General features: G+C 43.8%; 2 protein-coding genes across 4 annotated transcripts; both read left to right on the top strand.

The window, feature by feature from the left end:
* Window positions 1-19,547: 19,547 nt before the first annotated feature.
* tmem19 (transmembrane protein 19) lies at window positions 19,548-35,099 on the top strand. Of its 2 annotated transcripts, none has more exons than XM_080022704.1 (8): window positions 19,548-19,722; window positions 22,620-22,727; window positions 25,248-25,361; window positions 32,620-32,757; window positions 33,205-33,281; window positions 33,368-33,545; window positions 33,674-33,883; window positions 34,067-35,099. In XM_080022704.1, the coding sequence occupies exons 1-8, from the start codon at window positions 19,704-19,706 to the stop codon at window positions 34,225-34,227; spliced, it is 1,005 nt and encodes a 334-aa protein (XP_079878830.1). In that variant the 5' UTR covers window positions 19,548-19,703; the 3' UTR covers window positions 34,228-35,099. The 2 variants fall into 2 exon arrangements, with proteins under 2 accessions (XP_079878830.1, XP_079878831.1); XM_080022705.1 differs by having other exon boundaries at window positions 22,601-22,727.
* Window positions 35,100-42,176: 7,077 nt separating this feature from the next.
* rab3ip (RAB3A interacting protein (rabin3)) lies at window positions 42,177-66,098 on the top strand. Of its 2 annotated transcripts, none has more exons than XR_013844705.1 (13): window positions 42,177-42,260; window positions 45,126-45,170; window positions 45,346-45,453; window positions 45,559-45,758; window positions 47,582-47,738; window positions 49,663-49,758; window positions 51,242-51,319; window positions 51,972-52,178; window positions 52,358-52,486; window positions 53,327-53,439; window positions 53,662-53,754; window positions 62,114-62,183; window positions 63,534-63,550. XR_013844705.1 is itself a non-coding variant. In XM_080022512.1 (13 exons), the coding sequence occupies exons 3-13, from the start codon at window positions 45,373-45,375 to the stop codon at window positions 63,614-63,616; spliced, it is 1,314 nt and encodes a 437-aa protein (XP_079878638.1). In that variant the 5' UTR covers window positions 42,177-42,260; window positions 45,126-45,170; window positions 45,346-45,372; the 3' UTR covers window positions 63,617-66,098. The 2 variants fall into 2 exon arrangements, 1 of the variants encoding a protein (XP_079878638.1); XM_080022512.1 differs by having other exon boundaries at window positions 53,662-53,761; window positions 63,534-66,098.
* The last annotated feature ends 5,991 nt before the right edge of the window (window positions 66,099-72,089 follow it).

The raw sequence follows: 72,089 nt of genomic DNA, 5'->3' as shown, positions 1-72,089 counted from the left end.
AGATATAGCATTAAAATTCTGACATAAAGGACTAAACTACTGAGATATAGGATTAAAATACTGACATATAGGACTACTCTACTGAGATATAGGATTAAAATACTTACATAGGACTAAACTACTGAGATATAGTGCCAAACTACTGAGATATAGCATTAAAATAACAACACAGGACTAAGCAACTGACATATAGCACATAAATACTGATTTAGGACTAAACTACTGAGATATAGTATCAAACCTTTTATATAAAGGATTTAAATACTGACATAGGACTAAACTAATGAGATATAGTACCAAACTACTAATATATAGGATTTAAATACTAACATAGGACTAAACTAATAAGATATAGTACCAAACCTCTGATATATAGGATTTAAATACTGACATAGGACTAAACTAATGACATAAAGTCCGAAACTACTGATATATAGGATTCAAATACTGACATAGGACTAAACTACTGAGATATAGGATTAAAATACTGATAGGAGTAAACTGCTGAGATATTGTACCAAACTACTGATATATAGGATTTAAATACTGACATAGGACTATATTACTGGGATAATGAATTAGCATACTAACATAGGACTAAACTACAGAGATATAGCATTAAAATACTGACATAGGACTGAACTACTGAGATATAGTACCAAACTACTGAGATATAGCATTTAAATACTGACACAGGACTAAACGAATGAGATATATTACCGAACTACCGAGATATAGGATCTAAATACTGACATAGTACCAAACTACTGAGATATAGCATTTAAATACTGACACAGCACTAAACTACTGAGATATAGTACCAAACAACTGAGATATAGGATTTCAATACTGACATAGGACTAAACAACTGAGATATAGTATTAAAATACCGACAGAAAACTAAACTACTAAGATATATGATTTAATTACTGTCATAGGACTAAACTACAGAGATGTAGGATTAAAATACTGACATAGGACTTAACTACTGAGATATAGGATTAAAATGTGGACATAGGACTTAACTACTGATCTATAGGATTAAAATACTGACAGAGGACTAAACTACTGAGATATAGATTTTATATACTTACAGAGGATTAATCTATTGAGATATAGGACTAAACTCCTGACATAGTACTAATCTACTGAGATATGGATCAAACTACTGATTTTGATCAGTAGTGATTAATTAATAAATTGATTAATCGATCAATTAATCGATCAATCAACCGATTAATCGATCGATAATCATTATTGGGTGATGGATGGCCTCCTTCAGAGCTGCAGCACACTGGTCTACAGCTTCATAGACTTGGGCTCAACCGTCGGCATCGGATTCTTCTTTGAATTAGCTGCCACCTCAGTACATCTGAAATATCATTGATTATTATTATTGATTATTATTGATGTTTAGAGTTTCAATTCCTAGACCAACCCTGACCCTAACCCTCCTTGACCAACCCCAACACTGACCCTAACCCTCCTAGACCAACCCCAACCCTGACCCTAACCCTCCTTGACCAACCCAACCCTGACCATAACACTCCTATACCAACCCTGACCCTAACCCTCCTCGAACAACCCCAACCCTGACCCTAACCCTCCTTGACCAACCCTGACCCTAACCCTCCTTGACCCACCCAACCCTGACCATAACACTCCTATACCAACCCTGACCCTAACCCTCCTCGAACAACCCCAACGCTGACCCTAACACTCCTAGACCGACCCTGACCCTAACCTTTCTAGACCAACCCCAACCCTGACCCAAACCCTCCCAGACCAACCCCAACGCTGACCCTAACACTCCTAGATTAACCCTGACCCTAACCCTTCTAGACCAACCCCAACCCTGACCCTAACACTCCTAGACCAACCCTAACAATGACCCTTATCCTCCTAAACCAACCCTAACCTTAACCTTCCTGCACCAACCCTGACCCTAACCCAGACCAACCCTAACCTTGACCAATACCAGCCTAGACCAACCCTAACCCTAACCCTCCTAGACCAACCCTGACCCTAACCCCCCTACACCAACCCTGACCCTAGCCCAGACCAACCCTAACCCTGACCAATACCCTCCTAGACCAACTCCAACCCTAACCCTCCTAGACCAACCGTATTCCTTAACCTAACCCTCCTAGACCAACCCTAATGCTGACCCTAACCCTCTTGATGCTTTATAAACAACATGATGCTTTATAAACAACTTGATGCATTTAAAACAACTTGATGCTTTATAAACAACTTGATGCATTATAAACAACTTGATGCTTTATGAACAACTTGATGCATTAAAAACAAGTCGATGCTTTTAAAACAACTTGATGCATTAAAAACATAAAACGTGGACTGCATCCACAGGTCATTTGAAAACGATTTGCAAATGTAAAATTTCAAAATAAGGCAAAGAATTATAAAAATATTGATAAAACAAGTAGGGGCGTGAAATGCTAGAAAAAGTAGATGTGCTCAAAAACAACTGAAAGGAAACAACTGAATAATGTTTCACATGTTCATTTTAATAAGAGAAAGGAAAAGGTTAAAGATTTATGGATGATAATATTTCTGTTCATGCAGGACACTTGTTTTGGGCTTGCTCGGTTCCCTGAGTGACAGAGGTAATGACAGTTAATAGCAGCTCACTTTTTATATTCTCGTATTTTAATTTAATAAATTTGTTCACACGAGTCAATGGAAATGTATTGATACATTTAATGAGCATGTGTTTGTATTTTGGATCTAGATACAATTCAATGTATGCATGTGTGAACATGCATACATTGAACACACCTTTCTGTTCTCAGTTAGTGCTGATTGAATCCCAAACACTGTTTCTCTGTCCTTCTGTAACAAAAAGACTGTCGTGGTAGAAAACCACTGCCAACTGTACACGTCAGCTCCACTACAATTCTCTAGCACAAGCAACTGCAAATGTGAACTGTGAACGTGCCAGAAAGCTGCCAAACTATAACCGCTTCTTTTTAATGAATACACATCATGTATTATTGTATGAAGGACAAATCATGAAACCAGGGGATGGCCCTAATTTGATTTGATTTTCACAAGACAACACCCAACACTTTCTATGTATAAGAACCCCCCCCTGGGCCAAATGTGTGGAGAGAGAGAGAGAGAAAGAGACTGTGTTGGTGTTACAGAGTGTATCACTGTATTACTTTCCTATATAGCTCTAGCTAACTTAACAAGATTCCCAGTTTGTTTCCGGTGGCGAGTGTTTCTCACCGACCACACAGTGGAATTTACACAACGGTACACACTGTACTCTGTCTGTGTGTGTCTGACTGACGTCAGCAGCTGCATCAGCAGACAGAGTGTAGTGGAAAACGCCGCCAGCAATGGCAGATACCAGCGACTCCATGCTCTGAAAACTTGGCGCGGCGAATCTGCTTCGGGCAGAACGAGCGACTCAAAGGAAACGTGAAGTAATGTGAGAAGCAGAAAACAGAGCGTCCCTTCAGAGCAACGGAGCGACATGATGTCACTGCTGCTTTTATTGTTCTAACTGATCAGTTTCATCAGTTCACCAAGTTTCATCAAGTGTCACTCCGTTGAGATGGAAGGTTCAACTGTTTTCTGTGAGTCTTTCCTGGCGAGTCACTCTGTAAAAAGAGTTGCTTACTTTGGACAGGAAGAGAGGGAGGACTTCCTGAAGGATGGAGGACAAGAAGAGAGGGAGGACTTCCTGATGGATGGAGGGCAAGAAGAGAGGGAGGACTTCCTGAAGTGAGTAGAGACTCAACATGGTGGTGCCCTGCTACACACCAGCAGCTCCATCTCAGACAGATAACAAAGCGAATTGCAAATAATATTTATATATGTGAATTTAAAAAAGGGAACACTGCGCAAAACCAAAGTGGAGGACCTCAAGGATTATTTTGATTTTTTTTGTAATGAGTACCTGATGGAAGACGACCAAGACCTAAACAATCCAGCGAAAAGAAACACAGACTCAACAACAGACACAAACGATCTCATATTGGGTGCTAAAGAGCTTAATGTCTTGGATGAGATTAACAAAAAGTTGGACATGCTTGGTCCACTTCTCCGAGACAATACCGAGATCAAAGCCAGCCTTGATTTCCTGCACTGCACAGTCGGCCAGATGCAAAAAGACAACACGGATCTAAAAACCTCCGAAGTGTCTCACAGCGGAGATGAAATTGGAAAAAAGGAAAATTAAATAATGGAAGAGACTATCCTCGATATACAATCAAAAAAGTATGCAGGACAACCCAATTTTTTCTAGGATCCCAGAGAACAACACCGAGTCCTCAGAAAACATGATGAAAAACTTCCTACACACTGTCCTGAAACTCCCAATGGACACCGTGAAACAGATCACCTTCCACCGGGTTCACCGACTGGGACACTGTGTGGAGAACCATCCCCACTCCATCATTGCCAAGTTTGAACACTTCAAGCACAAGGAGCTAGTTGAAAGCAAAGGATGAGAGCTGAAAGGAACTACACTGGGTATGAAGGATCAATTCCTCCGGGAGATCAACAATCGGCAGAAGGTGCTGTACCCCACCCTGAAGGAGAACCAGCAGAAGGGTAAACGCGTATCGATGGTTGTTGATCAACTATAATAGACGGTCTGCTATTCCGAGACTCCTCACCTGCTAAACGTAGCAAAATTCTCAGTCACCTCACCAAGATGAACCCCAGCTTCTGTCTACTGCAAGAAACTCACCTCACTGCAGCTTAGCACCTCAAACGCAAAGCTAAATGGTAAATCAGATGTTTTCTGCATCATACAACTAAAAAAAATAAGTTTTCTATATTGATCAGTAAAAGTATCCCATATCAAAATAAAACCACAGTATCAGACCCAGAAAGATGTTACATAATGATTAATGGAATTTTAGGTAACATCAAATTAACCATAGCTAATATTTATGGCCCCAATGAGGATGACCCAAATGTCTTTCAAAATGTACTTTCAAAACTCTTAGAATTCTCTGAATCAATTTTCATATTGTGAGGAGACTTCAACACAGCACTGGATCCAAGTTTAGACCGTTCTCAAGCCATGTTTACAAATCTTGCCGTTTGTCGGACACTAAAAAACAATAAAAAAGTGATCTTGCTCTTGGGGATTGTTGGTGATCAAATAACCCACATTCTAGAGAAACACATATTATTCACCACCCTACCAAAGTTTCTTTTGAATCGACCTTTTCTTGACAAGTAACTCTGCATTGTCCAAGATCACTAATCCTATTGTAATTTCCGATCATGGGCCGATTAGTTTCAACCTGATAAATGAAACAAACTGGAACCCCCCCAGCAGGCGGCAGTTCAACACCCCACTTTTGACAGATAAAGAATTTAACCCTTTTTTTTCCAGAGAATTGACTTCCTTCATTGAACTGAATGACTCCCCAGAAATATCACAATCCTTATTCTGGGAAACAGCTAAGGCAGTTCTAAGAGGTAATATTATTTCATTCTCCACTCACAAGAAAAAGGAAGGTCAAGAATGCCAAAATAAACTCGAGCAACGGCTAAAAGAGTTGCACTCCCAACAAGACCACTCTTCCATTGAGCACATTCGAAAAGAGATCCGGACAATAACATCTCAACTTGATAATATCATCCATCAAAATAAATAATTCCTTTGCAACGAACAAGAGCAAATCATTTGAATTAAATGACGAATCAGGTAAATTTCTTGCCAATCAATTGAAATGCGAAACTTATTACAGCCATCAAAGATCCACAGGGTAGGATAACATACTCTCCGCAAGACATTAATAACATATTTAGAGTCTTTTATAATAAGCTAAACCACTCCGATAATAAATCTAATATATCAAACATTCACTCATTCCTTGATGACACTGACCTTCCTAAACTTTCGACAGAGCAGGCTACCACCTTAGATAGAAGAAGAATCTTTATTCATCACATGACACACTGGCTTGTCCTTCCTCTGGGGTGGCAGCTAGGAGCAGTGGGAGCATTCGTCAACCCGACTGGGGACCTGGTACCAGGTGTACATCGCTGGTCAGACGATGGTGATGTGTGCATGTTTTTGGTGGGGGTCCTTACTGATGTTCGGTGGAGAGAGAACATGCAAACTCCACACAGAAAGGCTCCAATTTTGGAGATAACCCACTGGAGCATGGTGCCAACAGCACCCTAGGTGGGAATGGAACGCAGAACCTTCCTGCTGTAAGGCAGCAGTGTAATGTACTGTACCACCGTGCCACTTGTGGAGCAAACCCCCATGTGAGCACGGGGAGAACATGCAAACTCCACACAGAAAGGCTCCTATTTGGGAGATAACCCGCCAGAGCACGATTAACCACTTATACTAGAAGAACTCAGAAAAGCTCTCTTCTCGATGCCCAACAATAAATCACCTGGATCATATGGCTACCCAGTGGAATTCTATAAACACTTCTGGTCACTTATATCCCCATTATTCAACAGAATGGTTACAGAGATCAAATAAACCTCCCCCATGCCTCCATACATGAATACCGCTCTCATTCTGATTTTGCTCAAACCCAATAAGGACCCAACCCTCACCTCCAGTTATAGACCCAAAGCCTTTAATTGCGACCTTAACATTATAAGTAAAAAAGTGAACAACAGAATTTAAAAATGAATTCCATTTAAAATTCACCCAGACCAAACACGCTTTGTCAAAGGCAGAAACTCATCCAGCAATATGCATCATGTATTCAGTCTGATCAGCATATCTCAAAGGAACAACTTAAATACTGTTATTGCCTCTTTGGATGCCGAAAAGGCATTTGACAGAGTTAATTGGACATATCTCTTTTCAATCCTCAACAAATTTTGCTTTGCAGAGTCACTCATTCAATGGATCAGAATCCTCTACAACTTCCCATCTGCTTCTGTCATCACCAGTTGACAGCGTTTCACTCTACAACGTGGCACAATGCAAGGATGTCCGTCCTCCCCTTTACTATTCGCGATATATATTGAACCCGTCGCGGCGGCCATCCGTCAAAACAGTAACATTGTAGGCATACAAACAGGAAACTGTTGCAAAATCAGTTTGTATGCAGACGATATCTTGTTGTACATACGAAACCCAATATCATCCCTACCAGAGGTGTTCAATCTTATATCTGAATTCTCAGCTATCTAAGCCTATTCAATAAATTGGTCTAAAACCACAGTCTTACAACTCAGTGGGGGGGACTGCAATGCTGCAACCCAGAAACTTCCCTTAACCATCACAATGGGCGATATCAGATACCTTGGTATTGATATCTCCTCCAATCTATCAGATTTGTGTACCCTTAACTTCACTTCATTGCTCAAATAAATTATGTATTTTCAATGACCACAATGCAACCAACAGTACATTGCTTTAATACTCTAGACTCAATAGGCAACATTCTTTCATTGTAAATAAAAAAAACAGAGAATTAAACTCGCAACACTACAGAAAAACAAAAACTTTGGAGGCCATGAATTGCGAGACATTGAACAAACAGAATGTCAGGAGTTTAACCTGACATTCAAATCATTATCTGATCTACCATTCCTTACTGAATCTATAAGGAAACATAATTGCTTTAAAAATCCATTTATCGCAACAACTCTGTCAGCCTGGTGGAAAGTCCTCAAACTCAGTGGTCACACTGTATCTCCAAACAAATTCATGCCAATCTGGCACAACCCAGATTTTCTGGTTAAAAACAGACCAATAATCTTTAGGTCTTGGAAAAAACAAGGAATTACTCATCTGGAACACATTTTTGAAAACAATTTACTTACATCCTTCCCAACCTTAACCCAAAAGTATCATATCGTTGGCCACGGCTTCCTTCAATTCCAATTACAGCAGTCACCAAGTTGAAATCAAATTGACAAACAACATCCTACAACCACCTCCAATAATACATAATAACAATAATAACATTTCACTCGTATTGGTCACTTGAAAAATCCTTTTTCCAGAATATGCACATTTTTATTAAAAACAGATAATACTTTATCTTTACCTACAATGGAATGGGAAAGAGACCTTGCTGTTCCCACTGATATAAACCTGTGGAAGCTTATTTGCAACAACACCTTTTCTATGACCCGCAACTCCAAAATGCAACTCATCCAATATAAGATTCTGCACAGAGCTCATATCACGGAACACAAAATGTTCAAAATGGGACTTTCATGCCTTCTGGCTCTGCCCACTTATCCTAGCATTCTGGACCAACATCACAAGAAACTATCAACCCTTCTGGGTCGCAGCATTCCAGTCTCCCCGTCATTATGTCTTCTCGGTGACCTCTCCTCAGTCGACCCACCACTTAAACAACACCAACCCATTTCGGTCGCCTTAACAATTGCCAAGAAAACAATATTACTCAATTGAAAAAAGGAAAAACTATTGGCAATATCCCAAAACAATGTTGATTCATTTAATGAAATATGGGCTCCTTTTATCTGATTTGATCTGGGCCTGTGGTCCGTGCCTGCTGCCCGCGGCCTGGGTTCTGTGGTTGTGGCTGCGACTTGTGCCTGCACCTGGGGGTTGGTTGTATGTGTGCGCCCCTGGGGTGTGGGGTCTCCTCGTGCTCCCCGGGACTGGGTAATGCTCCTCGGGGCTTGGCGTGGGGGTGGCTCCACAGCCCTCTGGCTTCTCTGGGGGTCTTCTGTGGCCGCAGGGCAGGGTGCCCGGGGCTTTCCTGCAGGGCTGGGGAGTTCGGGGGACTTCAGGGCCCTTTCCATAGCTTGGAGGTGCCATGACATAATACGTTATGCCTTGTACACCAGAACTAATTGGGATAAGTCCTTGTGGCGGATGGGATGGCTTGAGCAGCCACACCTGATGCTCGTTGGTTGGGCTAATGAGCATCAGGTTTAAAAACCCCACACACTCAGTCAGGATAGGAGCCCTGTGTCATGACATGCTCCATCTGCCCCTGGCTAATTCCACCGAGCCTCATCTCTACAATAAACTGGTGTTATCAACCCCCCGTCGTCTGTCTCTCTGTGCCTGAGGGCCCTGGACACATCACTTTGGTTGCGTGTGGTGGGGAATCAGCCACAGTCCTGTACACTCACTGGTGGACACCTTATACTGTATATATATATACACACACACACGCACACACACACACACACACACACACACACACACACACACACACATATATGCGGTCCCATCACACACACACACACACATCACACCTGCTTCAAGTGCACCCCAGCACCCTCCTGGTTGCATCCCTCTCCTTTCCTCCCTCATTTACTGCCATAACTATGACAGGAAGAGGCCATTTGACCAGTTGTAGTTCCAGTTTTCCTGGACCTAATTCATAGTTTTTCAATACATGTTGACATCCAATGTTCATGTTTTTGTGGAAATGTTTGGTTCTATGTTTATTTGTCTCACCCATGGTGATTCTCCCCCTCTTGGAGTAGTGATCAGTTGTTTATAGAGCCAAACATGAAAAATAGGTCTCCAAAGAGGGGGGTTGGTGGTAGTAAAAAAAAAAAAAAAGGATGGAGGACAAGAAGAGAGGGAGGACTTCCTGATGGATGCCTCCATCCATCAGGAAGTCCTTCCTGGAGGATGAAGGACCAGAAGAAAGGGAGGACTTCCTGGAGGTTGGAGGACAAGAAGTGAGGGAGGACTTCCTGAAGGATGGAGGACAAGAAGAGAGGGAGGACTTCCTGAAGGATGGAGGACAAGAAGAAACAAAGGACTTCCTGATGGATAGAGAACAAGATGAGAGGGAGGACCTCCTGTAGGATGGAGGACAAGAAGAGAGGGAGGACTTCCTGTTGGATGGAGGACAAGAAGAGAGGGAGGACTCCCTGAAGGATGAAGCGGTGATTACTTCCGACCGATTATAGAGTCCTGGTGACATGCAGAATCACTACTAACACGAGTTACAATTTTCCGAGTCCCTGGAACGCATCATCGGCTCTGTGGCAGTTCTGCCTACCGCTACCTTTTTTACTACAGTCTGCATGTTACTATTGGCTCCAATGCCGCAAAATAACGGGGGACACGACACCGGGTTCGATGGAGCAGAATGTGTTTATATTAACAAAAAGGGAAAAAGAATCAAATACCAAACAAAAAGCTGTGTGTTGTGTCAGGTCATCTAGATCCAGCTCAGATATGCCCCAAGCAACCACTACAGAGCAATGGAGTCTACACTGCGCACCTTGCACGGTGCGAATGCCCCCGAGAGCCACAACCTGCACATTTATAATGAATTGGATGATCATGTCACGAAGCGTCTTACTCCACAAACTCATGTCGTTGCACCACCCGACCACAACTTTCACAACCTTGGTGTGTCGGTAATGCACGAACGTTTGGCTACTTCGGGGAAATGTAATCGTTTTTTTCACTAATTTCTGCTCTGCATGTCGGTAAATATAGATCAAACTTACGCCACGAGATGTCTGAGACGTCGGGCTGCGGGCTTGACCCTTAATAATAATAATAATAACAACAATAATGAATATATTTATTTATTATATATTTTATTTATATATTTATAGTGATTTATTTACCGGGATGACTGGAAGCAACGATGGAAGGCTCGTCTGAGGACGACCTAGAGATAATAAATATAGCTGCAGGCATCGATGCACAGGGTCCAGGTTAATCTCTTTAGTGACAAATTAGTTTTCAGAGTTCCAGTGAAACACACCATCAATTCCTATCGAGCCAAATTACAATTTTCTGAGTTCCCATGAAACACATCATCAGTTCCCTTTTGGCTCGACCTGGACCAGATCCTGCGTGAGGCAACCAATGCACACCAATGGATTATAGAGCGCAGTGTGCACCCTTACCCTGGCGGAATAATCATGATGCAAAAGGCAGAATTAGATATTACCGCCAAAGATATTATTATCGCCAAAGAATCATCGAGCTGGCAGACCAAGGTACAAGCCAATGCCAAAACCAAGGCAGAGAACATCCTCTTTAGGACGGGCGGACACCCCCACCGTCGAAAACCAAGGTCTGCCGGTGCTCCAACTCAATGTCGAGGGCCTTACCATCGCCAAACTCGAAGTCATCAGGCATCTCGCCGATCCCAACAAAGTGGCAGCGGTCCTCCTGCAAGAGACACACTGGGTGTCAGATGAAAACCTCAAGCTTCCTGGGTTCTCCCTCGCTGGATCCATCCACAGCAAGAAGCATGGAATGGCAACCTTCGTCCGAGATGGTTTGAGCTGGGCAGCCACCAGCCAATCTCCACCTGGCTGCAACATCGAGTGGCTGGCCACTAAAATCCAAGAAACATCTGTCGTGAACGTATATAAGCCCCCACCAACAGCGCTGACTGCATCATCACTTCCATCCGTGACTGCTCCTGCCATCTATGCAGGTGACTTCAACTGCCAACATACCGATTGGGGTTACCAACACACATCACAGGATGGAGAAGCACTGAGTGAGTGGGCCTCTAACGTTGAGGCACTACTGCTGTACGACCCAAAGGAGCCCCCAAGCTTCTGCTCTGCACGTTGGAACTCTTATACCAACCCAGATCTGGCCTTCGTCATATGCCGCAGTAACGACCTGAAACCGGAGAGACGTGTCTTGGACAGGTTCCCTCGCTCACACCACCGGCCATCCATCATCAAAGTACCATCCCTAGTACAGCCGGTAGCTGGCAAACCGGTCAGGAGATGGAACTTCAGGAAGGCGAACTGGCAGTCGTTTACGGTGGAAACAGAAAGAAGAACTGCTGGTCTCATGGACCCAGAAGCAGAAGACGTGGATGCTGCATACATTGCCTACTGTGAAGTCCTCCTAAGGGCAGCAAAGCACAACATCCCACGTGGCTACAATAAAAACTATATCCCGGGCTGGGATGAGGAGTGCAGCTGCCTGTTGCGCCAACACCAGCAGGCGATCACCAGGGAAGAAATGGACGCAACAGCAACAACCCTACTGCAGAAGCTGGATGACACCCGAAGGGCTAGGTGGACGGAAGTAGCGGAATCCATCGACTTCACCCACTCCAGCCGGAAGGCGTGGCAGACCATCAACTTGCTCTCAGGGAGAAAAACAACACCTCGTAGGTGTCCAGTGACTGCAGATGCTATTGCTTCCCAGCTCCTGAAAAATGGTCGCTTCCCTGATGCGGACAAAAACTTCGCACGACTGACATCGTGTGAGGTATCATCCCTCTCCAGAGCAGCCAGCGCTGATGCTAATCTCTCAGGAGACTTCACAGCAGCCGAGCTAAAGGCAGCAATTAAAAAACTGAAGCTGGGCAAATCACCAGGTCGAGACAATATCCACCCAGAGTTTGTTATGCACCAAAGTGAAAGAACATCTCAATGGCTACGCACATTCTTCTCATCATTCTTCCGGAGGTCCAAGCTCCCGAAGACCTGGCGCCGTGCTTCCATCATAGCCTTGCCAAAGCCGAACAAACCCGCCGAAGACCCGAAGTCCTACAGGCCCATATCCCTGCTCTGTGTCCCGTACAAGATTCTGGAGAGGCTGATCCACAGCCGCATTGAGCCAGTGGTGGACCCTCAACTCCCACCGGAACAAGCAGGTCAACGGTGGACCAGGTAACGCTACTCACCCAGGACATCGAGGACAGCTTCCAAGATAATGAGAAAGCTGGAGTAGTATTCCTGGACCTGACAGCCGCTTATGACACCGTGTGGCACCGTGGACTACACCTGAAACTGTTGAGAACAATCCCGGACCGGCACATGGTGAGATTTATCATGGAGATGCTATCTAACCATAGCTTCATCCTACAAACCAGCGATGGCCAGACCAGCAGGCTCAGAAGGCTGAAGAACGGTGTCCCGCAAGGCTCTGTCCTCTCACCAATGTTATTTAACATCTATATTCACGACCTGCCAGACACAACATCCAAGAAGTACGGCTATGCGGACGACCTGGCCATCATGCTTCGATGCCCAACATGGAACACTATGGAAGAAGGCCTCAACCGAGACATGGGCATCCTGGCAGACTACCTCCAGAAGTGGCACCTTCAGCTCAGCATGGGCAAAACAGTGTCTGCAGCTTACCACCTCTACAACCGGGAGGCAAGAAGGGAACTGGACGTGCATGTTGGCAACATCCGCCTGGAGTTCCAGCCAGCCCCCAAGTACCTCGGCGTATGCTTGGACCGGACGCTGTCCTACAAGCAGCACCTGGATGAAGTGAAGGCCAAGACAACCGCAAGGGTCTCGCTCATCCGCCGCCTTGCAGGCTCGACTTGGGGAGCTTCCCCCCAGACCCTACGCATATTCACGCAAGCCCTGGTCCTACCCGTAGCGGAATACTGTGCCCCTGCCTGGAGCAGAAGTCCACATGCGAACAAGGTGGATACTGTCATCAACAGCGCCCTCCGGATAGTAACTGGTTGTCTGAAACCCACCCCTGTGTCCTACCTGCCAGTCCTAGCTGGTATCGCCCCACCCAGTCTCCGACGGGAAGCAGCTACCCTCGCCCTGGCAAGGAAAGCCCAGAAGAACGACTGGCACACCCTACACAAAGCCACAACAACACCGGCACCACCATGCAGGCTCAAGTCTCGCCATCCCTACAACAAGGCAGCACAAGAGATGCTACAGTCGATCCCTGACGACTTGTCCAAGGACGCCTGGCTGGCAGCATCCTGGAGACAATCGTGGGAGTCAGCTCCGCCCTCCCGCATCCAACGATACATCCGGGACCCAGGAGGAGGTGTAAAAGGAGAAGACATGCAGCCACCTATGGACCTCGCTGAACCGCCTGCGTACTGGCGTCGGGCGCTTCAAGTCCTCTCTAAAGAAGTGGGGCCTATCCGACAGTGCGTCATGCGAGTGTGGCGAACCTGAACAGACTGCCGAGCACATAATCACCAGCTGCCCCCTATACAGCCCACCCTCAGAAGCTGGCCTTTTTGACCTAGGACTGGAGACGAGGGCGTGGCTATATGACACTGAGTTGGCCATCTGATGATATACGAAAGAAGAAGAAGATATTACCATTGAAAGTTATATTAATGCCATAGCGCCACCTATTGACCAAAGATCACCAGTTGTTTGCAGTGCCTCAGAGTCATATCTTACACATATCTACCAAGTAATATAGTGATCGCAGGATGCCTTGATGAGTTATGGCAGATTATGTGAAATAGGCCCCACCCAGACATGTTTTGTAAACTTTTAAAAGAATTGTGGCCAAACTATAGGGCATAGCAAGTGTCCATTGGATAAATTGCATTGAGGGCAGTCCAGACATGTTGTGGTCCAGGTTTTGATGAGCACCAAATCTGTTGGATCTGTTTGGAAAAACATTTTTTTGGACAAAATTCTAAATGCCGGAAAATCTATCAAATGGTTGGTACTATGCGTAATAGACTCTTCAGGCAGGGCAGTTCAACAGGTGGAAGTTATATGCTCACCCTTCTCCGCCTCGCTTTTCTCCAAAGCCTGTCATTTTAGACTCCCCTGAAACTGCCTGGAACCGCCACAATGTTGTTTGGTTCTATGTATATGTTTTTCTATGTACATGTTATTTTTTGTTTTATGTTTATGTTTTACCATGTACATGTTGTTGTGTTTCCATGTTTATGTTTTTCCATGTAATGTTGTTGTTTGTTTCAATGTTTGTTTTTTCATGTACATATTGTTTGTTTCTATGTTTTTTTTACATGTATATGTTTTTGTTTGTTTCCATGTTTATGTTTTTCCATGTAATGTTGTTGTTTGTTTCTATGTTTATGTTTTTCATGTACATGTTGTCTGTTTCTATGTTTATGTTTTTCCATGTACATGTTGTTGCTTGGTTCTATGTTTCATTGTCTCCCCCGTGGTGATCTTGGAGTAGTGATGAGTTGTTTAGAGATGAAAACAGGTGGTGGTTCTGTGCTCTGCTTGTCCCACAGCTCGTCACAGGACAGAGTTGTTGCAGCAGTTGTTGATTAAAGAATGCATAAAGAGTTTCATTGCAGGTTGACAAGTTCAACTCCACTTGCAAATAACTCTGTCCTACATGCAATGGAACATGGATGAAATGCTGGGGGGGCGACTTTTTAATCTCGTAAAACAGTGGGTTATCATCCTGCGCTGCCTATTTCTGCATTTTTTTCATCGTGCGGGTGGCAATATGGTGGTGTTTTGACTAGATGTGAACAATTTCCCACCTCACCTTTTCCTGGGGTTTGTGTGTAATGGTCATAATATGAAATAGGAATATTTGGCAGATTGCTATTTCACCACCTAAAACTGCTCTGGCGGTAGGTTTAATGAAATCCATTGATTTAATCATGCAATAGCCTCTGAAAGGCTAAATAACAACAACACAAGACTACTGTTTCAAAATCAAATAATACATTTATTTCACAGCAGTGGTGTAGCCAGTCTAAACCTGAGGGTGCTCGAAAAATGTCCGGACACAGTGCACTCGGAACATAGGTCCAAAAGACGCAAAATAATAGAATTTATGAATGATTGTAACCACTGAGAGATGACGCTAATAACAGCGTCAGGGTCATTAAGTAAAAAAAAGATGAACAGATCAATTTGCCTGTCTTTCTGCTCATGCAGCTCTCTCCAGTTCTCTCTTGTTGAACTAAACTTCCTTTCCCTCTCCTTTCCATTCCAGCTCCCCCGCTTCTCTCTCCCTCTCTCCCCTGCTCTCTCTCTCTCAGAGAAGGAATTGGTGCTCAGGCAAGGCGGAACCGAAGTGTCTCTTTCTCTCCTCCGCTCGGTTCAGTACCGGGGACAGCGCCATGCGGCCCTATGAAAACAGACTGAAGGTTCAGGACCAGCAGAACACTAATGCTGCTAAGGTGCTGCTAAAAGAAACATTTTTCTATAGGGTAGTGGGATTGGAATGGGCAGGTAGGCAGAGGAGAATTGGTTGTGTGACAGCCTCACACTGGGAGACGGGCAACAGTTCCACAGGCTTTTATTCTGTGAATAACAAGCAGAACTGAGGTTTCAAAAACAAAACCAAACCAAACTCCCTCCGGAGTGGCTTCCTGTTAACTTAAGAAGATTGATTGGACCGGGTCGCTAGTCGTCTTATGGGTTTACATACGCCAGTCTAAAGACGAGTGCTCACCCCGGGCTTTTGCAATACCAAGTCCTTTCCCAGAGCCTCCAGCTGCCCTCAGAAAGCCCCAGACCTTCTCCCAACACTGGGATCAATTGAAGAAAAAATTAAGACATAAATTACATTTGAGGAATCCAGGGTCAGTTGTTTTTTCGACATAAAACAGTATAGAAGTCACAGCAAAATGGCAAAACGATGAATGCCGTGTTATTTAACAGCATTTAGGACACTTCAGTTCAGTGACCCTGTGGTTTGTCACATTTTGGGTCCAGTTGTGTGCGTGTGTGTGCGCATGCGTCCGTGTGTGTGTGTGTGTGTGTGTGTGTGTGTGTGTGTGTGTGTGTGTGTGTGTGTGTGTATACAAAGGGCGGAGCCTGGTTGATATAAAAGCTCAGTTACTTCATCATCTGCTACAACTGTTGACTAAAGGTAAGTAAACTTACTGACGAGTTGTATACTGTCTGCTTATATACTGACTGTTATATACCTTTCTTACTGGTTATAAACTGAGAGGTTAGTTACTGACTGCTTATATACTTACTAGTTATATATAAATCTGACTGGTTATATACTGACTGGTTATATACGTTTTTGCCGGCCTATATACTGACGGGTTATATACATTTAGCAGACGCTTTTATCCAAAGCCACTTACAATTGTTCAAACACCGACGGACGCAGCCATCAGGAGCAATGAGGGGATTAGTGTCTTGCTCAAGGACACTACAGCATGCTAGCAGGAGGAGCCTGGGATCCAACCAGCAACCTTTAGATGACTAGACCACCAGCTCTACCGCCTGAGCTACCGTCCCCCAGTCAGACAGCTACCGTACCTGTCTGACTGGTTGTATACTGACGGGTTATATACCTGTCTGACTGGTTATATACCTGTCTGACTGGTTGTATACTGACTGGTTATATACTTTTTTGTTATATACTGACTGTGTTTCTGTGTGTGTCTGTGTGAGTGTGTGTGTTTGTCTATTTGAGAGTGTCTGTGTGTGTGTGTGTGTGTGTGTGTGTGTGTGTGTGTGTCTGTGTGTCTGTGTGAGTGTGTAAGTGGGTGTGTCTGTGTGTGTGTGTGTGTGTGTGTGTGTGTGTGTGTGTGTGTGTCTGTGTGTTTGTGTGTTTGTATGTGTTTGTATGTGTGTGTGGGTATGTCTTAGTGTGTGTCTGTGTGTGTGTATGTGTGTGTGTGTGTGGCGGGGGGTGTGTTTGTCTGTTTTTGTGCGCGTGTGTGTGTGTGTTTGACTGTGTGTGTCTGTGTTTGTGTGTGTGTCTGTTGGTGTGTGTGTGTGTGTGTGTGTCTGCATGTCTGTGTGTGTGTTTGGGTGTCTGTGTGTGTGTGTGTGTGTGTGTCTGTGTGTTTGTGTGTTTGTATGTGTTTGTATGTGTGTGTGGGTATGTCTTAGTGTGTCTCTGTGTGTGTATGTGTGTGTGTGTGTGTGGCGGGGGGTGTTTGTCTGTTTTTGTGTGTGTGTGTGTGTGTGCGCGTGTGTATGTGTGTGTTTGACTGTTTGTGTATATCTGTGTTTGTGTGTGTGTCTGTTCGTGTGTGTGTGTTTGTGTGTGTGTCTGCATGTGTGTGTGTGTTTGGGTGTCTGTGTGTGTTTGTATGTGTGTGTGGGTATGTCTTAGTGTGTGTCTGTGGGTATGCATGTGTGTGTGTGTGTTTGTCTGCATGTGTGTGTGTGTGTGTGTGTGTGTGTGTGTGTGCGCGCGTTTGGGTGTCTGTGTGTGTGTTGGTATGTGTGTGTGTGGGTATGTCTGTGTGTGTCTGCGTGTGTGTGTGTGTGTGTGTGTGTGTGTGTGTGTGTGTTTGGGTGTCTGTGTGTGTTTGTATGTGTGTGTGGGTATGTCTTAGTGTGTGTCTGTGGGTGTGCATGTGTGTGTGTGTATGTGTGTCTGTTGTGCCTGTATGACCTTGTCCTCTTTGTCTTGGGCCCTTTCTCAAGCTGCGTTCTTGTCTGTTCTTGTGAAACGTCATCAGTCGCAGCCCAAGTACTGTTCCAATTCAAAGTACGCATCAAGCCAAGTCCAGTCCAAATGCCAGGATGTGGACTTGCTCCGCCCATTTTATGGAGGATGCATGGGTGGTGACTTGTGTGGACTTAGGACAGACAAGTATCCCACAATGCATTTGGCAGAATGACCGTCCTGCGTCCTCCCGTCCCCGGGAGTATTAATAATAATAATAATAATAATAACATTTACATTTACATTTAGTCATTTAGCAGACGCTTTTATCCAAAGCGACTTACAAGGGAGAATAACATAATAATAATCGAATAATAATAATAATAATAATAAGAAGAAGAAGACGAAGAAGAATATAATTACAATAATAATAATAATTTAAGCTGCAAGCAGTGATGACCGGGTCATCAAAGTGCAAGTGTCTGTGGGACCCCATAAATCTCCGAGGAGAAGTTTGCAAAAGTACAAAGCATGAAAATGACCAAAAAGTGACTAAAATTACACATTTTATCCAATATGGCCAACTTCCTGTTGGGTTTTGGTCATGGCGGGAATATCATTTATTTGATGTCTAGTGATATGTGTAAATATGTAAATATGTGTACCAAAGTTTTTGAGTTTTCATGGAAAAAAAGTGAATAGGTTTGATGTTCTGAAATTTTCAAGATAATAATATATCAATAATATCGATGGGGGGACTCACATGTGTGCAAAGAAGAATAAACAGAGCAATAACAATAGGTCCCTTGTCACACATTCAGTAGGAAGAGGACCCTAATAATGATAATAATTATATAATTACAATAATAATTGTAATAATAATATAATTACAATAATAATATAATTATTAATAACAATAATAATAATAATAACAATAGTAATAATAGTAGTAATAATAATAATAATAATAATAATTATTATTACAATAATAATAATATGAATAATTTCAATAATAATAATAATAATTCACTACACACTACATATAAATGTATGATCGTATGTATATGTATATGACAAATATACCCCTTGAATCTGATAATATTAATAATGATAATAATAATACTGACAATTATAATATTAATAACAACAATAATAGTAATAATAAAAACAATAATAATAACAACAACAACAATAACGATAATAATAATAATAATAATAATTTTCTTCTTTTGGCTGCTCCCATTGTGGGACCAATAAAGGTTTATCTTATCTTATCTTATCTTATCTTAGGGGTCGCCACAGCGGATCATCTGCCATTTTATAATAATAATAATAACAATAATAATAATAATAATTAATAAATAAATAAAAGCATCGTCTTGGAGGGGGAATGTCTTGTGCTGTCCATGCATGATATTCAAGCGTACAGAATATGAAGTAAATGTTCCACAGGACAGAACAATGGTTCAGTGACATTAATATTTAATATTAATATTTATCATATTCGGAAGCGGCGGAACCTTTGTGATCTGGAGGGGGAAGCATTAGGGTGTGACGCCGCGCCCGTACTGCTGCTGCTTCGCGGCTACAGTCCAGCACATTGGAATAAAGGGTCAGACCTGGACCTTGCGTTGTCATGGGAACACCTGCACTCTGAGTTGTCATGGGAACACCTGCACGCCGTGTGGCCATGGAAACCTTTTGGTGTTAGGTCGTCATGGCTCCGGGGTTTTCTGGTGAGACGGAAACTGTTCTGGCTAGGTGGAGGGCTATAGCATGAATAATATAATAGCGTTTAATAGCATTTAATATGATATAATGTAGTGTAATGTCATGTGATATCATGTCATGTAGTGTAATATATGATATGATTTCATATCATATAGTGTAGTATCATATAAAACAACCCTCGGGATCCTGCTGCTCACTGATGCGTTCAAGTGTCATGTCGGAGAAATGTGCGTTGCCTGTGATTCTCCATTTTTGGATTTCTTCTCTAATGCATTTCTTTGTTTACTTCGGTTTTATTTGACTTATGTGTCTTTATTCCAACTATATACAAAGCCACGGTTACTGGCACGGGCTTTTACCTCCCTGCATAGAATATCTAACCTTACCTTACCTATCCTAACCTAATGTTACCTTACGTTAACTTATGTTAACCTAACTTATCTTACCTAATGTAACCTTAACTAACCGAATGTTAATGTTACCTTACCTGAACTTAACTAATGTTACCTTACTTTAACTTAGCCAATGTTACCTTAACTTAACTAACCTAATGTTACCTTACCTAAACTAACCTAATGTTACCGTAACTTAACTAACCGAATGTTAATGTTACCTTACCTGAACTTAACTAATGTTACTTTACCTTAGCTTAGCCAATGTAACCTTAACTTAACTAACCTAATGTTACCTTACCTTAACTAACCAAATGTTACCTTAACTTAACTTACCGAATGTTAATGTTACCTTACCTGAACTTAACTAATGTTACTTTACCTTAGCTTAGCCAATGTAACCTTAACTTAACTAACCTAATGTTACCTTACCTTAACTAACCAAATGTTACCTTAACTTAACTTACCGAATGTTAATGTTACCTTACCTGAACTTAACTAATGTTACCTCACCTTAACTAACCTAATGTAACCTTAACTTAACTCACCTAATGTTACCTTAACTTAGCCAATGTTACCTTAACTTAACTAACCTAATGTTACCTTAACTTAACTAACCGAATGTTAATGTTACCTGAACTTAACTAATGTTACCTTACCTTAACTTACCTAATGTTATCTTAACTTAACTAACCGAATGTTAATGTTACCTAACCTGAACTTAACTAATGTTACCTTACCTTAACTTACCTAATGTTATCTTAACTTAACTTACCGAATGTTAATGTTACCTTACCTGAACTTAACTAATGTTACTTTACCTTAGCTTAGCCAATGTAACCTTAACTTAACTAACCTAATGTTACCTTACCTTAACTAACCAAATGTTACCTTAACTTAACTAACCGAATGTTAATGTTACCTAACCTGAACTTAACTTAACTAATGTTACCTTACCTTAACTTACCTAATGTAACCTTAACTTAACTCACCTAATGTTACCCTAACTTAGCCAATGTTACCTTAACTTAACTAACCTAATGTTACCTTACCTTAACTTACCTAATGTTACCTTAACTTAACTAACCAAATGTTAATGTTACCTTACCTGAACTTAACTTAACTAATGTGACATTACCTTAACTTACCTAATGTAACCTTAACCTGACTAATGTTACCTTAACTTAACTAACCGAATGTTAATGTTACCTTACCTGAACTTAACTAATGTTACCTTACCTTAACTTACCTAATGTAACCTTAACTTAACTAATGTTATCTTAACTTAACTGAGCTAGTGTTACCTTGACTGAACTAAACTAATGTTAACTTAACTTAACTAACTTAATGTTACCTTAACTAAAGTTACCTTAACTAACCTAATGTTACCTTACCTTAACTTATTTAGTGTTACCTTACCTTACCTTAACTAACCTAATGTTACCTTACCTGAACTTAACTTAACTAACCTAATGTTACCTTACCTTACCTTAACTAACCTTATGTTACCATACCCGAGCTTAACTTAACTAACCTAATGTTATCTTACCTTAAATTACATAATGTTACCTTAAGTAACCTAATGCAACCCTACCTTAACTTACCAATGTTACCTTGACTTAACTAGCCTAATATTATCTTATCTTAACTTAATGCACCTAATGTTACCTTAACTTAACTAATCTAATGTTATCTCACTTTAACTTAACTTACCTAATGTTAACTTAACTAACCGAATGTAACATTAACTTAACTAACCTAATGTTACCTTAACTTAACTAACCTAATGTTATCTCACTTTAACTTAACTTACCTAATGTTAACTTAACTAACCTAATGTAACATTAACTTAACAAACCTAATGTTAACTTACCTAACCTAATGTTATCTTACCTTAAATTAACTAACCTTATGTTATCTTACCTAAGCTAACCTCATGTTACCTTAACTTAAGTAACGTAATGTACCCTTGAGTTAACTTAACAAACCTAATGTTATCTTAACCTAAGTTAGCTTACCTAATGTAACCTTAACTTAACTAACATATTGTTATCTTAACTTACCTAATGTTACCTTAACATACCTTATCTGACGTTATCTTACTATACCGACCTTACTCTTCCATTAGCTTATCTTACCATATCTCACGTTATCTTACCTTACCTACCTTACTCTGACCTTAACTTAACTTACCTTATCTCACATTATTATCTTACCTTACTCTTACCTTGACTTAACGTATGTTATCTTACCTTACGTACCTTACTTTTTCCTTAACCTACCTTAACTTATGTTATCTTATCTTACCTTACCTGCCTTACTCTTACCTTAACTTATCTCACGTTATCTTACCTTACCTACCTTACTCTTACCTTCACCTAACTTACCTTATCTCACATAATCTTACCTTACTCTTACCTTACTTTATCTCATGTTATCTTACCTTACTATTACCTTAACTTACCTTATCTTACCTTACTTACATTACCAGTTCACTATGCCCTCTGAAGAGTTCCAGATCTACTTCAAGATGGTGACCGACATGATTGTGCTCTGCACCACATTGGCTGTTTCCCTTTTCTTCTGGGTCACATCCCTGATCATCAGCACATACTCTGGTACTTATTATTATATTATTATTATTATTATTATTATTATTATTATTATTATTATTATTATTATTATTAATAATAATAATAATAATAATAATAATAATAATAATGTTAATAACTACATCACATCCTGATTTATCAGCACATACTATGGTATTATTTTTTATTTTATCTTCAGTCGGCAGTACTGGCACTGAAGTGATATCTATCTATCTATCTATCTATCTATCTATCTATCTATCTATCTATCTATCTATCTATCTATCTATCTACAGTGGGGCAAAAAAGTATTTAGTTAGCCACCATTTGTGCAAGTTATCCCACTTAAAAAGATGAGAGAGGCCTGTAATTTTCATCATAGGTACACTTCGACTATGAGAGACAGAATGAGGGGAAAGAATCCAGGAAATCACATTGTAGGATTTTTAATGAATGAATTGGTAAATTCCTCGGTAAAATAAGTATTTGGTCACCTACAAACAAGCAAGATTTCTGGCTTTCACAGACCTGTAACTTTTTCTTTAAGAGGCTCCTCTGTCGTCCACTCGTTACCTGTATTAATGGCACCTGTTTGAACTCGTTATCAGTATAAAAGACACCTGTCCACAACCTCAAACAGTTACACTCCAAACTCCACTATGGCCAAGACCAAAGAGCTGTCAAAGGACACCAGAAACAAAATTGTAGCCCTGCACCAGGCTGGGAAGACTGAATCTGCAATAGGTAAGCAGCTTGTTGTGAAGAAATCAACTGTGGGAGCAATTATTAGAAAATGGAAGACATACAAGACCACTGATAATCTCCCTCGATCTGGGGCTCCACGCAAGATCTCACCCCGTGGGGTCAAAATGATCACAAGAACGGTGAGCAAACATCCCAGAACCACACGGGGGGACCTAATGAATGACCTGCAGAGAGCTGGGACCAAAGTAACAAAGGCTACCATCAGTAACACACTACGCCGCCAGGGACTCAAATCCTGCAGTGCCAGACGTGTCCCCCTGCTTAAGCCAGTACATGTCCAGGCCCGTCTGAAGTTTGCTAGAGAGCATCTGGATGATCCAGAAGAGGATTGGGAGAATGTCATATGGTCAGATGAAACCAAAATAGAACTTTTTGGTAAAAACTCAACTTGTCGTGTTTGGAGGAGAAAGAAAGCTGAGTTGCATCCAAAGAACACCATACTTACGGTGAAGCATGGGGGTGGAAACATCATGCTTTGGGGCTGTTTTTCTGCAAAGGGACCAGGACGACTGATCCGTGTAAAGGAAAGAATGAATGGGGCCATGTATCGTGAGGTTTTGAGTGAAAACCTCCTTCCATCAGCAAGGGCATTGAAGATGAAATGTGGCTGGGTCTTTCAGCATGACAATGATCCCAAACACACCGCCCGGGCAACGAAGGAGTGGCTTCGTAAGAAGCATTTCAAGGTCCTGGAGTGGCCTAGCCAGTCTCCAGATCTCAACCCCATAGAAAATCTTTGGAGGGAGTTGAGAGTCTGTGTTGCCCAGCGACAGCCCCAAAACATCACTGCTCTAGAGGAGATCTGCATGGAGGAATGGACCAAAATACCAGCAACAGTGTGTGAAAACCTTGTGAAGACTTACAGAAAACATTTGACCTCTGAAGAAAGAAAGAAGAAACAGTCTTTATTTGTCACACGACACTCCACAACACATGCTTGCACACACACACACATGCACATGCTTGATGGTGGCCGGTGAAATGGCTCCTCTGCTTTTGACCCATCCTGGCTTGTCCTTCCTCCGGGGGCACAGCCAGGAGCAGTGGGCAGCATACGTGGACGCGCCCGGGGACCAGGTGATAAGTGTCCATCGCTGGTCAGACGATGATGGTGCATGTTTTTGGGGGGGGTCCTTACTGACGTGAGGTGGAGGAAACCCCATGTGAGCACGGGGAGAACATGCAAACTCCACACAGAAAGGCTCCTGTTTGGGAGATAACCCACCGGAGCACAGTGCCAACAGCGCCCCAGGCGGGAATCTAACCCAGGACCTTCTTGCTGTGAGGCAGCAGTGCAATGCACTGCGCCACCGTGCCACCACCACCACCACTGTCATTGCAAACAAAGGGTATATAACAAAGTATTGAGATGAACTTTTGTTATTGACCAAATACTTATTTTCCACCATAATTTGCAAATAAATTCTTTAAAAATCAGACAATGTTATTTTCTGGATTTTTTTTTTCTCATAGTTGAGGTATACCTATGATGAAAATAACAGGCCTCTCTCATCTTTTTAAGTGGGAGAACTTGCACAATTGGTGGCTGACTAAATACTTTTTTTTCCCCACTCTATCTATCTATCTATCTATCTATCTATCTATCTATCTATCTATCTATCTATCTATCTATCTATCTATCTATCTATCTGTCTGTCTGTCTATCTGTCTGTCTGTCTGTCTGTCTGTCTGTCTGTCTAAAATAGCTGTTCTGTCTGTTTATAGTTGACAGTAAAGTGTGTGTGCATGTGAGTTTATATGTGTGCACGTGTATGCCCTCAGGCACGCTGCAGCCTGTGTCACCATGGCGATGGCTGTTCTCCATCCTGGTTCCTCTGGTTCTGATAGTGAGAGCGCTGAAGAGACGGAGCCTGGACCACACTGGAGCATTGGGAGGTGAGGGGTGTGGGCTGGGGGGCGTTGGGCAGGCTTCCAGGAGCCTCATAGGGATGCTCAGACCTCCACCGGTCTCCAGAAACCCCAGGACCTCAGGCGGGACCTCAGGCGGGACCTCAGGCCGGACCTCAGGCCGGACCTCAGGCCGGACCTCAGGCCGGACCTCAGGCCACGTGGTGACAGGGTCTTTCAGTCTTCATGAAGAGCCCTGGTGTTGGTAGAGGACCTCATCTTCAAGACCTCCAACCGTTCAGCACTGAGGTCCAGTCAGTTTCCTGGTGGAGAGCAGAACCTGGACCCTAAAGGTCCTGGTTCTGCTTGTTAGGCATCGTGGCATCAATGGTAATGTTGGTCAGAACACTACACCATTAAGCAGGGGGCTTGCAGACGGTAGAACCAATCAGCTGATTGCTCTTGTGTTGGATTTATAAACAGGAAGTTAATCACGGTGCTACGGTTCTCAACACGTGGCTGGTGTGAACACTAAAGCTTCTGTATCTCTGGTTCCTCTGAGTCACAAACTCCTGCAGGCTAGAAACATTAAATATGAAATTCCACATTTATTACATGGAAGTCATGAACAAGAAGTTCATTTTGTGGTGAAACTCTGAATCGTAGGGCTCTCTGGAGTAGAGCTGTCTGGACTCTCGAGAAGGTCTCTCAGGAGTAGGACTTTCTGGAGTAGAACTCTTTGGAGAAGGACTCTGGAGTATGATTATCTGGACTGTCTGAAGTAGGACAATCTGGATTTTCTGGACTATCTACTATCTAGAGTGGGACTCTCTGGACTATCTTTAGTAGGGCTATCTAGTAACTATTTTTTCCATTGGATTTTGGATTATTAAAGAAAATAATAACAGCTTATGATACTAACACCTTTTGTTCAGCAAAATAATCTTCACAAATGAACACCGCTTTTATGATTTTTGAAGCGCCATAAGTGAAGATCAGATGTGAGGCTATAAAGGAAGTACACCATGGTGGCATGACTTCCACGTCACCACCACTAAGCCTCCAACTTTTCTTTTAATTTCTCGTGCTTACCTCTTCTACAAAAGCCTGGAAAGTGTGAGTTAGAACAGTTTGTAAGAGCGCAAGTATAAACACAACTTTAGGTGGGCTAGTGAGTAAATTACTGTCCGTGTTCGGGTGATGGCGTTTATCGTCCCCGACAGTCTCTGTTGTGCCATATAGCCACTTGTTAGCAACCGCCTTTTTTTAAGACACCTAAAAGCTTTAAAATTCATGAGCGCGGTATTTACTGACTTATTTTATGTTGTAGAACAAAACCTGAAAATCTCTTCAGCTTTTGTTAACCACCATGAACGCAGCATCACTTCCGAGTTTTCCAAGTTCCCATGAATGCCCCATCAATTCCCCATCAATTCCTTCCTTTGGACCGCTTTCAAACAGAGAACCGTTGTCTGCATCTTCTAGAGTCCGCTGGTTCATTATCGCAGATGGCATCGTTCTTTCAGACGGATAAGAAAAAAAAATGCGTGCATGTTCATGCACGATAAACATTTAGATTAAGATTGGCCTGCGCAACTTGATATCCTGAATACCAACGTATCTTTCTCTCCTCACATTTTCTGAATTCATTGGCCCGCGGGCCACCAGTGGACGATCAGTGCTCTAGACGTTCCCCTTCTGGTGGTTCTGTGGTGGGACTTAACTAGGCTAGGCAAAAATTCCAATCGCCTATCGCCGGGGGGCATCGTTTGGCGATATACAAATTTATCGGGGGCGTTGCCGGTGGTGTTCATGCGCGCATAGAAGGTAATGTAATGTGTTAAATACTGTCTCCCCATTCCAGAAGTCAGCATTTATTATTTACAAGTAAAGTATTTACACAAAAACATCAAATTTTACTAAATTAAGTCCCATAGCTACAGAAACCAAAGTGGAGAGGTTTTTTGGAACAGTACAGTCAGATCTAGGACACTACCTTCACTGCGTTTAGAAAATGTGAATTCATACACGTAGGAAACAAACGAAAAGAAATAGATGTAAAATAAAAAGACAAAAAAAAGACAAAAAAAGACTAAAATAAATGAAAAATAAAAAGACAGGCACAAAAATAAAAAATAAAAAGAAAGGCACGGGAGGCTATTAATATATATACAGCACAGTATACAACAGAGGGGATGGTATGTGTGGCTCAGTGAGGACCCCTGGTGAGGTCAGCATTGACAGTTCTTATGGCTTTCGGGAAGAAGCTGTCTCAGTCTCTGTTCTCTCTGTGTGACTACGGAGGCGCTTGCCTGACCGTAGCAGCTGGAACAGTCTGTTGTTGGGGTGATGAGGATCTTTCATGATCCTGTGGGCTCTGCTACAACACCTCCTGGTGTATAAGTCCTGCAGGGAGGGGAGTGTAGTTCCAGTGGTGCGTTCAGCTGAACGCACTACCCTCTGCAGGGCACTCTTTACTAATTCTTAAATCATCAAGACCTGCTGCAATAACTCTGTGCTGTGGATGCCCTGTAGAATGACAAGAGCAAGTTTTGGTTATGGAGAACCACCACCAACCCCACTCTTTGGAGAACTATTTATCATGTTTGGCTCTATAAACAACTGATCACTACTCCAAGAGGGAGAGAATCACCACGGTGAGACAAATAAACATAGAAACAAATAACATTTACACAAAAACATAAACATTGGATGACAACATGTATTGAAAAACAGTGAATTAGGTCCAGGAAAACTCGACCTACAACTGGTCACGTGGCCTCTTCCTGTCATAATTATGGCAGTAAATGAGGGAGGAAAGGAGAGGAATGCAACTAGGAGGGTGCTGGGGTGCACTTGAAGCAGGTGTGATGGTGTGTGCGTGTGTGATGTCCACCGGTGCGTGTACATGACTTATCCCCATTCGTACTGGTGTAGAAGGTCGGTATCATGTTGAGGCGCCTCCAAGCAGCGGAAAGGGCCCCGAAGCCCCCCGGAACCCTGCAGCCCTGTAGACACCCTACGGCTGCAGGACAGCCCAGAGTACTCTGCCTTGCGGCCACAAAAGGCCCCTGGGTCTCCAGAGAAGCCAGAGGGCCTTGGAGCAACCCTCACACCCAGCCCCGAGGAGCATTACCCAGTCCCAGGGAGCAGGCACAAGACGTGTGGGGATGGTAGCTCAGGCGGTAGAGCTGGTCGTCTAGTGATCTAAAGGTTGCTGGTTCAATCCCAGGCTCCTCCTGCTAGCATGCTGTAGTGTCCTTGAGCAAGACACTTAACCCCTAATTGCTCCTGATGGCTGTGTCCGTTGGTGATTGAACAATTGTAAGTCGCTTTGGATAAAAGCGTCTGCTAAATGAAATGTAATGTAATGTAAAAGATGCAGCCGCCAGCATAGAACCCACACCCACAATGGCAAGCAGTCCCCCCTGGGGCCCCGGAAGGCACCCGGCGGCGCTCTACGCAGCCCCGCCAGGTCGCAGCACATCCCAAGCCACCAGCCACCAGGCGCAAGCCGTCGGGTCGATTGGGGGGGCCACCCGACCGCCCCCTGGCCAACCACGCCCCCACACCAACCCGCCAGCGACCTGCCATCCTGGAAAACCCCAGTGCTCAATGTGTGCTGTTGGTAATTGCAATTAAAATTGTGGGGTTGGGGGTGCAAGTCCTTCAGGCAATTCAAACCCGAATCACTCGCACCCCTCCTGCCCCGCAGACCCTGGTGCGATGGAGTGTTGTTCGGAGTAGGATTGGTGTGCAAGTGTATGTGTTCTAAGCTAAGGATGTAAGTTCTGTTGCTTGCTGATAACATTTAGCAAGTTGCCCAGTGCTACATTAGCTTTAGCCTCCGGAGCTAAGTACACGCCTGTAATAAAAAAACACAGAAAACTCTCTTGGAAGATGGAAGGTCTGCATTTAACGACCATCATTTCTAGGTCTGGTGAGCAATGTCTCAGTAACAGTAGCATCCGCAGTCCAGTGATTGTTCGTTAAAACAACCAACCCTCCCCCGCATTGTTTACCCGAGGCCTCGGTCCTGTCACTGCGGTGAATTCCAGGATGAAGTCAAGTCTCACTCATTATCAGAACACAACTTTCCTGGATGGCTGATTGTGATGATAAACAGAGTCTTAGTTCGTCCATCTTCTTAAGAGACCTGGCGTTGGAGATAAAGAGGCTGGGGAGTGGTGGTCTGTGAGGATTACTCTTAAGCCGAGTTAGCACACCGGATCTGCACCCTCGCTTCCGTCTGCGGTCTCTCCGTCTCCTGCGGTGACTGTTGGGGGAGACGATCTACGGAAACCCCGGTGCTCTGCTGATCACTGCTGGGATCTTGTACGTGTGTTGGAAAGTACACAAAGCCCCCAGTTGTTGCGTTGTTCCAAAATAAATTAGCGATTCACGGGTGTAGTGAATCGTGTTCGGTCTACCCTTGCACAATTCCTATCATACAAACAGAAATAAAACTAAAAAACAGTCCAATCTAGGAGAGCTCACAGCCGCAGCGTCCTTGCGCTCAGCCATCCTTTTCCCTTTCCACTAACGCCAACCTAGTTCTGGTTCTGGTTCTGGTGCTGGTGCTGCTGCTGCTGCTGATGCTGGTGCTGGTGCTGGTGCTGGTGTTGGTGCTGGTGCTGGTGCCGCTTTGCAGTTGGTTCACCCTGCAAACCACGTCATTACATCATTGTAGACCAGGGTTCCAGACAAATTTTTGCAATGTGAACGTAGGATATGTGGCCAGTACTATAACAACAATAACAAAACAAAAACAAATAACTCCCTCTTACTGTGCCTCCGCTCTTTGACCCTGACTCCACCACATCCCTCCACCCCCTCCAGCCGCTTCCCTGGAGACATATTCTGACCAGGTCCGTCACCCTCTGACATCACATTCAATTCTCTTCTGTGCTCAGAATTCCCTTTCACATAGTGGAGGGCAGGGCTAGGACCAGCATCATGTAGGTGAAAACTTTTACCACCCGCCTCTTTTATCTGATTGGCTATGCGACCATAATGTGACATTTATGAGATGTCCATTTATGTCCTTTAAATATTTAAAAATAAATAAAATCAATATGTGGCAGCCAATGTTGATATTCCACCACAAATAAATCAATGTGTGGGAATCACTGTGAGAGCCTCAGCTCTTCATCTCACTCATATACATGCACACACACACACACGCACAGGCACACACACACACACGCACGCGTACATGCACACACACACACACACACGCACAGGCACACACACACACACACAGGCACACACACACACACGCACGCGTACATGCACAGGCACGCACACACACACGCACAGGCACACACACACACACACGCACAGGCACACACACACACACATGCACAGGCACACACACACACACACGCACAGGCACACACACACACACACACGCACGCGTACATGCACACGCACACACACGCACAGGCACACACACACACACACGCACAGGCACACACACACACACACGCACACACACACACACACGCACAGGCACACACACACACACGCACACACACACACACACACACACGCACAGGCACACACACACACACACGCACACACACACACACACGCACAGGCACACACACACACACACGCACAGGCACACACACACACACACGCACACACACACACACACGCACAGGCACGCACACACACACGCACAGGCACACACACACACACACGCACAGGCACACACACACACACACGCACACACACACACACACGCACAGGCACGCACACACACACGCACAGGCACACACACACACACACGCACAGGCACACACACACACACACGCACACACACACACACACGCACAGGCACACACACACACACACGCACGCGTACATGCACACGCACACGCACGCACAGGCACGCACGCACACACACACATCCACCGATGCTCCTACCGCCTTGTGTTTCACATGATATATGATGATTTAAACAATTAAAAGGGTCTGAATATTTGCAAGTCACGCTGGTGCTCCTAGTTATTACATTTAGTAGCTGTTAGAAAAATGATTTGGCTGAATGCTCTGTTTTCTAATAAACAATGAAGAGGAAAAAGGTTTTGGTCTCAAAGTGAATTTATTATCTTGTACAAGGGCCAGTTGTACAAGGTTTGGATCAGAGATGTGCTTAAGACAGCTCTCTGGGATCAGCAACTTATTTTGGGAAGTCAGGAACAATATATAGTCAGTTTGGCATAACTGGTCATCGGTGAACTATGTGACGAATGTTGTTCTCGAGCTCTGTAGCTTCGTCAAGGTGAGGCCTGAACAATGACAGCTGAGTCTGGGACTCCACGGCTTGGATTACATTACATTTCATTGATCAGACGCTTTTATCCAAAGCCACTTACAATTGTTCAAACACCGACGGACGCAGCCATCAGGAGCAATGAGGGGTTAAGTGTCTTGCTCAAGGACACTACAGCATGCTAGCAGGAGGAGCCTGGGATCCAACCAGCAACCTTTAGATGACTAGACCACCAGCTCTACCGCCTGAGCTACCATACCCCTGTCTGTGTCTGGACTCTTAGGCTTGGATATCTGTGGAAATGATGTGAATTATGTGAAATATGTGACCGGGATAATATGAGCTTGTGTTCGTCATTGTGTGTACATAAATGTTTCTGTGATTACATAGATTTAGATATATTGTTACACACACAAGTTTATATGGTCATGGTTACACAACCTAGCAAAGTAATTAATAAAATCCCTGCACTGTGTCCAAAACAATCTGGAGCCCTGCTGTAGACGTCACCATACATTCTGCCTTTTCATCTCGATGGGGGACAATTATTAGGGCTCCATTATTGTTGGAATTTTTATTTATATATATTTATTTATATATTTATTATTTATTTGCCTGGTATCCTATAATTACTTTACACTTTTCAGGCTAAAAATTTCTAGAACAGGACAACTGCACATCTTAGACATCACGTGGTACATACATACACATATGGTCGTACATATATGCAGTGAAATGTCATGACACCCAGTGATTACCGTAGAGTCGAGAAACGCTGCGCCGGTCAAAATAGAAGCGGCCCGTTAAAATTTAAATACTTGAATAATTTATTGACTACAGGTCCGAGTCCGTATAGGACAGCGTCTGGGTCCGGACCCGGACCGCCGTCCGCCTGTTAGTGACCCCCGATATATATGATATACTGATATACATTGGCTCCAGTGGCAGTATATCATATTTAACTGAGTATATTATACTCAGTTAAATATGATGCGGTCATGCGGTCATGCTCTTGTTGTTCCTCAGCTCTTCTGGTGGGCTTTGTGCTGACGATGGCCAACTTCAGCTTCTTCTCATCTCTGCTGGCGTTCTTCTTCACCTCCTCCAAGCTGACGCACTGGGGAGGATCGGCCAAGAAGAAGATTGACGCAGAGTACAAAGAAGGTAAAGAAGGTTTAAACGGTCTGTTCAGCATCCATGATGTCCCCGGACGTCCAGGACCTCCCAGAAGATCTAGGACCCTCCAGGACATCCAGGACCTCCCGGAAGGTCCAGGACCCTCTGGGACGTCAAGGACCTCCCAAAAAATCCAGGACCCTCCCGGGACGTCCAGGACCTCCCAGAAGGTCCAGGACCCTCTGGGACGTCCAGGACCTCCCGAGACATCCAGGACCTCCCGAGATGTCCTGGGACACCTAGGACCCCCCGGGACGTCCAGGATGTTCCCGGAGATCATTGTATGTCCAAAAATGACATCATTGACGCGATTGATCTCTACCTGTCTGTCTCTCTCTCTCTCTCTCTCTCTCTCTCTCTCTCTCTCTCTCTCTCTTTCTCACTTTCTACCTGTATCTTGCTCTCTGTCATTCTCTCTACCTGTCTCTCTCTCAGGAGGTCAGAGGAACTGGATCCAGGTTTTCTGTAATGGAGGAGTTCCTACAGAGCTGGCCCTGCTCTACATGATAGAGGTCTGTCTGTCTGTCTGTTGAGCTGTCTGTCTGTCCGTCAGTGGTTTTTATGAGTTCTTCCAGAGTTTTTTATCTTGATATTCCAGGCCGGTCCCGGAGAGATCCCGGTGGATTTCAGTCAGAACTACTCTGCGTCCTGGATGTGTTTGTCCCTGCTGGGGGCGCTCGCGTGCAGCACTGGGGACACCTGGGCCTCGGAGGTGGGACCGGTCTTGAGCCGGACCCCGCCCAGACTCATCACCACCTGGGAGGAGGTCCCAGCAGGTGAGGCCCCGGCCAATCAGGATGCTTGAGATTAAGACGTTGTCTGCATAGAGCAGCATCCTGGTTCTACTAGAGCAGGTGGTCCTCCTGGTCTGACCGACCCGACTCTTTCTCTCTCTCCTGTCCAGGGACAAACGGGGGCGTAACCCCGGTGGGACTGGTGGCCAGCTTCTTGGGGGGTCTGGTGGTGGGCGGGGCTTACTACCTGAGCCAGCTGATCCTGGTCAGCGACCTGCAGATGGCCGACGCCCAGTGGCCAGTGGTAGTTTACGGGGGCGTGGCCGGCCTGCTGGGCTCCCTGCTGGACTCCTTCCTGGGCGCCAACATGCAGTACTCAGGTACCTAGACCTGGAACCACTAGGGTCCTTGAAAAGTTTTAAATACAGTTTTTACAAACATCAGATCATAAAAGTCATTAAAGGGTGAATTTATGTTATTATTTCTCCATATATTTGATTCTGGCCCTTGTCCTGCTCCTGGTCCTGGTCCTTGTTCTTCTCCTTGTGCTGGTGCCGGTCCAGGGTTCGACAGCAGCATTGGGAAGGTGGTTGGCTACGAGTCCTCTACCACCAGGAGGATCAGTGGGAAGCCCATCCTGGACAACAATGCCGTCAACCTGTTCTCCTCCGTGCTGGTCGCCATGACGCTGCCGGGGCTGGCCTGGGGCTTCTGGCCCAGATAAGACCCGGACCACCACAGAGTCTGGGCCGACGACCTGCTGAATGTATAGATCTAGATCTATAGATATCTATCTAGATACAGTATGGATGTATAGATGTATATATCTATAGGTATAGATCTATATCATACAGTACACACACACACACAGAAATATTGATCTATACCTATGCAGGTGTAGATCAATATATCTATATAAGTATCGATAGATCTATCAACAGTATGCATCAATATCACTATATCCCTATACATCTAGAAAAATATATCTAGTTGTACTGATCTATATTCATGTCATATACACATACACATTCTGTTGGTCAAACACTGGATTTAATCTGTGGCTGAAACGCTGCCTCTCGTGTCTGAACATGTTGTTGATTCGAAACCTTGGACTCGTTGCTCCATTGGCTCTCAGCTCCTTTTCCCACAATGCAAAGCAGTCAGACTCCAGGACTGACAGACACATGGACCGAAAATGGAAACCAGCAGCAGCCTCACTTCCAGCCAGAGAGCATGGTAACCGCTAACTGTGCTAGCTGAAAATGCATGGCTGCAGGTGGGATCAGCTAGCCCATTTCCTAGGGAATCCGGAGTTGACTGACTCTAAGCCCCGCCCAGTTCCTCCAGACTCGCTTCCTAGTTTCACCAGCAAGTTCCTCCTTAAAGTGTACGATATATTATATACTACTATGCTATATAGTGTTAATGGACAAGCTGTGTGTATTTCTTGTACCAGAAGGAACTTTATGCATTGATTAAACTTTAAGTTTCGTTGATTGTTTGATTATCTTTTTTTCATTTAAATCCTTTGGTATATAACAACACAACAGTACATTATGTATATGAATACAATAAATATGAAGAATGTAAATTAGTGATCTTGGGTAATGTGTTGATGTTCAGCATTACCATGATGACCACACTGAAGCAGTTTGTGTTTCATGTTTTAATAAAGTTCAGGATTCACTCAGACAGGTCAGTAGGCAGACAGACCGGTATCATCTCCTCGCTCTCTGGATGGGCAGACAGTAGATGTGCATTGGGAACTTCCTGAAGTAGCTGCTGACCCAAGGCCTGGACAGAAAGCAGCAGTTACCATGGAAACAGGAAGCAGCCGCCCATGATTATATTGTATTTATGTTTTTTATATATATATATATATATATATATATATATATATATATATACACTACTCGCAAAAAGTTAGGAATATTTGGCTTTCGGGTGAAATTTATGGAAAATGTAATAAGTTGACGCTCCAGTGATATATGATGAAAGTAGGGCATTTAAGTAGAAGCATGCAATGGTGATTTTCTCATCTCAAACAATGTATTGAAACAAAAGCCACAGTGGTGGGTTTACCACAACAAAAAATGTCAATGTCTCAATAACTTGTCATGTGCCCTTGAGCATAAATTACAGCTTGACAAGGACGTTTCAAGCTGTTCAGAAGTCGACTTATTGTCTGCTGAGGCCTGGCCCCCCACTCTTCTTGAAGGGGGCCCTCAGGTCATTGAGGTTCTGGGGTACAGAGTTTGGAGCCTCTACACGGCCACTCAGCTGATCCCAGAGGTTTTCTATGGGATTCAGGTCTGGAGAAAGTGCAGGCCACTCCATTTGAGGTGCCCCAGTCTCCAGCAGCCGTTCCCTAATGATGCCACCTCCATGAGCTGGAGCGTTGTCGTCCATGAAGATGAAATGAGGCCTGTGTTGTTCATGCAGGGGCACAATGACTGGATGAATGATGTCATTCAGGTAGTATGGACTTGTCACTGTACCATTCACAAAGTGTAGGGCAGTTCTGTATTGACCAGACACACCTGCCCACACTGTAACACCACCACCACCAAAGGCTCGTCTGGTGACAGTGGCTGATGCGTAGCGCTCTCCTTGACGTCTCCATCATTTCTGCTCAACGTGAATCAACTTTCATCAGAGAACAACACTGAGGCCCCTGGTCCCTAGTCCAGTGTAAATGCTGCCTGGCCCCTGCAAGACCATGATGGCTGTGCCTGGTTGTGTGGTCAGGTACCCTTACAGGTTGTCTAGCACGTCTGACGTGACACTTGGTGCCTCTCACCTCCCTTAAATGTGCCTGGAGTTGAGTGGCATCATCATGCGGTTCCGCAGGGCATTGTTCACAATGAAGCGCTCATCAGTGTGGGATGTGGCCAAAGGACGTCCACTTCTATGTCTTTCTGTGACTCTTCCAGTCTCTGTATCTCTGTTGCAACCTGCTGATGACACTCTGTGACACTCTAAGCTCAGTGGCCACTTCCCTCTGACAACATCCTGTTTGAAGCCTCGCAACTCGAGGTGCTGTTGATCAGTTGTTAGGTGTGGTCTTGGTCTCATGTCAACATGTGAACAGTATGATGAAGAGGACTGTTTAAATACCAACTCTAATTTAACCAGGACATTTATTGGTGGATTCATGGATCAAACACCTGTTGTGAATTTTTCCGTTCAGCTCCTTGTTGGAGAACAGCAAGTTGTGCAAAAAGTACTGAAACATTGAACAGTTGGACATGTGCATTCAAAAGTTTAGTGAAGGTCAAATTAAGTTCACCTGTAAAGGTTATAGTGCATTTTAGCTTCATCCTGAAATTTCACCCGAAAGCCCAATATCCCCAACTTTTTGTGAGTAGTATTGTATTGTCCTGTTGGGTTTTTGTGCTGTCCTGTTTTGTTGTGCTGTTGTGTTGTTGTATTGTCTTGTTGTATTGTTGTGTTGTGTTGTTGTTTTGTCCTGTTGGGTTTTTGTGCTGTCCTGTTGTGTTGTGCTGTTGTGTTGTTGGGCTGTCCTGTTGTGTTGTTGTATTGTCTTGTTGTATTGTTGTGTTGTGTTGTTGTATTGTCCTGTTGGGTTTTTGTGCTGTCCTGTTGTGCTGTTGTGTTGTATTGTTGTGTCTTAGTATTGTCCTGTTGTTGTGTTTTGTTGTCCTGTTGTGTTATGTTGTCCTGTTGTGTTGTGTTGTATCGTCCTGTTGTGTTGATGTATTGTCCTGTTGTGTTGTATTGTCCTGTTGTGTTGTTGTATTGTCCTGTTGTGTTGTCCTGTTTTGTGTTGTCCTGTTGTATTGTGTTGTCCTGTTTTGTTGTGTTGTACTGTACTGTTGTTATATTGTCCTGTGTTGTTGTATTGTCCAGTTCTTTGTGTGTTATTGTGTTGTTTTGTTGTATTGTCCTGTTGTTGTTGTGTTGTTGTATTGTCCTATTGTTTGTGTGTTGTGTTGTTGTATTGTCCTGTTATTTGTGTATTGTTGTGTGTTGTATTGTCCTGTTGTGTTGTTGTGTTGTTGTATTGTCCTGTTGTGTTGTTGCATTGTCCTGTTGTGTTGTGTTGTACTGTTGTGTTGTTTGTTGTTTGTCCGGACTCAGGAAGTAGAGGCTCATCCATCTTGTTCTGTTGTCTTGGCGACGGGGGAACTCTATCTCTCTCCGACGCTCACCCTCGAGGCGAAGCTCTTGTCCTGTTGTGTTGTGTTGTATTGTCCTGTTGTGTTGATGTGTTGTCCTGTTGTGTTGTATTGTCCTGTTGTGTTGTTGTATTGTCCTGTTGTGTTGTCCTGTTTTGTGTTGTCCTGTTGTGTTTTTGTGTTGTCCTGTTGTGTTGTTGTTTTTTTCCTGTTGTATTGCGTTGTCCTGTTGGGTTGTTGTATTTCCAGTTGTGTTGTTGTATTGTCCTGTTGTGTTGTTGTATTTTCCTGTTGTGTTGTCCTGTTGTATTGTACTGTTGTATTGTGTTGTCCTGTTGTCCTGTGTTGTTGATTTGTCCTGTTGTGTTGTTGTAGTATTGTTCTGTTGTACTGTTGTGTTGTTATATTGTCCTGTGTTGTTGTATTGTCCTGTTGTGTTGTTGTGTTTTGTATTGTCCTTGTGTGTTGTGTTGTACTGTTGTGTTGTGTTGTTTGTTTGTGTGTTGTTGTTTACTTGTTGACCCTCTGCTCCAGACTCAGGAAGCAGAGGCTTGTCCATCTTGTTCTGTTGTCTTGGCGACGGAGGAACTCTATCTCTCTCTGACGCTCACCCTCCAGGCGAAGCTCTGCCTCCATGTCGCCCAGCTGGAGAGAGAGACAGCTGTCTGTCTTTCTGTCTAATATGCTGTCTCCCCACCAGTTGGAGCTGTGTGTGTGTGTGTGTGTGTGTGTGTGTGTGTGCTGCTCCACCTCCTCCAGCAGGGACCTGTCGCCCTGCAGCGCCTCCTGCTGCTCACACTGAGACATTGACGCAGGGTCTGAGCTGCTCCCACACAACTCCTCCTCTTCCTCAGGTTCATCAGGTTCTTCCTCTTTTTGGTCAGTTCGGCGCTGAATCAGAGGAAATTTACATGTACTGAGACAGACAGACAGACAGACAGACAGACAGACAGAGTTCATGTGGTACCTATTAATTCCATCCTTTAACCCTTATTTCCAAATCTAACCTTCACCTTTCTCTGCTCAGTGTCTCCTCCTGGATCTGAGAGAGACCCTCCATCTGCCACACACACACACACACACACAGACAGACAGACACGGTGTCAGGTGTCAGTAATTACACATTGTTACAAGAATGAAGCATTGTGGGAGATCGGGGTGGGTGTGTGAGGGTTCAGGGGTGAATAAGAAATAGATTTAAAGGTCAAAGTTTACGAAAATAATAATAATAATAATAATAATAATAATAATAATAATTATAATCATATAATAATGATAAATATAGCTGCAGGCAGTGGTGTTAGGTAGGTATTACAGTTCTCTGAGTTTGCAGGAAACACACATAATTTCATATTGAAAACAATTATAAATGTTCCAGTTCAATTTCACAATTCTACAATTTCAGTATTTCACTCATTTCTGTTTGAAATATAGACAGATGTGGATTAAATGTGGACCACACAATGCTGGCCAGGGTGATGCCAATTTGTTTGGTCACACTGAGTAATAAATGTGTCAAAACATGTGTAAATAAATATATACATTGATAAATGTGGCAATTTATGTATACGATCCAAATTTTTTAAAACACATGCACAATAAATACCTTGTTTTATCTAAATGCTTATGTTCTTGTTACCAGTCATAATAATTCAGGAAGTTTGTATACGGTGATATCTCTGGAGGGTTAGGAGGTGGTGATTGTGATCACAAACTCCATCCACAACACTGAACCCATATGGATGAAACTGTCATCTACAATCTATAATCTATCATCTATAATATATAATCTATCATCTATGATCTATTGTAATCTATCATCTATAGTCTATAATAATCTTTCATCTATAATATATAATCTATCATCTATAATAATCTATCATCCATCATGTATAATCTATCATGTATTATAATCTATCATCTATAATGTATAATCTATCATCTTTAATAATCCATCATCTATCATATATAATCTATCATCCATCATGTATAATCTATCATGTATTATAATCTATCATCTATAATGTATAATCTATCATCTTTAATAATCCATCATCTATCATATATAATCTATCATCCATCATGTATAATCTATCATGTATTATAATCTATCATCTATAATCTATAATCTATCATCTATAATAATCTATAAAATATAATCTATCATCTATAATAATCCATCATCTATAATAATCTATCATCTATAATATTTAATCTATCATCTATAATATATAATATATAATCATCTATAATAGTCTATCATCTATGATCTATAGATATCTATCATCTATAATCTATAATTATCTTTCATCTATAATATATTATCTATCATCTATAATAATCTATCATATATCATATACAACCTATGATCTATAATTATTGATGATCTATAATATATAATCTATCATCTATAATATAATATGCTTAATCTATCATTTATCATCTATAATTCAAACGTATGAATATTGTTTAATTCTTTGAAATAAAATAAAACATCTTTTTGAAAACTCACCTTATTCCTCCTCAAAGTTCTGCAGTTGCTACTCAGTGTGTGTTCAAGTGTGTGTGACGTGTTTCCTACTGACACTGTATCTGCAACACACACACACACACACAGGAACACACACACACACATGAACACGCACACACAGGAATACACACACACAGGAATACACACACACACACAGGAACACGCACACACAGGAATACACACACACACACAGGAACACACACACACAGGAACACACACACACAGGAACACACACACACAGGAATACACACACACACACAGGAACACGCACACACAGGAATACACACACACACACAGGAACACACACACACAGGAACACACACACACAGGAATACACACACACACACACACAGGAATACTCACACACACACAGGAACACACACACACACATGAACACGCACACACAGGAACACACACACACAGGAACACACACACACAGGAACACACACACACACATGAACACGCACACACAGGAATACACACACACAGGAATACACACACACACACAGGAACACGCACACACAGGAATACACACACACAGGAATACACACACACACACAGGAACACACACACACACATGAACACGCACACACAGGAACACACACACAGGAATACACACACACACACAGGAACACACACACACACAGGAACACACACACACACATGAACACGCACACACAGGAACACGCACACACACATGAACACGCACACACAGGAACACGCACACACAGGAATACACACACACACAGGAACAGACACACACACAGGAATACTCTCACACACACAGGAACACACACACAGGTTTACACACACACACACACACACAAATTCACACATACACAGGAACACACACACACACACACACACACACACACACACACACACACACACACACACACACACACACACACACACACACTCAGGAACACACACAGCTCAGGTTTCCTCTCAGACTTAATTAGTTTGGTGTCTCTGTACAGGAAGTTGAATTAGTCACCAGGAGTGCTACTGATTGCGTAGGTGGTGTACTGGATGGCGTGTAGTGGATTGTGTACTCCATCGTGTAGTGGCGATGTTTAGTTGTTGTGGTAGGTGGTGTAGTGGATGGGGTGGGGTGTGTAGTCGATGGTGTAGTGTGGGGGGGTGTAGTGTTGTGTAGTGGGTGGCATAGTGGAGTGTGTAGTAGGGTGTGTAGTGGATGGTCGCGGTGGGTGGTGTAGTGTGGTGTTAAGTGGCTATGGTAATGGGTGGTGTAATGGGTGGTGTAGTGAATAGTGTAGTTGGGTGTGTAGTGGTTGGTATAGTGTATGGTGGAAGTGTGGTTTTTGGTGTGTAGTGTGGTGGGATGTTCGGTGTGTAGTGGGTGGTGAAGTGGATGGTGTAGTGGGGTGCGTAGTGGGTGGTGTAGTTGATGGTGTAGTAGATGATGGAGTGGATAGTCCTCTGGGTGGTGTAGCGGGTGGTGTATTGGGGTGTGTAGTGGAAGGTGTAGTGGGCGGTGCAGGGGATGGTTAAGTGGGATGTGTAGTGACTGGTGTTGTGGGTGGTGTAGTGGTTGGTGTAGTGGGGTGTGGGTAGTGGTTGGTGTAGTGGGGTGTGGGTAGTGGGTGGTGGGGTTGATTGTGTAGTGGGGGGTGTAGTGCATGGTGTAGTGGGGTGTGTGGACACACCTCCAACCGTTCACACAACAAATTCGAATCATCAAGCCTCCACCCCTCCTGCTGCACCATCTGATGTGGACACACCTCCAACCTTTCACACAACAAATTAGAAACATCAAGCCTCCACCCCTCCTGCTGCACCATCGGATGTGGACACACCTCCAACCGTTCACACAACAAATTAGTTACAAATGAGATGGTTCACGATTTTATTTATTGTCATTTCTCTCATGTTGTGAATCTTAAAAACCGCAACGAATGTTATTTCCGAGGTAATTTGAACGCACCACAGACTGCCTGCTTTAGATGTTTCCTTTATCCGAGTGTCCTTGAACGCAGCACGTGCTGCTTCCGGTGTCCGGTTCCTGCGTTAGCCAGCTGATGCTACATGGGTTAGCAGTACCCTGCGCCCAGCGGCTCACACCCGGTGAGTTGACACGGAACCCGTCGATACTTGTTCCACGACCTGCGGCTCACCACGGCTTTGAAACCCCGGCACCTCCGTGTGGGTCTGGGCGGAACCGGCTGCACCTGCCGGTTAGCGGCTAGCGAATGCTAACTGATGCTAACCGTCTGACACAGGCACAAGAGGAGTAAAGGGTTCGAATATAATAATCATCATAATAATTATCAAAATCATAATAATAATTTTAAGGGTGTGTGTGTGTGTGTGTGTGTGTGTGTGTGTGTGTGTGTGTGTGTATATATATATATATATATATATGTATGTATGTATGTATGTATGTATGTATGTATGTGTGTGTGTGTGTGTGTGTGTGTGTGTGTGTGTGTGTATATGTATTTTTTTTTTTTTACCATAGATACCGGTTTAACTTCAGCTGGTTAACACATAACATGTGTTAGCAGCTAGTTAGTGGCCTGCGTGTGTGTGTGTGTGTGTGTGTGTGTGTGTGTGTCTGTGTCTGGGGCCTCCTCATCAGGTTACAGTCTATCTCCATGGAGACGGTAGCATGAAGCTGCAAAGTTTGAGTGTTTTTTATTTATCTGATCTGCCCGTGTCTCTCTCTCTGTCTCTCCCTTTCTCTGTCTGTCTCACTGCCTTGTCTGTCCGTCTCACTCACATCAAACATAAAATATTAGACATAATACAATGGATGTTTGACAGGCTGACAGGCTGAGGGTGACAAGGTGACAAGGTGACAGGCTGACAGGGTGACAGGTTGAAAGGGTAACAGGCTGATTGGGACAGGCTTAGGGTGACACGGTGACTTCCTGAGGGTGACACGGTGACACGGTGACACGGCGGCAGGCTGAGGGTGACAGGGTTACAGGCTGAGGGTGACGGGGTCACAGTGACAGACTAACAGGCTGAGGGTGACGGGGTCAGGGTGACAGATTGACAGGCTGAGGGTGACAAGCTGAGGGTGACAGATTGACAGGCTAAGGGTGACAGGATGACAGGCTGACAAGGTGACTGGGTGACAGGCTGACAGGCTGATGGTGACAGACTGACAAGGTGACATGCTCAGTGGGTGACAGTGTGACAGGCTGACAGTGTGGCAGGGTGAGGGTGACAGGCTGACAGTGTGGCAGGGTGAGGGTGATAGGCTGGCAGGGTGGCAGGTTGACAGGCTTAGGGTGACAAGGTGACAAAGTCTGACAATGTGACAGGCTGATGGTGACAGGATTACAGGGTGACAGTGTGACCAGCTGACAGGCTGATGATGACAGTGTGACGGGCTTATGGGGACAGGCTGAGGGTGACAGGGTGACAGGCTCAGGGTGACAGGGCGACAGGATGAGGGTGACAGGGCGACAGGCTGACGGGATGAGGGTGACAGGGTGACAAGCTGAAGGTGACGGGGACATGCTGAGGGCTGGCTCTTCTATAGGCGAAATAGATGGATAGACAGAGACAGACAGACAGATAGATAGTGATAGATAGAGTGATAGTCATTGATAGATAGAAAGAGTGATAGAGTGATAGAGAGATTGATAGATGGAGTGAGAATCATTGATAGATAGATAGGTGGATAGATAGGTAGATACAGTAGATAGATAGATAGTGATGGATGGATGGATGGATAGATAGATAGATAGCTGGCCACCTAGAGTACCCTCCCGAGGGTGGGCCTTTGGAACACAATCTGTCTCCCTCTCTGACGGACGGTACCGTCGATGCTCTCCAGCGATGGGGAGGTCACGATTGGCGCCACAACTATGTTGTTTTATTTTAGATGTAGGTTATTTAATTTGACGTCTCCTTATGGAACCAAACAGGTGCTTTAGAACAGTATGGAAGGAAAGCGTGCAAGATGGTGACATTTTCTGCATCACTCTCTCCACGATCACCCCCTCTCCATGCGTTATGCACAGAAAATAATCTTGAGGCATCTACGAGTCGTGCCCCTCCCCTTTATGCCCCGCCCTCCATGCCCTGCCCCTTCATGCCCATGCCCTGCCCCTCCATGCCCCGCCCCCACACTGTTTTTAGTTGTTTTATTTGTAGGAACGGGGCAGGTGTTCCATTCACACATATAAAAATATGTTTATGATTCCTCATTGAGATGTTGTCCCTGAGCATTTTGTAAAAACCGTTCTGTTTTATCTTCTTATTGTAAGACACACTGACTGACTTAAATCAGTCCACTCACAAATTTCCACAGAAGATTACACTCGTCCACTTTCAGGAGGCAGCCTTAGTGGATAGTCAGACAGACAGACAGAAAGATGAATAGATTGACGGATGGAGTTGTGTAATTTACATATACAGTATATATGTAATATTTATTGTATATAATATATTATATATATGAACTGTTCAAACTTGTCACATATGTTTATTTGGCCATATAGATGTACAAATGTAGATGTATTCTATTTCATATTTATACAGTATATTCTGTATATATACAGTATATGCTGTGTATACTGTTTACAGTATATAATGTATGTATGTCTGTATATATATATATATATATATATATACACACAGTGTATATTACATTACATTACATTACATTGATCAGACGCTTTTATCCAAAGCGACTTACAATTATTCAAACAGCGACGGACGCAGCCATCAGGAGCAATGAGGGGTTAAGTGTCTTGCTCAAAGACACTACAGCATGCTAGCAGGAGGAGCCTGGGATCCAACCAGCAACCTTTAGATGACTAGACCACCAGCTCTACCTCCTGAGCTACCATCCCCTACAGTATACAGTATACAGTATATACTGTATATATACAGTATATTCACAGTATATACTGTATATATACAGTGTTTATATACAGTATATATAATATATTTTAACCTGTCTCTCTCTTCCAGGTTGTTTTGGATCTAAATTCGTCAACGACAACATTCAACACTATGGTATTACCTGTCTGTCTGACTACCTGTCTGTCTCACTCCCTGGCTGACTGATTCCCTGTTTGACGACCTATCTGTCTGACTGACTGCCCGTCTGTCCGTCTTGTCTGTCTGTTTGTCTGACTACTTGCTTGTATAACGGCCTGTCTGTCCATCTCCCAACCTGTCTGTCTCCCAGCCTGGATGATGTGTACAGAAAGCAGTGATGGCCGACAGTAGCAGCGCTGAGCCACTAGAGGGCTTCCACGAAGTCAGCCTCTGCTCCCCCACCACGCCAGACCTGCAGGTAGGTCAAAGGTCACCACCTGCAGTTAGGTTAAAGGTCAAGCTGCCTGACCTGCAGGTAGGGTATGGATGATGTGTTATTGATCACCTGTGTAATTCCTTCCAGAACCAGGCGGAGCAGCGCGCCCCTCTCAGCTCTCTCTTCCGCACAGCTCCCCCTGCTGGTGGGAGGGCGACCAAGAAGGCGGCCCCTGCTGGGGGAGCCGCCCTGAGAGCGCGCCGTGCTGGCCCCCACAGCGCCCTGAGGGCCGACCAACTCCCCACCCAGCCGGTGTACTCCACCCCCAGACCCAGCCACAATGGAAGGTACACAAACTGCTGCAAGGGCTTCTGGGTAAAGCTCTCTCGCTAAGGCTGCGTTCACACCTCCTACAGCTTGAACCTTAGTGCTAATTTTGGATGTATTGCTCAGGTTTGATGTTTTTCTTTGCCTCTTCACAATATTCTTTAAATGTGGTCGATATCAGATTCCGGTGTGAACGGGTTCTGAACTGAACCCCGCATGCGCACAAGTAACGAAGACGTGACGCAGCGTGCTGTCGTACAGAACATGGCAGGTACATGCACGGTGGTTGTCAGGCGGCGTGAGATCGTGCACCTTGGATTAAATATATACATCAAACAGGGGCACAGTGCTGTTTTTTTTTTTCATTTAATAAGTACATTTAATAAGATAAAATAAAAACACAATGTGCGCAAATTGCTCCCCAACCGCTCACTCAGAGGACACAGACACACACGCACACGCTATTTTTAGATCTTGTGCTTTTCATAAAACGCGGTGAGATAGGGCGCTCCCTTGCCGCCTCGGTCCTGTTGTCTATTTATCTATCTATTATTTATCTATTTATCAATCTATTATTTATCTATTTATTTATCTATCTATTATTTATCTATTATTTATCAATTTATCTATGTATCTATTATGTATCCATTATTTATCTATCTATTTATCTATTATTACCTTTTTATCTAATAATTACCTATTAAGATTCAAGAGGTTTGTTCGTCACATACATATACATAGATAGATACATACTTACATATACATAGATAGATACATACATAGATACTTTATCTATCTATTATTTATCTGTCATTTATCTATATCTATTATTTATCTATGTAACTATCCATCTATCTATCTACCATTTATCTATCTATCTACTATGTATGTATTTATCTATCTACTATTTATCTATGTATTATTTATCTATCAACTATTTATCTATTATGTATTTATTCATTTATCTATTTATCCATCTATTATTTATTCATTTATCTATTTATCCATCTATTATTTATTCATTTATCTATTTATCCATCTATTATTTATTCATTTATCTATCTATTATTTATTCATTTATCTATTTATCTATCTATTTATTCATTTATTTATCTATTATTTATTCATTTATCTATTTATCTATCTATTTATTCATTTATCTATTTATCTATCTATTTATTCATTTATTTATCTATTATTTATTCATTTATCTATTAAGCTATCTACAGTATTTATTCATTTATCTATTTTATTTATTAATTTCTGAAGTTATCTATTTATCTGTGGGGGGGGCGACCACGGTATGGGTGCAGTGGTGGTAGTAACTGCGGTGCAGGTGCTGCGGTTGGGATGACCACGGTGCGGGTGCAGCAGTGCCAGTGCCGCGGTGGGTGTGACCACGGTGCGGGTGCGCAGGCGCGGTGGTGAGGGTGACCAGGGTGCAGGTGCAGCAGTGGGGGTGACCACGGTATGGATGACCACGGTATCGATGCCATGGTGGGGTTAACCACGGTATGGATGACCACGGTATGGATGACCACGGTATGGATGACCACGGTATGGATGCCACGGTTGGGGTGACCACGGTATGGATGCCACGGTGGGGGTGACCACGGTGCAGGTGCGGCCACGCTGGTGCCATGGTGGGGGTGACCACGGTGTGGGTGCAGCGGTGGTAGTGACCACGATGCAGGTGCAAGGGTAGGGCTGACCACGGTGTGGGGGTGGGGATTTGGGAAACTCTGGCTGCAGTGTGAATGTAGCGTAAGGGTCTGATTTATACTGTGTGGACCCCTTGTTTATTGGCACTTCCTGTTTATTTGTACATACCGTTTGTGTGCAGCGTTCCAGGGCTGGAGGTGGAGCCAGCCGACGGCAACTTCCCGTCTGCAGAGGAAGGGGAGGAGCCGGAACTGGATGTGGTGGATGGCAGCCAGTCAGGAAGACAGACAGACAGCCAGACAGAAAGGCTGAAGGAGGAGCTGGCCAAGGCTCAGAGGGTAAGACAAGAAGAAAGGTCTCTCTGTGTGTGTGTGTGTGTGTGTGTGTGTGTGTGTGTGTGTGTGTGTGTGTGTGTGTGTGTGTGTGTGTGACCATCACTATGATTTATGTTTTGTTTGAGTTTCATTCAGTTCAATTTATTTTTTCATTCAATTATTTATTTTTCCCAGATGATTATTAGAATAACAAATACATTTTCTACATGAATAATTCTTTAATATTTTGGGTCAGATGGCGTCGTGGTCCATGTTTAAATGTTGTGTTTGAGGCTAGGTTCACATGGAGCAGAACAGGAAACACAGCGGGGCACCAAACCAAACAAGCGTGGTGTTGCTATGGTGAAACCAAACAAGCGTGGTGTTGCTATGGTGAAACCGAACATGCGTGGTGTTCCTATAGTGAAACCAAACAAGCGTGGTGTCGCTCTGGTGAAATCAAAAAAGCGTGGTGTTGCTATGGTGAAACCGAACATGTGTGGTGTTGCTATGGTGAAACCGAACATGCGTGGTGTTGCTATGGTGAAACCAAACATGCGTGGTGTTGCTATGGTGAAACCAAACATGCGTGGTGTTGCTATGGTGAAACCAAACAAAGGTGGTGTTGCTATGGTGAAATAAAAAGAATGAAACTCAATGACGTGCTGTGGTTGTTATACATTTACATACATTGTTATACAGTCCTCATATACACATACAATACACAGAAAAAACAACTTTACATCAATCAGTAGAAACATTCTAACTTTGAGTATTAATTTGATTATTTTAACTTTGTTGCTTTTCTAATTGCTTTACATTTAATTGCATTTCAGTTAGGTATTCCAAAAATATTTATTTGATGGGTTGTGTCAGTACTGATTCTTGTCCTCGTTGAGGAGGTCATTGTATCGCAGACTCAAAAGGCTTTTAAAAGTTATTTTTCACGATTAGAATGTTTGTCATTTGAAAGAAGGTTTTATTTGAGATTGTTTCTACTTTTGTATGATTAAATTTGTGCTTGTTCATAGAGAGTTTGATGAAGGGCTGAAAGACTTGAAAACAGTTATTTTTCGAATGAAGATTTATTTTGTCTCCCTGGTACAAAAGGAGGAATAAAAAACAACAACAAAATAAAGAAACAAAAAACCACCTGTGATAGTGTGGTTGCCTCTTGGTTGAGGTTTGAACCCTTCCTTCCTTCTTTTCTTCATTCCTTCCTTTCCTTTGCTGCACCACCTTCCTCCATGTTTGTTGACATTCGCTCCCACCTGCAGACAACGTAAAGCAGTGTGGCTCCAAATGACAAATCCAGATATTGTTGAAAAGCAGTTCTACCGCTGATCTACAACTGAGCGATAGATAGGCTATTAAAAATATAAGCATGGTCATTTTTGTTGTTATTTGTATGGTCTTAGGGTATATATGGTGACGTGACACCGTCCTGTTTGCAGCGTGCACTCTGAGCAACGCCAAATCTTTATTTTTTATTATTCTTTTTTTGGACTTTCAAAGTGGTCAGATCGTTGTACTGTTCACACGACAGGACTGACCACAGACAGGAGGAATCTCAGTCCTGTCTGTCTTTCTCTGAACTGTCTCTCTAAACTACGTTTTGTCATAAAAAAACAGAAATGCCACTGGAAATTACGTCATTCCAGGCACGGAATTTTTTTATTAGGTTCTTGATCACTGAAATAAAACACAAGTGGTGTAAAATGGAACCTCTAGTACTCAGAAGTATTTCGAGTATTTTAAGTATTTTGGTTTCATTGAGTTTATTTTGATTTTCATCATTTTTATTATTTCTGTTTTTTTTGTTTTTTTGTTTGGATCCATGTTGTGCTTGTACTGCCTGGTGTGTACTGTGTGTACTTGTACTGTCTTGTGTGTACTGTGTGTACTTGTACTATGTGGTGTGTACTGTGTGTACTTGTACTGCGTGGAGGCTCTCCTGCTGAAGGAGCAGCAGTGTGACAGACTCAGTGAAGTCAGAGATCGACTCAGTGACGAGTTGGAGGAGCTGACGGCCAGTCTGTTCGAGGTACTGCACCTCCTCCTCTTGCACCTCCTTTCTACTTCTCCTCCTCCTCTTCCTGCCAGTCTGTTCCAGGTACTGCACCTCCTTTCTACTTCTCCTCCTCTACTCCACCTCTTCCTGCCAGTCTGTTCCAGGTACTGCACCTCCTCCTCCGGCACCTCCTTTCTACTTCTCCTCTATTCCTCCTCTTCCTGCCAGTCTGTTTCGGGTACTGCTCCTCCTCCTCCTGCACCTCCTTTCTACTTCTCCTCCTCTACTCCTCTTCCTGCTAGTCTGTTCCAGGTACTGCACCTCCTCCTCCTGCACCTCCTTTCTACTTCCCCTCCTCTACTCCTCTTCCTGCCAGTCTGTTACAGGTACTACACCTCCTCCTCCTGCACCTCCTTTTTACTTCTCCTCCTCTTCCTGCCAGTCTGTTCCAGGCCCTGCACCTCCTTTCTACTTCTCATCTACTCCTCTTCCTGCCAGTCTGTTCCAGGTATTGCACCTCCTCCACCTGCACCTCCTTTCTACTTATCCTCTACTCCTCCTCTCCCTGCTAGTCTGTTCCAGGTACTGCACCTTCTCTTCCTGCATCTCCTTTCTACTTCTCCTCTACTCCTCTTCCTGTCAGTCTGTTCCAGGTACTGCAACTCCTCCTCCTGCACCTCCTTTTTACTTCTCCTCTACTCCTCTTCCTGTCAGTCTGTTCCAGGTACTGCAACTCCTCCTCCTGCACCTCCTTTTTACTTCTCCTCTACTCCTCTTCCTGTCAGTCTGTTCCAGGTACTGCACCTCCTCTACCTGCACCTCCTTTCTACTTATCCTCTACTCCTCCTCTCCCTGCTAGTCTGTTCCAGGTACTGCACCTTCTCTTCCTGCATCTCCTTTCTACTTCTCCTCTACTCCTCTTCCTGTCAGTCTGTTCCAGGTACTGCAACTCCTCCTCCTGCACCTCCTTTTTACTTCTCCTCTACTCCTCTTCCTGTCAGTCTGTTCCAGGTACTGCAACTCCTCCTCCTGCACCTCCTTTTTACTTCTCCTCTACTCCTCCTCTTCCTGCCAGTCTGTTCCAGGTACTGCACCTCCTCTACCTGCACCTCCTTTCTACTTCTCCTCTACTCCTCCTCTTCCTGCCAGTCTATTCCAGGTACTACACCTCCTTTCTATTTCTCGTCCTCCTCTTACTGTCTGTTCCAAGTACTGCACCACCTCCTCTACTCCTCCTTTCCTCCACCTCTTCCTCATATTTATTCTAGGAACCCTCTTTTAACTGCTGTGTGTTTCTCTGTGTGTGTACTGTGTGTTTTTTCTTTGTGTGTGCTGTATGTGTACTGTGTGTTTCTCTGTGTGTGTACTGTGTGTTTCTCTGTGTGTGTACTGTGTGTTTTTTCTTTGTGTGTGCTGTATGTGTACTGTGTGTTTCTCTGTGTGTGTACTGTGTGTTTCTCTGTGTGTGTACTGTGTGTTTCTCTTTGTGTGTACTGTGTGTGTACCGTGTGTGTAGGAGGCCCATAAAATGGTTCGGGAGGCGAACATCAAACAGGCAACGGCGGAGAAACAACTGAAGGAGGCGCTTGACAAGGTACTCACTGGTACTATATAGTAATACTCTGTACTGTTACTGTCCAGTAATACTCTATATTGATACTATGTAGTAGTACTCTATACTGTTACTGTCCAGTAATGCTCTATACGGGTACTATGTAGTAGTACTCTATACTTTTACTATCAAGTCATACTCTATACTGCTACTATGTAGTAGTACTCTATACTGTTACTATCCAGTAACACTCTATAGGGGTACTATGTAGTAGTACTCTTTACTCTTACTACCCAGTTATACTCTTCCTGTTACTATCCAGTAACACTCTATACGGGTACTATGTATTACTACTCTTAACTGTTACTATCAAGTAATACTCTATACTGGTATTATGTAGTAGTACAGTACTCTATACTGTTACTATCCTCTTACTACATTTCACTACATTACTTACTACATTTACTATTTTGTGAATTGTATTACTTTTCTTATACTATTTCCATTACTGTTTTAAGACTTTTTAATTTTCTCACAATGATTATTACTGTGTTTATTTTTTTATTTTCATTACTATGTTTATAGTATTTTATTCATGTTATTTGATTGCTTTACATACTTTAAAGTATCTTCATACAAGTTTGATCACTATTCCACTACTATTTTTATACCATTTTCTCCTTTCGGCCTTCAGATCGACGTGCTCCAGGCCGAGGTCCAGGCCTTAAAAAGCCTGGTGCTTTCCTCGCCGTCCTCCCCAGTGTCGGAGCTCCCTGCTGCGGGAGTGGCTGCCACCAGGAGCCCCTTCAGAAAGGGACATGGTCGGAACAAGAGCACCTCGTCGGCTATGTTGGGCAGCCAGAGCGAGGCCGCCCAGAGCGACGCCCGTGACTGCAGAGAGGTAGAGTACTACTGGAGTACACACCTAGTATATAGAGTACACACAGGGGATACAGACAGTACATGCATAAAGCCACAGTTTTGGCTGACTGAACTTCCTGTATGTACTTGCTACTTCCTCTCTCTGTGTGTGTGTGTGTGTGTGTGTGTGTGTGTGTGTGTGTGTGTGTGTGTGACCAGGTGGACGGCCTGCTATTCAGTGAGTTCAAGCTGTGGTTGGAGGACCCGACACTGGACAGGAGCGACAGCTTCCTGGACAGAATCTACAGAGAAGACATTCACCCCTGTCTCACCTTCAGCAGGAGCACGGTGTGTATAGTTTCAGTTTTTAAGGGAATGTCATTTATATATTTGAAGTACATATTTTCATTAAATTATTTAATATATCACTTCAACAACGGATTTTCTGACATTTCATAATATTTTTTTATCGAAACGGCAATAAAATGTTGCTCCACACTGATGATGTGGTGTTATATTAAGATGTTCTCCACACTGATGATGTGGTGTTATATTTAGATGTTCTCCACACTGATGATGTGGAGAACATGATGATGTGGTGTTATATTTAGATGTTCTCCACACTGAAGATGTGGTGTTATATTTAGATGTTCTCCACACTGATGATGTGGTGTTATATTTAGATGTTCTCCACGTTGATGATGTGGTGTTATATTTAGATGTTCTCCATGTTGATGATGTGGTGTTATATTTAGATGTTCTCCACGTTGATGATGTGGTGTTATATTTAGATGTTCTCCATGTTGACGATGTGGTGTTATATTTAGATGTTCTCCACGTTGATGATGTGGTGTTATATTTAGATGTTCTCCACGTTGATGATGTGGTGTTATATTTAGATGTTCTCCATGTTGATGATGTGGTGTTATATTTAGATGTTCTCCATGTTGACGATGTGGTGTTATATTTAGATGTTCTCCACGTTGATGATGTGGTGTTATATTTAGATGTTCTCCATGTTGATGATGTGGTGTTATATTTAGACCACTATCTGCAGTTGTGTTCTGAGACTTACAACGAACAAAACATAATGTAAAGTTGGCCATTGGTTTCTGGCCACACCCACTTTCTCTGTGCACACACTGACCACAGGAAACATAATGAGGGTTTTCTGTGTTCTGGGTCCAGCTGGGGTCGGCCATCTTGGAGGCAGTGGAGCAGAATGCACTGAGTGTGGAGCCGGTGGGGTTCCAGCCACTACCGGTGGTCAAAGCCTCTGCAGTGGAGTGTGGGGGGCCCAAGTATGTACCGGTTGTACAAAGTACACACTATACACTACTCGCTGCAAATTACACACTACTCAGTGACCACTACACAGTACACACCCACAGTAGGCACTATGACCCTACTCACTGCAAATTACACACTACTCACTGCACAAAGTGTCTCCCCTTGAAGATATGGCGCTTCCTCCCTCACTGGAAGTGTCTCCTCTCTAACAGGAAGTGTCTCCTCTCTAACAGGAAGTGTGCTCTGTGTGCACAGACCAAAACATGTCGGCACCGAATCAAGTTTGGAGATTCGTCCAGTTACTACTATGTATCACCGTACTGCAGGTACAGGGTGAGTACCTGTCTGTCTGTCTGGTTCAGAGAGTCTGGCTCCCAAACTGAGTCCGTCTTTCTGAATTCCAGTACATGTATTAGTTTAAATTCTCTCTTGTGTTATATGTAGTATACAGTTTATTTCTAGTTGTTGTTGGTTTATTTGTTTGTAGTTTAGTGATTATTGTCGGGCGGTGGAGGGGATGGCGTCTCAGCAGGCGCCGTCCCTCTGCCTGTGCCACGGTGTTTGAGTTCAACCAGACCCGTTGGTCACGGTGGAGGAGGTTCTCCTGGCCGTGGGGGATGTTCTCCTGGCCGTGGCGGAGGTTCTCCAGGCCGTTGGAGCAGGCTCTCCAGGCCGTGGAGGAGGCTCTCCAGGCCGTGGAGGAGGCTCTCCAGGCTGTGGGGGAGGTGGTCGGACATAGCAACCTGTCATTCACCTGGAGAATGAACAAAGTGGTTGTGGCTTTTGTGAAGGAAGAACGATTTCTAACTCAGGGAGGGATGTCCTTTCTGCTCCGTCAGTGAAATAATTCAGTATCTTTTCATCCAGTGTTTCAAACTTAAGGGTTTGTTCAGACAGTTAAAGGAATGTTCCAGCAGTTAGGGGAAGACTTTTCTTTTGAAGTTTTCATTTTTGGACCCAATTATTCTGTGCCAAAGAGACATGTACAAACAAAGCCTTATAAACATGGTAGTAGGAACAGTGAAATGATCCATCTGGAAAACAAGGAAAAGATGTCTGCAGGGTCATGGGTCAGTGGATCCCACCTTGAAAAGGGCAGGACTGCTGGCAGCCGTCTCAGGTTGGAGTTTGAATTTTTCAAAGAAACAGATAAAATGGACGATTTAGTGAGAATCTGGGGAATCATGGGAGTGCTATGTTCCGTTCAGGCATTTTTGTTGGTGCTTCACTTTTTAAGCAGTTTTATTTTATCTTTGTTTCTTATAATTTTCTTGTTGTTCAGGTTTCCTATTTATTTTTTAACTCTCCTTAGTCTTGTTTTTTTTCTTTTTCTTTTTTGATGGGGTAGATTAATAGATGTACTTACGTTAACAGATGTAAATAAAAGGTGCTTAAAAACCTCAAACCTCTCCCTCTCCTCCCGATATCCCTCTCTCTCCCATCTCTTTCTATCTCTCTCTTTCTCTTCCCATCGCTCTTTCATTCTCTCTCCTCCCATTGCTGTTTCCCTCTCTCTGTCTCTCCAATTCTTTCTTTCTCTCTCTCTCCTTCCCTCTTTCTCTCTCTCCCTATTTCTCTCTTTCCCTCTTTCTCTCATCTCTCTAACAACAGATCAACCCCATAATAATAACAGTAATAACTGTGACAACCAGTATCATTTAACCCCATAATAACAACAACAGTAATAATATGAATAATAACAACAAAAGTAAGAAGTAAGTCAATAATAAATAAAAAGTATCAGTAGGTAGAGGGCAGGTGGCTCTATGATGAAGCGTCCAGCTGGCAGCGTGGTGTGTCCCTCCCTGAGGAGCACGGCCATCTTTTATATATCACAGTGCATCTGGTTCTACCACACCTGTCCTACACTGATCACACCTGTCCTACACTGACCTCACCTGTCCTACACTGACCTCACCTGTCCTACACTGACCACACCTGTCTTACACTGACCACACCTGTCTTACACTGACCTCACCTGTCCTACATTGACCTCACATGTCTTAGACTGGCCACACCTGTACTATACTGACCACGCTGGTCCTGCACTGACCACACCTGTCCTACACTGACCACACCTGTCCTATTCTGACCACACTGGTCCCACACTGACCACACCTGTCCTACACTGACCACACCTGTCCTACACTGACCACACCTGTCTCAAACTGACCACACCTGTCTCAAACTGACCTCACCTGTCTCAAACTGACCTCACCTGTCTCAAACTGACCTCACCTGTCCTACGCTGACCTCACCTTTCCTACGCTGACCTCACCTGTCCTACACTGACCTCACCTGTCCTACACTGACCTCACCTGTCTCACACTGGCCACACCTGTACTATACTGACCACGCTGGTCCTGCACTGACCACACCTGTCCTACACTGACCTAACCTGTCTTACACTGACCACACCTGTCTCACACTGACCTAACCTGTCTTAAACTGACCTCACCTGTTCTACACTGACCTCACCTGTCCTACACTGACCTCACCTGTGCTACACTGACCTCACCTGTCCTACACTGACCACTTCTGTCCTACACTGTTCTACACTGACCTTGCCTGTCCTACACTGACCTCACCTGTCCTACACTGACCACACCTGTCTTACACTGACCACACCTGTCTTACACTGACCTCACCTGTCCTACATTGACCTCACATGTCTTAGACTGGCCACACCTGTACTATACTGACCACGCTGGTCCTGCACTGACCACACCTGTCCTACACTGACCACACCTGTCCTATTCTGACCACACTGGTCCCACACTGACCACACCTGTCCTACACTGACCACACCTGTCCTACACTGACCACACCTGTCTCAAACTGACCACACCTGTCTCAAACTGACCTCACCTGTCTCAAACTGACCTCACCTGTCTCAAACTGACCTCACCTGTCCTACGCTGACCTCACCTTTCCTACGCTGACCTCACCTGTCCTACACTGACCTCACCTGTCCTACACTGACCTCACCTGTCTCACACTGGCCACACCTGTACTATACTGACCACGCTGGTCCTGCACTGACCACACCTGTCCTACACTGACCTAACCTGTCTTACACTGACCACACCTGTCTCACACTGACCTAACCTGTCTTAAACTGACCTCACCTGTTCTACACTGACCTCACCTGTCCTACACTGACCTCACCTGTGCTACACTGACCTCACCTGTCCTACACTGACCACTTCTGTCCTACACTGTTCTACACTGACCTTGCCTGTCCTACACTGACCACACCTGGCTTACACTGACCTCACCTGTCCTACACTGACCACACCTGGCTTACACTGACCTCACCTGTCCTACACCGACCACACCTGTCCTATACTGACCACACCTGTCCTACACTGACCACACCTGTCTTACACTGACCTCACCTGTCTTACACTGACCTCACCTGTCCTATACTGACCACACCTTCTTTGTCTTTAGTCTTGTGATGTCTTTGTGATGTTTCTGGACTGTGCTCACTGAGCCTGTACTTGCTCAGGATCTGTCTCTGCTTCATATCTCTGACACTATAGAGATATTCTGCCAGTGTATATTCTCTTTTTAAGGTCAGATATCAATGAAGTTTGTTTTGGTTTGATGGTTCCGATGTTCCAGATCGGCATTTTTGGTTTCTGTAACTCTTTGGTTGACTCTGATGTGTGATGGTCAAGTAGTGCCGCTCTGAGATGGAACCATGTTGGTGATGGTTGTGATGCTCAGTCTCATGAGCAGCTGACTGGGGGGATTCTTTTTGGGCTTCACTTCTTTGCTTTGCAGTGCTTCAAACTGCAGTGTATCTTAAGGACTTAATTTAAGATGCATCCAAAATGTAGTTGTTATTTTCTGAATGTTTACTATGAATGGATATCGACCTCATTCTGCCTGCATTGGTGGGTGTTTTTCTTTGTATGCTCCATATACTTGTGCAGAATTGGGCATGTAGGGTTTCTATAGGATGCTTTTCCCATCTAGTGTAGTAGTATACTGTCAGACATTTACTACTTATAGTATATATGATAGGGATATTGATACCATAATACTATAAAACATTTACTACTTACATTTACAAACATTCGCTACATTTACTACTTATATAACTTACAATTACTTAGCACTACCTAGCAGTATTTATTGTTACACTAATGTCTCTGTCGCAATGTAGCTTGAATGTTATTCTCCCTTGTAAGTCGCTTTGGATAAAAGCGTCTGCTAAATGACGAAATGTAAATGAAATGTAAATGTTATAGTATATATGATAGGGATATTGGTACCATTATACTATCAGATATTTACTACTAATAGTATATATTATAGGGATATTGGTACCATTATACTATCAACTTTACTATATTTTGGTACAGATTCTGATTGGTTTGTCTATTTGGTGAAATTTTCTTCTAATTGTGTAAAATCCTCTCCAGGCCTTCTCTTTTAGTACATTCACTTCCAGACCATAGTTTCCAGAGGCAGTGATTTGGAGCCCCAGGCCATCATAGGACAGGGTGTGGTCTACGAGAGTGAACATGTGAGATCTGGGCTTTTTGTGGAAGATGATTATTATGGATTTTAGGGCCCAGTTGTGACAGTATTGCTCCGGCAGATCCAGATACTGCTCTGTGGGTGACAGCAGCACCAGGTCGTCTGCATAGAGCAACATTTTATCTTCCTTGTTGTTTAGGGCATGGCCAGGGGCTGCAGATGGTTCCAACAACACGGCTAGCTCATCCATGTAGACATTAAAGAGGGTTGGGGATAAGTTGCATCCCTGGCCAACACCTTGCCCTTGAGTGAAGAACTCTGTTCTTTTTTTGACATAGATTGATTTGAGGATGTCATCAACTTTACCCTTGATACCGTATGTGTTGATCAATGAGGGTGTGTAGGGTGTCAACACGATCCGTTGTGTGGTGATTTGGTAGGAATAGTCTGTCCTTTCCTCTTGATATTGTGTTCCATAAGGAAGAACAGCATTGGGGCATTGATAAAGCTGCACATGACCTTCCCCACATCACTGCTCACACAGATGCTTCACTAGTTGTTCAGCTCCGGTTTGTCCCCGCCCAGATCCCAGGGAAGCAGCTTGAAGCCTTAAACCCTTGAAGCAGGGTCTGCTGCAGCTCAGGAAGCTCAGCCCTGATACTGTCGCGACCGCAGGGTTTTCCTGATTTTACCTTTTTAATGTTGTCTTCTAATTACTTTATTGTCATTTGGTAATCAACTGGCTTCTGGTTGTTCTTGATAGTTGTTTCAAGAAGAAGAAGAATATTTATTTGTCAGACACACCACAACACATACACTCATGGCGACCAACACACACACGCTTCGAATGGTGGCTGGTGTAATGAGGTCTCTGTGCTTTTGACCCATCCTGGCTTGTCCTTCCTCCAGGGGAAGCCAGCATACAGCAACTCACCCAGGGACCTGGTAACATATGTCCATCACTGGTCAGACGATGATGTCGTGCATGTTTTGAGTGGGGGTCCTTACTGACGTTACATGGAGGAAACACCATGTGAGCACGGGGAGAACATGCAAACTCCACACAGAAGGGACCCTAATTGGGAGATAACCTGTGCGATGCCAACACGCCCCAGGTGAGAATCGCACCCAGGACCTTCTAGCTGTGAGGCAGCAGTGCAATGCACTGTGCCACCGTTGTTTCTGATTGGAGGTCAGACTGTTGGGTGATATTTCCTCTTTCAGCTTTTCAAAATGTTTTTTTCCAACAAAACCCATTTTTTAGTAAAATGTTTATCTTCTTTGTTGTTTAGGTTGGGTTTTGGTCAATGGAGTCTTCACTTCTTTTATTTTTTGATTTTAATGTTTTCTTTGTTTAGCTTGAAGGTCTGTTTGTATTCTTTCAGGGTTTCAGCAGAATTCTGATGTAGGTCTGTGTTTTGTGGTTGATGGTGTGGACATTTTTACACTCTTCATCAAACCACTCTTCCATTTTGGGTTTTGGTTTTATGGTGGAACTGTAGTAAGACCTGCTTTATTGGCTGATTTGTGAAAAATTGTATTGTGTTATGGTCTTATTTATTCCAGATTGATTTGTTTAAAAATTTGGCTGAGAGGAGGTTATTCATCATGTTGGTCATTTCAGGAAAAGGGATGTGAGAGAATAATGCATATGATCAACTATTTGAATGAGGACAATAGTCTTTTGTATTTTACATGGGGTTTAAAACATCGCCTCTGTTTTTTAAAGAGCCCCCCCAGAGTCTATGTAAAGAGTATGTTCTTTCTCTACAATGCATTTGTAATATTGAAGAACCAGATCACATTTAATCCTCATTCAACCTTGTATGAAGATAAGGATAACCCCAAGGGGGCTTGAAAGAACATTGTAAGGGATAATAGGATTGTACGTGTGACCTGAGTTTAACTGCTCAACCATTGTAGGAGTTCCTGATTTACAGTATTTGATTTGATTATTGATGATTGAGTTGGCGTCATCCTCTAAATGACAAGCTAATCAATGTAACACAGCCTTCAGCCCTCAGTATAAAACCCTCTTTGTCAGTAGCAGGGGTGGACTGACCAGAACACTGCTTTGGAGCAGCACTGAATCTTTCTCTTTATTCTGCAGAATAAATATCTTTAATACACTCAGTTTTGTTTCCTTGTAGCGGGCAGATTAACCTCACCGACCATGCAGGAGAATTTCTTCAACAGTGATGATACTTTTAAAGATGGTGTCACTGTCAGGAGCCCATCTGTATAATGGTGTAGTTTGAACATTTTGCAGGCTTCACATTTTTTTGTTTGTTGTCCAGTTGTTTTCAGATGGACATTTGTCTAACAGTGGTCTGTTGGTGGTGTCTGTGGTCTGACAGTGTACGCGCTGATGGAGGAGGGCGGGGTACATGTTATTGATCGCATGGGGGGCGGGGGGGCGGGGGGGGGGGGGGGTGGGGGTCTATGCTGCATATATGCGACCCATATGGTGGCTTTTGACTTTATTCACTCTCCACATCATTTGAAGAATCAGAGCTTCCAAACAAGGTGTCACTTGTACAAATCAAGCAAATATTTTGAAAGCTATGACTTGTTAATGACAAGGGTGTGGCAAACTGATTCTGAGATCATTACCTCCAAAGTTTTACCCACACCAGGTTCATTCAGCCAGCTCCCAGAATGCAAATGGGGTTGGAGGACCAACAGAGCCTGGCTACTTCCACATGGCTGCTTGACACCCTTCTGAATGGGGCAATCTCTGCATTGTTCTTGTGTTTTGAGGGAATGTTGAACAGCGTCATCGACACACAACATCTTTTGTTTTTAAAAACTTTTATTTAACAGTAAGAATATTCATGTTTTATAAGAGTGAAATTATTTAGGACTTTAAGTGTGACAACGCAACAAAATGTAGAGTATCAATAATAATAGACAATAAATAAATCAATAATATGAGTCTGTATCAGTCTTGGTGTGTCATTTTATTCATAAATGTGCGTATGTCAAATATCTTCAAAGTTCTTGGAGTTATTATGTTGGCTAACCCCAACCCTTCCGGAGCTATACCATGAGAGCCTGTTTGGGGCCTTTTTTTCATTTTCCTCTCGCCCCTGGCTGCATTTGCAGGTAAACTTGAGAATCCTGTCCATTGCTACTTGGTCATAATCTGCATCACCAACCTCAACGGACTTCATCACATCATAAACTTCTTACGTTGTAACAACAACTGGTGTATCGTCAGTCTCCTCCAATGGTTCTTGAAAATATTCTGTTTCATCGTCACATTCAGGCTGTTTGAAAAGTTTGGGTCCGCGATAACGCCGTTATCAAATTCAGCATCGCTGTCGGAGAACTGACTATCACAGTGGAAAATGTAGTCCAGAACGATCTACTTACACTGACTTGGCTCTATTGCACTGGTTCGATTAAGGTCTGAGTTATGATTTAGGTCTTCCTCCACCCGCTTCTCCTCATCTGTAACAACACGGAGATGAAAGTTTTCACAGACAAGTGAAACCGAAGGAGCCTCGTCTTGTCTATGGAAGTGACGTCAGCATTTCTTCTTTGATGGTACACATTGGTACACGCCCCCTCCACAATGATGTCTCCGTGTGTGTGTAAAAGTAGTGGGATTTAAAGGTTAAATTCTATCAAAACGGTTTCACATTGTGACTTCACATCACATGGAATATGGAGGAATGATCTTCACCTGGACGGCACTTTAAAGGAAACGATTGATCGTCATTGTTCAGCATTGTTTAGCGTCTCGGTAAGTGAACTGCGTTTCCATCGGGAACAGGAATAATTTACTCCACAGTTTAACATTTTTCTACTATTTATAAATCAAACTCGATTTTGAAGATACTTTGAGAGAGAAAAAAAAACCAAAAAACACAAAGGAACTCGAATCTGGAAAAATCTAATTTTCCTTCAAAAAATGTTTTTTCAACTTATTTGGCTGCTCCTGGCCATTTTAGAAATGTGCTATCGGCTTTTGCTGTGTTGGGACACAGATATATAGATAACCCCCCCCCCCCTCTCTCTCTCTGCCTCCCTCCCCCTCCCTCTCCCCTTTCCTATCCCTCTCCCACCCCCCTCTCACCCTCTCTCTCCCTCTCCTCTCGCCCCCTCTCTCCTTGTCCTTCCCTCTCCCTCCCTCCCTCTCTCTCTCTCTCCTTCTCCCTCTCCCTCCCTCTCCCCGTCTCTCTCTCCCAGATAACGTCGGTGTGTAACTTTTTCACTTATATCCGTTACATCCACCAAGGTCTCGTCAAGCAGCAGGATGGTAAGAAGAGATGGATGGATGAATGGTTGAAAGATTAGATGGATGGTAGGTGAATGGATGGTAGATGGGAGGATGATGGTGGATGGATGGTAGATGGATGGATGGATGGTAGATGGATGGGTGGTAGGTGGATGGGTAGTGGGTGGTAGATGGGAGGATGGATGGTGGATGGATGGATGGATGATAGATCGATGGATGGGTGGTTGATGCACGAATGGTTGAAAGATGGATGGTGATGGATGACTGGATGGATGTAAAATGTATGGATGGTAGATGGATGGATGGATGGATGGATTGTAGGTGGATTAATGGTAGATGGATTAATGGTAGATAGATGAATGTTAGATAGGTGGGTGGATGATAGATGGATGGGTGGATGGGTGATGGGTGGTTTGTAGATGGGTGGATGGTAGATGAACGGATGGATTGCTGAAAGATTGGATAGATGGGTGGTAGAAGGGTGGTAGATAGGTGGGTGATGGATGGGGGATGGATTTTGGTTGGATGATGGTTGACTGGGGATGGGTGGATGGATGGTAGTTGGGTGCATGGATGATTGATGGATGGGGATGGATAGATGAAGAATGGATGAGGGATGGATGATGGTTGGACAATAGATGGACGATGGTTGGATGAAGGATGGAAAGTGGTTGGATAACGGCTGGATGCGCGATGTATGGTGGGTGGATGGTGGTTGGATAATAGTTGGATGCGAGGTGGTTGAATCGGGGATGGAAAATGGTTAGATGAGGGGTGGATGGGTAATGACTGGATGAATGATGGCTGGATCAGGGTGCGTGGTGGTTGGATGCTGGTTTGTAATGGTTGGATGAGGGATGGATCGCGGCTGGGTGAGGGATACATTGTGGTTGGATGAGGGATGGATGACAGTTGGATAATGGCTGGACAAAGGATGGGTGGTGGCTAGATGAGTGATGGATACTGGTTGGATGAGGGATTCATGGTGGTTGGATGGGGATGGATGAGGGGTGTGTGGTGGTTGGATGATGATGGCAGCTCATGTAAGAACAATGTAAAAATAAAATTGGCAACAAAAGAAAATTGAATGAATGTATGATCATGATTCATATATCTATCATTGTGTGTGCTTTGCATGTACTTTGTGTGTACTATGTGTGTTCCATGTGTACTGTGTGTGTACTGTGTGTGAACTTTGTGTGTACACTGCGTATATGGTGTGTGTACTTTGTGTGTACTGTGTGTGTACTTCATGTGTACTTTGTGTGTACTGTGTCTGTACATTATGTGTACTGTGTGTGTACTTTGTGTGTACTGTGTGTACACTGTGTATATGGTGTGTGTACTTTGTGTACTTTGTGTGTACTCCAGCAGAGCAGATGTTCCTGGAGGTGGTGACGCTTCGCAGGGAAATGTCTTTGGCGAAGCTGGGATTCTACAAGGACCAGCTGTGACATCATACGCCAAGCCCCGCCCCCTTCCCCATCCCTCCTCTGGGTTTCTACAAGGACCAGCTGTGACATCATACTCTACGCCCCGCCCACTTCCCCATCGCTCCTCTGGGATTGGACAAGAACCAGCTGTGACATAATAATCCTTGCCCCGCCCCTTTCCTGACCCCTCCTCTGGGATTCTACAATGACCAGCTATGACATCATACTCAGAGCACCGCCCACTTCCCCACTCCTCCTCTGGGATTCCACAAGGACCAGCTGTGACATCATACTCTGAGCCCCGCCCCCTTCCCCACCCCTCCTCTGAACACAAGAAGGACCACGTGTGATATCACACTCAAAGTCCCGCCCCCTTCCCTGACCCTCCCTGCTGTGTGTGTGCGTGTGTCTGATTTGAACTGTTGAACTACCTTTTTGTTTCCCATGATGCATTGCCTCTGTTTAAGTTTCTGGTTTAGGGTGTTAGCATGTTAGCTATCTGCATAGGAAGTGTTCCCATCTGGCGCCATTTGCCTTAAATCTAGTGAATATCTAGACCCTCAGTAACTTGTTCACTAACAAACTAACTAGTTAACTGACCAACTAACTGATTAAAAAATTAGTTAACTGACTGACTAGTTCACTGACTGACTTAAACTAGTTCACTAACTGACTGACTAGTTAACTGACTGACTGGTTAACAGTCAGTTTACTGAAGGACTAACTAGTCCTTCAGTCAACTGACTAGTTGTCTGACTGATGTGCTAGTTCACTTACTTACTGACCAACCAAGCAGTTAACTATCTGACTGCCTGACTAACTAACTAGTCGACTTATTGACCAACCTGTTCACTAACTGACTGAATGACTAGTTAACTGACTGATGGGCTAGTTCACTTACAGACTGACAGAGTGACTAAGTAGTTAACTGACTGAATGACTAACTAGTCGACTGATTGACTGACTAGTTGTCTGACTGACTGGCTAGTTCACTTACTGACTGACCGAGTGACTAACTAAGTAGTTAACCAACTGACGGCCTGTCTGACTAACTAGTCAACTGACTCGCTGTCAGTTGACTAGTTAGTCAGTTAGTCAGGTGACTGACCCATTTAGTCAGTCACCTGACTAAATGGGTGACTGACTAACTAGTTAACTAACTGACTAAGTAGTATGGATGCCACAGTGAGAATTCTTTCCCACTTGTTAATAACTACATTTTACAATCGGAGTGACCCTGTCCCGGCAGGTTAGGGTTAGAACAGGGGGATGGAGGGAACAGGTTATCGTTAGAACAGGAGGGAGACAGGTTAGAGTTAGAACAGGAGGGATGGAGAGACAGGTAAGGGTGAGAACAGGAGGGAGACGGTGGCGCAGGAGGTAGAGCGGGTCGTCCAGTAATCAGGGGGTTCCTGGTTTGATTCCCTGTTCCTCCTGGCAGCACGTGGAAGTGTCCTTGAGCAAGACACAACCCTAAAGTGCTCTGGATGAGCTGGTGGCTCCTTGCACGGTTGTCGCTGCCATCGACGTATGAATGTGTGTGAATGTGAGGAGTGTATTGTAAAGCGCTTTGAGTGGTCGCAAGACTGGAAAAGAGCTGTATAAGATGCAGTCCATTTACCATTTACCATTTACAGTAAGTAAACCACACACAGTAAGTACACACCCCTTGGTCCACCACACAGTAAGTACACGCCCCTTGGTCCACCACACAGTAAGTACACACCCCTTGGTCCACCACACAGTAAGTACACGCCCCTTGGTCCACCACACAGTAAGTACACACCCCTTGGTCCACCACACAGTAAGTACATGCCCCTTGGTCCACCACACAGTAAGTGTACGCACCTTGGTCCACCACACAGTAAGTACATGCCCCTTGGTCCACCACACAGTAAGTATTGATAACACACTTTGTATTTTAGAAAGAACATTTGATTTAAAATAGCTAAACCATGGTGAGCAAGTCATGCCATCCGTGTAACACTGTAACATCAGTAACATCACCGTGGCAACCCTACTTAATAGTTAACTAACTGACTAATTGACTAACTAGTTCACTGACTGACTGGCTGGCTGGCTGACTGACTGACTAGTTCACTGACTGACCTGGAAGGCCGATGACCTGTAGATAAATCACACTAAACACTTCATCACTCGCTTTATATTATTTTTATTTTCCAATATATTGAGATCAATTTACACGAACCAGATTAATTTGAATCCGATAAACTCGGATCAGATAAACTCGCATCAGATTAATAATCTAACTGGATTAAAATGGTATGAATCACTCTCACCTCCATCGCTGAGCACTAACTTAAATTTATTCAGTTTATTAAATGTATTAAATTATGAATTTGTAATTTATTTTCAGATTTCTATTATGATCATTGTTGTTTATTTGTTAAAACCTGAGGACGACTACACAATGTTTGTGTACAAGTACATCTAGACTCTGCCCCCTTCTCCCTCTTTTGTCTAATAAAGCGTCTGAACTCTTGTCGCTTCTCTTTTGCCTTTTTTCTTTTATTTTGTTATCCCTTTAATCCAGAGAATTTATGAAGAGAAAAATCTGCTCAAAACTAGGGTAACTACAGTAACCATGCTAACTACAGTAAACATTCTATATAGTATAAAAATAGTATAATATAGTACTACATTATACTGTATTTAATATTGTGTGTGAATGGGACGGTTTGAGCAGCCACACCTGACCTGGATCTAGGTGATTGGGTCAGAGTGGCTGCATGCCTGTTACTCGTTGGTTGGGCTAATGAGCAGCAGGTTAAAACCCCCGTCCCCACACTCACTCAGGAGAGGAGCCCTGTCATGACATGGTCCATCTGCTCCTGCCTTGTTCCACCTAGCCTCCTCTCTACAATAAACTGTTGTTTACAACCCATCGTTGTCTGTCTCTGTGTTATAGGGCCCTGAAAACGTCACTTGGGTGGCGTGAGGTAGGAGGAACTGCCACAGTGGCAGCTGAACTGGGAACATGGCACAGGAAAGGGACACAGAGGGGCAGTTGGAAGACGCCCTGGGGCCACCCGTGGGTCAACGGGGGGCCCCAGCACCAACCCTCTCCGGACTGGCAGCAGCACCTAGGGGTCTAACAGTCTGTGGCTAGCTCCTCCGCCAAGCAGCCACCGCCGGGACCGTCAGGCAGCTCAGCAGCCAGGCCACCACTCCAAGCAGCCCCTGCAGCAGCCAAGTCCGGCCACACCCTCACCAGCCAGGGCAGCACCCCCAGGCCCCACGCTACGGAAGGGAGAAGGGGGCAGTCTGTCGTCACCCTGTGGGAAGGATACCGGTTGACCACGCTGCTCCGGGGAACCCAGGTTCTCTTGAAGGAGACCTGATGTGTTTGTATGTGACAAATAATCTCTTGAACTTGATAATTTTTTTTTTTTTTTTTTTGTCTTGGACATTTGTTTGTACAAGGTATGGCAACCCTGTTTCAGAGTCCGGTGTTTTTATTATTGACGGTATTGCAACCCTGTGTCAGAGTCTGTAGTTTTAGGTATTGCAACCCTGAGTCAGAGTCTGTAGCGCCCAGTAAGGTAAGATTCGAACCAGGAAAGTGCACTGCCAGATATGCCCTTACTTGAGAGTATGGACAGGAGTATGCTGTGATTGACAGTGTCAAAAGCAGCTGATAAGTCAAGCAGAATGAGAACCGAGGATTTGGCAGCAGCTCTAGCAGTTTTTAGGCCTCTGTCACAGACAACAGGGCTGTTTCGGTGGAGTGCCACTTTTGAAGCCAGATTGAAGTGTATCGAGAAGGTTATTTCTTGACAGGTATTCTGTAACCTGTCTAGAGACCGCCCTCTCTATGGTTTTAGAAAGGAATGGGAGGAGAGAGACCGGCCGATAGTTTTCTACTTGAGTGGGATCGAGTGAGGGTTTTTTGAGCAGTGGTGCGACCCGAGCCGCTTTGAAAGCGGAGGGGAAAGTGCCGGAAGTTAGGGAAGAATTAATCATATGTGTGATTGCCGGGGTGATAGTCGGTGCTATGGCTTGAAGGAGATTAGATGGGATCGGATCTAGCGGACAGGTAGTAGGACGGCTACATGTTAGTAGTTTAGATACCTCACTTTCAGCGAGGGGGGTGAAACCAGGGAATGATGAGCCCAGGGCTGGAGAAGACAGGTTGTGAGTAAGTTGTTTAGTGAATTGGCTGCTGATGGCTGCCACTTTGTTAGTAAAAAAGGAGACAAGGCAGTCGGCAGTGAGGTTAGTAGCTGGGGGAGGTGGTGGAGGGTAAAGCAGAGACTTGAAGGTGGCGAATAACTTATGTGTGTCTGTGGCACCGTTGATCCTATCACTGAAGAAGGCCTTCTTTGCAGTAGTGATGCTGGAAGAAAAGGAGGACAGCAGTGTCTGGTAGCTAGCAAGATCTTCAATTGTTTTGGATTTGTGCCATTTCCTCTTGGCTGCTCTGAGGTCAGTACGCGTTGTCCAGAGGGTGTCAGTCAGCCAAGGGTGCGACTGGGTTGATCGAGCAGGTCTGGTGGATAGTGGACACAGGCTATCCAGACTTATTGTCTGCTGAGGCATGGCCCCCCACTCTTCTTGAAGGGCGGCCCTCAGGTCATTGAGGTTCTGGGGTACAGAGTTACGAGCCTCTACACGGCCACTCAGCTGATCCCATAGGTTTTCTATGGGATTCAGGTCTGGAGAAAGTGCAGGCCACTCCATTTGAGGTGCCCCAGTCTCCAGCAGCCGTTCCCTAATGATGCCACCTCCATGAGCTGGAGCGTTGTCGTCCATGAAGATGAAATGAGGCCTGTGTTGTTCATGCAGGGGCACAATGACTGGATGAATGATGTCATTCAGGTAGTATGGGCTTGTCACTGTACCATTCACAAAGTGTAGGGCAGTTCTGTATTGACTAGACACACCTGCCCACACTGTAACACCACCACCACCAAAGGCTCGTCTGGTGACAACAGTGGCTGATGCGTAGCGCTCTCCTTGACGTCTCCATCATTTCTGCTCAACGTGAATCGACTTTCATCAGAGAACAGCACTGAGGCCCCTGGTCCCTCATCCAGCGTCAATGCTCCCTGGCCCCTGCAAGACAATGATGGCTGTGCCTGGTGGTGTGGTCAGGTAGCCTTGCAGGTGGTCTAGCACGCAGACCACGCTGATGGAAACGGTTTTGAATGGTCTGACGTGACACTTGGTGCCTCTCACCTCCCTTAAATGTGCCTGGAGTTGAGTGGCATCATCATGCGGTTCCGCAGGGCATTGTTCACAGTGAAGTGCTCATCAGTGTGGGATGTGGCCAAAGGACGTCCACTTCTATGTCTTTCTGTGACTCTTCCAGTCTCTGTATCTCTGTTGCAACCTGCTGATGACACTCTGTGACACTCTAAGCTCAGTGGCCACTTCCCTCTGACAACATCCTGTTTGAAGCCTCGCAAGTGAGGTACTGTTGATTAGTTGTTGGGTGTGGTCTTGGTCTCATGTCAACATGTGAACAGCATGATGAAGAGGGCTGTTTAAATACCAATTCTAATTGAACCCAGAAATGTTTTGGTGGATTCATGGATCAAACACCTGTTGTGAATTTTGCCGTTCAGCTCCTTGTTGGAGAACAGCAAGTTGTGCAAAAAGTACTGAAACATTGAACAGTTGGACATGTGCATTCAAAAGTTTAGAGAAGGTCAAATTAAGTTCACCTGTAAAGGTTATAGTGCATTTTAGCTTCATCCTGAAATTTCACCCGAAAGCCAAATATCCCCAACTTTTTGTGAGTTGTGTGTGTGTGTGTGTGTGTATGTATACACATATATATATATATATATATATATATATATATATATATATATAATAACTTAAATTTGTATGGCGCCACTCAAAAATATATATCCACTGTGTTACAATATATACTGTATATATATATATATATATATATATAAACATATATATCTTACTTAAACAGACACTGAAGATTGAATAGATGACCTGAAGTCGTTCGAGGAAAAGATTAGCAAACACTGCGCACAAACACACACACACACACACTGTGGACCACACATACACACACACACACATTCACACTGTGCACACACACACACACACACACACATACACACACTCACACACACGGCCCTCACAATTGGATCCAAAGTTCAAAGTTTGCCTCGGACAGGAAGTGAAGCTCCACACGAAGACTCTGATTTTCAGGATTATCCTCATTTCATCCATCGATTGGAAGGTATTGTTCAAAGATTGAGCCGTATTTATCCGTATTGATGATTGATCGCCATTGATATACATATTATAATTATATATATGTATCTATACATATAGATACACCCGAGCGAGATAGATACTTTGAGCATGTAGAAATACAAATAAATCACCGGGTCTGTATTTACAGTTAAGGTAATGCGATCAATACTCCATTGAAACTGGCAGGTGGTCAGAACCTCCATTCAGGATCTCCTGGACTTCATGAACCTACAGTGCCAAAGTCGTAATGCAGTAGTTAAGTAGTAGTACCATAGTAGTAACACAGTAGTAATGTAGTAGTACCATAGTAGTAACACAATAGTAACTTATTAGTAACAGTAGTAATGTAGTAGTAGCACGGTAGTACATAGTAGAAACACAGAAGTAGCATAGTAGTACCATAGTTGTAATTCAGTAGTTAAGTAGTAGTAACACAGTACTAACACAGTCGTAATATAGTAGTATCACAATAGTTAAGTAGTAGTAACACAGTAGTGCCAGAGTAGTAACACAGTACTAATCTAGACGTAACACAGTAGTAATTACATTACAGGAATTACAATACATTTCGCAGACGCTTTTATCCAAAGCGACTTACAATTGTTCAATCACCGACGGACGCAGCCATCAGGAGCAATGAGGGGTTAAGTGTCTTGCTCAAGGACACTACAGCATGCTAGCAGGAGGAGCCTGGGATCGAACCATTAATGTAGTAGTACCATAGTAATACTGTGGTAGTTGAGTAGTAGTAACACAGTAGTAACCCAGGAGTAATGTAGTAGTAACACGTAGTAAAATAGTAGCAATGTAGTAGAAACACAGTAGTAACACAGTAGTTATGTAGGAGTAACACAGTAGTAACAGTACCAACACTCATCATCGCCTATCACCCGAGGTCCACTATGATTGTCCTCCTGTTGGTTTGTCTGGTCATAATGGGTCTTCAGGTGAGGTGAGGTAGAGGCCGAACCTTTATCGACAGGTCCTGTTGCAATGAGGAATTTGTGGATGGTTGTCATGGTAGTAGTAGCTGGTGGATCTCTGTTTGTTGACTCTTTTCTTCTGCGGAACGGTGGAGGTCCTTTTCTTTCTGTGCTGTGACTTCATAGACCATCCTGCTCCACAGGATGAGGCTGAGGTGGCTCCTGTGGAGCCACCTCATTCAAGTTCTTGAGGTCGAAGCAACAGTTTCTCAGGTGAGTTTTGATGTCCTTGTATCTTTTTTTCTGTCTCCCTTGTGTGTGTTGCCCTTCCTTCATTGGCCGTAAAGCATTTGTTTCGGAAGGCGGGTATTTGGCAAGCGTATAACATGGCCCGTCCACTGTAACTGGTACTGGCTGATGCTTGTGGTGATGCTGGGGGCACCTATGTGTCAGAGCATGGCTAGGAGCTCCCAGACATCACTGTTCTGCTCCTGTCACCATTTCCTGCCATCGGACTAAGTGAGGGGGGTTGTAGGGTTGGGGGGTCCTTCAGGAGAATGCCTGTGTGTGGAATCTTTTAAAGTTGATCACGCCCCCTTGGTCTGCCACACTCACCTTCCTAATCCCCTCTCTCTACTTCTCCCATCACTCTCACTCTATTCAGTCTCTCACTATATGTACTGTATGTCTAACTATGCAATGTTCTATGTTTATCTTTGTCTATTTGTCATCTGTTCATGTAGATATGTATCCCTACAAACTTCCTGCAATACTAGGACAGTAAAAAGTCATGTACAGGAGGAAAACCCAAATTTATCTATGGGAAAACATGGGCAGGGTAGAATAGCTATTGCCTTTGATGCCATCAGCCCCTTACTAACTTCGATAACACCCAATAAGCTAGTTAGTTAGTTGGAATGTGAGAGGCTTGGACTCACCTGCTAAACGTAGCAAAATCCTCAGTCACCTCACCAGGATGAACCCCAGCTTCTGTCTACTGCAAAAAACTCCCCTCACTGCATCTGAGCACCTCAAACTCAAAGCTAAATGGGTTAATCAGATGTTTTCTGCATTATACAACTAAAAAAAAGAGGTGTTTCTATATAGATCAATAAAAGTATCCCATATCAGAATAAAACCACAATAACAGACACAGAAGGGCGTAACATAATGATTAACAGAATTTGAGGTAACATCAAATTAATGACAGCAAATATATATGGCCCCAATGTGAATGACCCAAATTTCTTTCACAATATATTTTCAAAACTCTTAGAATTCTCTGACTCAATTATTATACTGGGAGGAGTCTTCAACACAGTACTGGA

The sequence above is a fragment of the Zeus faber genome, assembly GCF_960531495.2.
Source record: "Zeus faber genome assembly, chromosome: 21".
Taxonomy (NCBI): Eukaryota; Metazoa; Chordata; class Actinopteri; order Zeiformes; family Zeidae; genus Zeus; species Zeus faber.
Note: the sequence above shows the minus strand (reverse complement) of the source record. Positions and strands in the feature narration are given on the sequence as shown.

Coding starts and splice junctions, on each gene's coding strand:
- rab3ip (XM_080022512.1), top strand. CDS start 45,373: ATGGCCGACAGTAGCAGCGCTGAGCCACTAGAGGGCTTCCACGAAGTC. Junction 47,739..49,662: donor AGCTGGCCAAGGCTCAGAGG/GTAAGACAAGAA, acceptor TACTGCGTGGAG/GCTCTCCTGCTGAAGGAGCA. Junction 49,759..51,241: donor TGACGGCCAGTCTGTTCGAG/GTACTGCACCTC, acceptor CCGTGTGTGTAG/GAGGCCCATAAAATGGTTCG.
- tmem19 (XM_080022704.1), top strand. Junction 32,758..33,204: donor TGACGCAGAGTACAAAGAAG/GTAAAGAAGGTT, acceptor TCTCTCTCTCAG/GAGGTCAGAGGAACTGGATC. Junction 33,282..33,367: donor CCCTGCTCTACATGATAGAG/GTCTGTCTGTCT, acceptor TTGATATTCCAG/GCCGGTCCCGGAGAGATCCC.